Source organism: Chenopodium album, chromosome 13 (genome assembly GCF_948465745.1).
Source record: "Chenopodium album chromosome 13, dcCheAlbu1.1, whole genome shotgun sequence".
NCBI classification, from domain to species: Eukaryota; Viridiplantae; Streptophyta; class Magnoliopsida; order Caryophyllales; family Amaranthaceae; genus Chenopodium; species Chenopodium album.
This window is the reverse complement of record NC_137846.1, coordinates 33,977,980-34,050,068: the sequence shown is the minus strand read 5'-3', so window position 1 is coordinate 34,050,068 and position 72,089 is coordinate 33,977,980. Positions and strand designations below refer to the sequence as shown.

The window sequence follows — 72,089 nt, the reverse complement described above, 5'->3', positions numbered from 1 at the left end:
CAGGCGAGCTTGTTGCGTTTATGTACAAGAATCTCTCAGCGTTCTTGACGGCTGCTTGAAAGAGGTTTTCAACGTACGCTTGCTAGAAAAATTCTTCTAAAATAGGTAAATTCTTCACTATTCCCGCCGCCACATCGGCCTCTACACCATTAGCCTTACACATCATGGAAACAAAAGACATGTACTCGTCATCGTCTTGCATGAATATTTCTTGAAATCTCTTGGCACTAAACCTAATCTACTTCAATTTTGCCACAGTGTCCTTGGGCTCCACATGTAGCTAAGTAGAAAATTCCCTCCTCATAGTAACCAGAGCGTTCACGTCTCCATGAGTGGATATTAGTTCCTTCAAAACGACATCCCATTCATCCAATGGCATGAACAGCTCCAAGAAGCATTTAACATACTTGAGCTCCCTTGCCTAGTTAGCTGAACCACATTTGGACACAATGTCCTTTACTCCAACCAGGTGAAATGTGAATGGTACAATGTATAAATCAAGCATATAATAGAGCATACAATAAGCATTTTGTCTAAAATAAAGGGGAAACAATAACTTAAATGGCTTTAGATAAGGATACTCTGGATGGAAACGAATTCCACCAACAACATCGGCACTCATCTCCATGGTGGCGAGTTGGTGCCCGTACATCAAGGTTCGGTTCCTCTTTTTAATAATACGAGTCCCCAACATGTCTCGCAGGTGATCTGGTGCGTTCTTGAGACATTCTTGAATGTCCTCTATAGGCACATATCTCTTTTCGCGTTAACATTGGGGTGGACAAAATCATAAGAGCAATCGAGGAGTAGGTTTTCGCTAAGGTTGTTCATGTTTATGAATTTGATTTTGATAGAGGAAATATTTGAAATAGGTAATGTTTGTTTCGTCTTCCCATATAGATGTACATTTATATAGGGGCGAAGGTGCCTACGTCAACTTAGAGCTTGTTCACTTCAGCTTAATTTCAAAATAGTTCAGTTCAATTAAGTTGAGCTCCAATCAATTCAATTTAGTTCAGATCCAAATAGTTCTGTTCATTTCATTTCAGTTCAGCTCCTAATTTACTTCTTTCATAAATTATTTATTTTAACTCTATTCTGTTCAATTCAGTTCAACTCCATTCAATTTAGTTTAGTTAAGCTCTACTCAGTTCAGTTTAGTGAACAAGCCCTAACAAACCCTAAAACAAAATATAGAATACAAAATAACGACATCAGTTATGCAACGAGTGTCACCATTATATCTAAGCTACCATAGACACTTGGCGATTGGATTCAATATTGAGTGATAAGGCGATGTGATGTGAAGGATTAACCAAAGGCCTAGTAGGTACAATCTACCCTAAGCTACTATAACGTAAGCCTATGACACTACTACATTTTTTATCAAATGCCACGGCCTAATAAAGGCTAATACAACGGTATTTTAATTGCCGTTGCAATAGAGTAGGCTAATGTGACGGATTCAACGTTAATATTGTAAGAGGTAGAGCTATTACCACGGCTCTAATGAACCGTTGCATCAGCCTAGATATCTCAACAAAAAGGAAAGTTGTTGCAACGATTTGTGATTATGTAATGGAAAAGGTAGGAGGCGCACCGAAAATTTCAGCTTCCCTCTACTTTTTTTGCCCAAATATTTTGAACCCTTACACTATTCCAAGGGCAAAAAATAAGGAAAAAAAAAAGAAAAGAAAATCAAAAGAACTCGAATGTACTATCATTTTCTCCATTTTCCTTCAATTAAGCTATTTCCCCCAATTCTCCATTTTCTCCATTTCCCCCAATCCTCCATTTTCCCCAATTCTATTAAGCTATTTTAATTAAGCAATTTCAAAAACTTCAAATTCTCAATTTTCCCCAAATCTCCATTTTTGAGGCCATAAATTACTCAAAAATTACTTATAATCTCCAAACCAAGGCGAAGTAGTAGAAGGCGGAACTCAAGAGGTGGTGGTTGTTCGAACTTTAGGTGACGTTTGGTTGCTCAAGAGGCGGCGTAATTCAAGTGGAGAAGTTCCATTTTCGTCTTGCATGTCCCTTCCTTGTGGCTGATATCTCGAATTTGAGTTCAAGGTATACAACGATTCTTCATTTCAGAAATTTCTTAATTGAAATTTTTGTTGTTGCACTTTGATAAATTAAATTTTAAATTTTTATTACTGTCTTTGGGAATTTGTATCTGAGGCCATGGAATATGGAATTTTCTTTATCTTTGAGTTCGAATATCAGGTTTTTTCCCTCAAATTTTACTGTGAAAATGCTATACATTGTTGGGGTATGTTTAGTTGAATTTGTAGTTGTTTTTGCTCGAATTATATGGGGAAAAAATGCTATGATTTTCTAGTGTATATTGTGCTCGAAATTTGGAGTGTTTCTGCTCGAATTTAATGGGTTTCATTTAGCAGTATTGAATTTTTTTTTTTTGTTTTTTGTTTTTTTTTATTATTGAAACTTAGTAGTACAGAATATTGTTGGTTTTTTTGGGGAAATTTCATATAAATGCAATTATTTAGTTCTTTGTATTTACAAATTATATTTCCGAATCTTGTTTTTTTTAGTGATGTTCGGATTTTACATAGCCTTTGTAAACCATGTGTCTTGTATTATTTAGTTCTTTAGAGAGGAGGGAATGTGGGTGTTAAGGGAGTCCATCTGCCTGAAACATTTTTTCATAGAGCACTATTTACTGTAATATCTGTGAAGTTAGCTGTGAATAGATAAGTGAATAGTTAAGTTAATGTGAATTGGTACTTTTGAAAGGGCATTGTCTGGAATATATTCTGGTTATATTAATCTATTACTACTAGTGTAGACTTTATATTACATAATCTAAGTTTGTTAAATTTAAGGGGCAATATAAAGTTTACTTATATTGCTACTGCAATGAAAAGCCAGTACTACTTGTTGAATCTTCATGAAGATTTTTTTTGGTGAAATCGATAACACAATCAGGGTATATAGCAAAAGTTCTGTTAATTAAGGGACAAGATAAAGAGAATCGTTCATGATTAGTTATCGATTTGTTTTATTTTATTTTCTTTTAGAGGTGGTTGAATCAGTAATTGGTCTGCATGATCTCTACTGAGTCTTGATTCTGCATTATTTTATACATTTTTCAATTCTGCATTCCTAAGGAAAGTTTGTGAGAGAGAATGTTCTGGCTGATTGGTTCTACTTTCAAAGCATTTTTAGTGCTTTTTTAATTACTTTCAGAAGATTAAAAAAAGAGGGAGAGAGATCATTCCTAAACACATGTAATTGTGTGTACGAATTCATCAACTTCGATTTAGCAGCTTTTAGATGCTGAGATAAGACATGTTCATATATTCAACATTGCTAAAATACTAGCTCATATTGCAGACCAAAGAATATGGATTGTCTGCTTGTATCAGGGTAGTGCTTAGAATGTTAAATTCTTCTACAAGAAAGTATTTTTGAAAGTGATTGTATAGTTAAGCTCACTATCTCAGGAGCATGTGCTTGAATTGTTGGACTTGAGAGCTACATAGTATCATTTTAGGTACATTTACTTGGGGAAAACTATCCTTTGGTCATACATGTGTCGGTTTTATACATGTGACAGATAAAATCTGTTGTACACAATAATGTATTGTACACCCAAGATTATTTTGTCGCTCATTTGGCAAAGCTTCATACGAGTGTGGATGTATTGTGTGCATTATACACCCAGATTCATGCTGATTGGCCAACATAATTTATCTTGAAACAACCATTGACTCGATTTATGTACTTCAATTCCACTTTCAAATCTGAACTGTGTCCTCTGCGTTAGTTTTTATATGTTTCTGATCTAGAAAATATTATGGAAGAGTATTCTGGTTAATATCCTACATTTTATGCATTTTTAGTTCACTTCATCTATGATCTGAATTAGATATTCTGATTTCAAAATAAAGCCACTAATTATGATTATTATTATACACTGAGGATACAAATCTATCTAATATATATTGTTGAATAATGAAAGGTATCAATTTCTTTTTGACTTTTGAATTGATCATGTACATGAAGGACTCTTAGGTCCTTTGTTTGTTGGTGGTTTTGATAATGAAATGTTTCTGTCAGTTGCTGGTTAAGGTTTCTGTCAGTTTCTAATAATGAAAGGTTTATGTCAGTGACTCTCTTAATTCTTAGTGAATTGATCAAATGTTTTTATTGTAAAAATTAAGTAACATAACGCTCTTAATTCTTACCCTAAGGTATGGATAGTGGAACTAAAGAGTGGTGGATGTTTGCCAAATGGAGTGATGAATATGAACGGGGAGTAGATGAATATGTACAAAAGGCTTTTGCTTCTAAGTCTCAAGGAAATCAAATTTGTTGTCCTTGTGAAAGTTGTCATTATCGTTTTCTGCGTCATGAAGGTGTTGTGAGAGATCACCTTATTTGTAATGGTTTTGTTCCACGAACGAATAAGTTATCAGAGTTAGGGATCAACTTTGAAAGGGAACAAACTGTTTTAAATAATGAAGAAGGGTCAACCCCAAATGATTTTAATGATGACATAGTAGAATTGTTGCATGATGCACGTGACGCTTTTAGAAAGGGGCCAAATGACGAGGCAAAATAGTGTTTTAACTTAGTTGAAGAGGGCCAGGAAGAATTGTTCCCTGGTTGTAAAAACCATTCAAAACTTTCCTTCATGATCCGACTTTTTATTTTGAAGTGTGATCATAAGCTAATGAATGTTGCTTTTAGAGATATATTGGAGCTTATAAGGGAGGTGTTACTTGATGCAAAACTGCCAGCTTCTTTTAATGAAGCAAAAAGTGTTCTAAAAGTGTTAGGGTTGGATTACACTAAGATAGATGCATGCCCAAATGATTGCAGATATATTGGGAAGAGCATGAAAATGCAACAAGCTACCATGTTTGTGAGACGCCAAGATGGAAATCAAATGACACAGAGAATGACATACAAAATGATAATGGAAAAACCTATAGGATTCCTCAAAAGATTCTTAGGTACTTTCCAATCAAGAAAAGGCGTCAACGACTATCTTTGTGTCAAGAAACGGCGAAATACATGACTTGGCATGCTGATGGGAGTGAAAATGATCATCTTTTACATCATCCTGTTGATGGTCAAGCTTGGAAGGAATTTGATTCTTTATACCCAAAGTTTTCTGATAACCCACGCAATGTGAGGCTTAGGTTAGCCACAGATGGATTTAGCCCTTTCAATTCAATGAGCATTGTCCATAGTACATGGCCAGTTATGTTGATTAATTATTACTTGCCTCCTTGGATGATTATGAAGCCTGAGTTTTTGATGCTAGCCTTACTAATTCCCGGCCCGTCTTCCCCTGGCAATGACATTGACATATATTTGCAGCCACTTATCAAGGACTTGAAGGATTTGTGGGAGTTTGGGTTGGAAACTTTTGATGCTTCGACTAATCATAGGTTTGACATGCATGTAGCATTGATGACTACAGTGAGTGATTTTCCGATTTATGCAATGTTATCTGGGTGGAGCACAAAAGGATACTTGGCATGCCCTGAATGTCATTATGAAACAGATTTCGAGTGGTTGCCTTGTAGTGGTAAGACTGTGTATTGGAGTACATTGTGAGTTGGATTCTGCCACTAGCTGCCCTAGTAATTAGCTAACCATATCATGAGTCAGTATTCGGAATCGAGTTGGTGGAAATTTGTTTTGCTTCGTTGTTAAAGCTGATATGAGTCAATAATTACCTTGTGCTTGTGCTTGTCTGCTGCACTTTAACCGTTATCTGCCTGACCTTGTAGTGACCTCGGTATGTTGTTGTTGTTGGTCTGTTGTTGCTGTTTCTTCTGTCTTTTGCTATAAGTTAAAACGGTAGGTGGAGGTTCTTGGTTCGTTGCAGAGAAAAGGGAAAAACATTGCAACAGATGTGGGTTAATACAAACTGCACAGGAAATAGCTTATTTTCTATGTGATTTTGTTATTAATGTTAGTTGAAATAGATTTGCTTGTCTGCACAGGAAAGTATTTGTTCTGATCTCATGAATAAGATAGTGAAATTTAATAATTGACTAATCTAATGAGACTGAGGACTTAAAACCTGCTAGTTATACTTGAAATAACTCTTTTCATGTCTGGCCATGCAATTACTGACTCTTTTCTTATCTCGCCACACAAATTCTATCCAAGAACCTCCTGATTCAGAACATGAAAAAGATCCTAAAAGCAAAAGGCATCGAGGTCCAACAATGCTACCCAAGGTTCATGCACGAACAAGAGACGAGCGTGAAGTTATTGTTTTAAACTCACTGGGCCAACCAATTGGACCTACACGTGAAATTGTTCAAGAGTTCAAGCAATTCTTGGGTACTGTGGTAAGGGATTCTGAACTTGCACCACTAAATTATATTAAGTTTCCATGTCTACCCACACTTGACAAAATGTAGGAGTATGTCCAAGTATGTAGTTATATAATTCTTTAGCTTTAGTTTGTTTGATTTCATTTTTAAAAAAATGCTTCATATTTTGTTACTAGACCATTAATTAATTATATATTTATGATGTGTTTAGGAAAATTATATGGTTCCTGAAGCTGGAAGAGAATGGGTGATGCAGGCTATCAATGGAAGCTGGAAAGCTCATAAATGCTTGACTAAGAAGAACTACTTCTATGCATATCCCATGGATGCTTTAAGATGGTTTCATAAGCCAGACACAATTTCAGAACCTCAATTCAGAGAGCTTTTGCAATATTGGCATTCTAAAGAGGCCGAGGTATTATGTATATGGTTTTGAACTGATTTGTGCAATATTTACATAGTTTCATGACCTAAATAGCCTCTTTCAGTTTACTTTTTTTATGATTTACTTACGTGGTTCAAATTATCGCATAGGAAATCAGTAAGATCAACATAGACAATCGCCTAATTTTAGATGATATGCACACTATGGGCCGTAACTCTTATGCAATTTTACGCCATGAGTTGGTAAAAAAATTCATCTCATTTCTAGACAATTTTATTATCATTATAATCTTTATTTCACAATCATTACATGTACTACATGAGGCTTTCACCCCCTTTAATTATTTGTAATCACTTCTATTTTATATATAATGTTTCACAGTAACAACAAGATCCTGATAAGCAAGAACCTTCTCAAGCAAGGGTCTATAAGAATTCAAGAAAGAGAACAGAGGGAAGGACATACCTTACCAACCATGAAAAAATAGTAGAGAATATTGTGAGTTAACATGTTAGATTTATGTTATATTTGTTTAGTTTTGATAAATTATAAGCAGGTGGCTTTATTTTCCTAATATAGGCTAAAATGGATGCTTTGAAGTCTTCCCAACATGAAGATGGTAGTAACTCTAAGGACCCTTACTCCGAAGTCATTTAAGAACCTAAGCACGAAATCCGTGTACGCCTACAAGGAAAAGGTGTGAAAAAGTCAGATTTGAAGAAAAAGGAAAACAAGTCAGATTTCATATTCCCGACGGAATTCCATTGGCTCCAAAGGATGCATCTAGTGCGCCACATCTTCTCGTTGACCAAAATGGGCAATCTTCTAAATCTGGAGCCACAATCAATCAGGTAACACATTATTTTCTACTGATTCTGTCTAGCTTTAGTTTGCTGCTACTTTTTATTTGAAATGGACTCGCTTTCAACCTGGATCAATCACAAAAAAAACACACACACAAGGATATGGCAGAAAGCATGCTTGATTTTATTAAATAAAGGTTCTAGGCAGCAATACAAAAGATAGCAGTTCACAAGATAGCTATCACTCTCTTCATGGAATTTGTCTTCTAGTTCATTTGATTTTCTGCTTTTTTTTTTTACTCCAAAATGTTGAGTTGACTCTCGGTGTTGGCCCTGAAACTTCCTTCAATTAGTGTCCTGTTTTCTCCTCGGATGGAGGTCTTACCCTATTCTTGAAAAACTAATTAACTGACCATCTGATGAGTAAGTATTCAGAATATTCTTCACTGGAAATTTGTTTTGCTTTGTTGTTTCTGAGAATCTGTTTGTCTTCTATTTATAGAGGTTTGAAAAGTACTCAAAACATTAGAGCCCTCTTTCACGTATCTTTAAAATTTAGGCTTGTAAGTAATTACATTAATAAATAGAACTTTCTGGTATGTATAGAAGAGATGTTTACGTAAATTGGAATAGTTGCTTTTGCTTTTTAACTCATATGTCTTCAAAATTCTGTTTGGAAGTGAGAAGAACATTAAGTATAAAGACTTGAGAGGTCATGTGTGTCCTGTGCAGATTAGACTTTAGTCCTACTTTTGGGAAATTGATGTTCAAACTTGAGAGGTCATGTGTTTCCTATGGATAACAGAGACTCGATTAAGTATCCATATATATAATGATGAAATTTCTTTTGTGATGCTGAAACAAAAATATAGTTGGAAACTTAATCGAGTCTTTGTTATCCATATGGATAACAGAGACTTTAGTACTACTGATATTTCTTGTAGGTAACACTGATGGTTAATGAGTCATTATAAACTTAGAAATGGCCATTGGTGGTTGTACGGTCTGCTCTTGATTCGTCACACATCACTTTCTTATAATATGTCAAAAGCAATAGTTAGTTATAGAATACTACAATTGTTTTACTAATGAAGATCACATTGGCAAAGTATTTTTTCCAACAACTGAGGCAGCTCCTGCCTTTTCTAGTTCATTCCCTCACCTATTTGTTGGCCAAGATAATGTTCGGTGTTTGATTCCTTGTGCAATTGACCAAGTTGATTTTTTTTACCTGTTCTTATCATAATTTTTCTTTTTTCTTTTTATAATTTTGACTAATCGTTCAGTCTACTTTTACTGGTTTGCTTGTTTTAATTGGTTTCTTACATTGATTTGCATTGGGCCTCAAATCTTGTAATTTTTGTCTTGTTGAGAATTGAATGAAATTCCAGCATGATGTTAGATTTAAGCTGAATTTATGATCAGGTAATGATGGGTTTTAACTTTTTTTTTTTTTTTGAAAGATGATGGGTTTGAACTTTTTGGCAATTTCATCAGTGTTATCCTCTTCTGAATTTTCCACCCTTTTGCTTTTTCTTATTGAAGAGGGTTGTGTGTGTGTGTGTGTGTGTGTATTTGGAGTGAGAGTGAGAGTGAGTGAATGTCTGGGCTATTTTCTTGAGTGCTGAAGGATGTCAAGCCCAGGTCTTGATTTGCTTAGTGTTCGAACAGGGGTAAGGGGCACTGTACTGTTAAGACCTTGGTGCAGAGGTGCGAGGTCCCTGGTATGTCTCTTAAATCAGACTTTGCTTTTCTAGGCTCCAGGCTAGAGAAAGGCCTTTCAAGATTGCTTTACTTTTATTAAGGTTTTCGTTCCAGTTCCTATGTCATCTGAAATACTACAATTGTTGTACTGTACTTTATGAGTTTCCTTGATTTAGTTCTATTATTTAGTTAAATTATTTTTCTATTATGTAGTTCTATTATTTAATTCTATTTTACGTGTAGGTGCATGGCGAGCAAAATGGAGATGAAGTAAAGTGACTAGACGACTAGTCATCTAACAAATGGTGCAAATATGTTGGCGACTCTTATTCTATTAAATTCAAGTTTGTGAAGATTTAGAAAATCCGGCTTACATATATGTTGGAATTAGTATTTTGGACGATTAAATCAATCATATAACTTTAGTTTATTAGTAGGGTGTAATACCGAAAACAAGCAATTAATATTTTGTAATGTACGTATTTATTAGCATTTTAATTATTATATATAAATTTAATGATTTTTTGTTTCTGTTGTTAGTGTATTTAGATTTGTAGTGACTAATTAGTGATTTAAAACTAATATAACTAACTCCTATTTATTATATTACCGTTCCATTCTAATAATAATAATAATAATAATAATAATAATAATAATAATAATACCGTTGTAGTAGATACGTACTCTATACAACGCTTCATCCGTTGCATTAGGTGCCAATTTCATCATAATTATTAGTTAGTAATCTATTGCCACGGATAAATTATGTCGTAGCATCAGGTATTAAGCTAACGCAACGGATCATAGATACCGTGGCATTAGGTGTCAAATACCATGGCATTAGACCTACTGCAACGCCAGCAGATGCCACGGTACATGGCCGTTGCAGTAGACCTAATGCCATGGATTTTTATGCCTAATGCAACGGAATTAGGGGTTGCAATAGGTCAAAATGTAGTAGGGAGGTAAATGTGTTAAGATTCATTTCACACACTACAAACGTCTCTAAGCCTTAGTCGTTTGGTTGAGTGGTGATACAGATAAAACCATTGTACATTGTTCCTACATACAACACTATTAAAAATTAGAAGTCAAATATAACTTAAATTTAATAGAACATGAGGTTATTTTTTATAGCCAATTAAAATATGTCTACTACAGTTAATGTAAAACCACATACAACAATTGAAAGGGATGTATGTGTAGTCTATATCGGGTTACAACTTGCAACCACGATTAAGGAATTATAGTCATTATATGAATAAAGTTTCTATCTTTTCAATTTTGTATATTTTTACTCTTTCTCTTTCCTATTAACCAACTCCAAAGGTTAATGGCTGACAATGCTTGTAAATTATCATAACACCTAACTATATTCTAATACCTCACTCATAATATATCAATACCATACACGTATTATCGTAATGAGTAATGACAATTGAAGTAGAGTGAATATGATTTTATCATAACGCATCACATATACATGTTGATAATTTGACATTCAGTTTTTGATACCGTTGAATGACAATCCTTAAAATAAAACAATAGTTATATATTACAAAATGAGGGACATCAACTACAAAGAGTCAAGATGTAACTACTAAGTCTATTATCATATACTACGTCGACCATAATTATTATACATCATTAAACCTTCATATAATGTGAGTTTAATAGGTGCAATCATGGAGTACTACCAGTTGGCCAATCGTAATCGAGATCTAAATCTGCCTAATTTGGTTTACATGGTTCACACATGGACCATGGATATATGCATCCAAATCTATCGGCATGCTTGATGGCCGCTTCTGCGAGGTTTTCAGCATAGGCGTGTGGAAAATGGCTCTCTAATACAGGTAGATTCTTCAAAATTCCCTTCGCCATATCAGGTTATACACCGTTAGCTTCACATATCATGGAAACATAAGAATCGTGCTCATCATCATTGTCTTCGTATAACTCATCAATTTTCTTATCACTGAAATGGATCCACTCCAATCTTGCTACAGTCTCCTTCGGCTCAACATGTAGTTGAGTAGAAAATTCCCTCCGCATTGTAACTAAAGCGTAGACATCTCCATGCGTGTATAGATGTCTCTTTAAAACAAGCTCCCATTCCTCCAATGACATGAACAACTCTAAGAAGTGTCAAAAATACAGGAGCTCCCTTTCATACATAACCAATCCACATTTAGACACAATATCTCTTAATCTTGACAACTTAAATGAGAATGGTAAAGTGTATAAATCAAGCATATAATACATCAAACAATAACTATGTTTCGGAAAATGAAGGGGAAACAAAATCAAAATTGGCTTTAAAAAAGGATACTATGGATGGAAACGAAAGCCACCCAACACATCCTTATTCATTTCAATGGTGGCGAGTTAGTGTCCGTACATCAAAGTTTGGTTCCTCTTTTTAAGAGTAAGATTTCCTAACATGTTTCGCTGGTGATCGGGTGTGTTTTTGAGACATTCTTGGTTGTCCTCTATTGAGACATGTTTCTTTTCACGTTGACATGGGGGATAAACAAATTCATAAGAGCAATGGAGGAGTGGGTTTTCTCTAAGGTTGTTCATTTTTTAGGATTAAACAGGAGTGGGTTTTTGAAATTAGTAATGTTTATGTTATCTTCACGTATAGACGTATATAGGGGCTAGGTGACTCTGTCCACTTAGAATAGCGCATGAGGCCGAAACTTCGTTATGAACTAAAAAAATTCACAAAAGCTTGGGAAAATTACCTGTAGAAATGGAGCATTGTATTTGTAAGCACATAACATTGATTAAAATATTTTTAAAACACATAATACAGAGAGAAAAGAGGAGAGAGATAGGAAGAGAGAGTTATGTAGGCAGACCCCACCTATTTTTTGGTCGGATTGTATCGCCTGATGGGGGACCACCTATTGATTATTTCACTGAAAGCTTATATAGTACTATTGAATCTTCAGTGGTACTATTTATGCATAAATTTAGTAGAACTGAATGCATATGTAATACCATTAGGTGCATATATAGTATGACGATGTGGTCATTGGTACCATTTTATCATCCAATGATACCAGCATAAACATTCATTTGTACATATGTGTAATTACATGTATGCCCCTTGTTATGCATTTCTACATGCATAACATTCCTCCCTTTAAAATTCGTCAAATTAACCCTTCTACATTTTATTACACACGGATATGAACAATACGATTCGATCGTTAAAGTAACATTTTATTATTATGTGTAAAATAAATAAGCAAACATTAATCTTATGAGGCTCTGAGCATTTATAGTTGCTTTATTACTAATTCGATTTGTATAAGATACTTATTTCTTAGAGTATTCAATTTGTAACTATATACTCCATCCGTTTTTTAATATTTGGATCCGTAACAAATCGAATTTCTCAGGACAAATCGGACCGGTAACCGTTCAAAACATATGATTTAATTCGAATCGGTATGTGTTCCACACCTCTATTCACATCGCATAAATCACACGATATTTTACCTCAAGTCTACCGATTTTGTTGTTTTTTCTCCCCATATATTCATCATCGCTACTCTACACCTACTACAACTAGGCTACTATTTATCATCATTACTACTTTATCACCTAGACTCCTACAAATGGCCACTATTACTATTTCATGTGTGGTTACATCAACATCTTAACATGTCGCCATTTTTCCACACATTATTTGTAACTCATAATTCAAAGTGTTAGTACAGTTGTATGTTTAAAAAAGTAACGATACATAAGTTTACAGCTTACGAAGTTCTTTACTTAGGTAATTATACTAAACAAGGTTGAATGTGTAACACTTCTCATCTCATTAGGCATATAATAAATGTAGGCTCATATTAGGTGAGAGTCCTAGCTAACAAAACTCACCTACTGAGGCATTATACTCGAAATGACACCTTTACCCTTAAGTGCGCATTGGACGGGATTTTAGCCAATCGTTCAACTTTTGGATTTACATTGTCATAATTAAATAAAAAAAACAATAAATATTGTTGTTTCAGATCGTACAGTTTCAAGTAAAAACTATTTCATCGTATTAGAAGAGACACGATATTGAAATTAAAAAAATATAATCTTTATTTGGTTCACTAATCCAGTGTAGTTAAAGGCATCCTAATACAAAAATGTAACAAAAATTTAAAAATAACTTAAAATTAATAATGACGCAAATTTTTCCACAATCGAAAAAGATTATGACAATAGTCGTACCTCCCTCATATCGTATGTGTTGCATCGTAAAGGTAAACCAAAGGAGTAGTTCATTTGTAACTAGGAAAACCATACATATTACAGTTTTGAATAATCATTCCATTTCGGCATTTCATACACAAAGTCAAATAGACTTTCACAAATATGTAACACATTATGCGTTTATTGTTTATTCTGAGAGCATTTCATACACAAAGTCGAACAGACTTTCACAAATTAGTAACACATTATGTGTTAGTAGTTTACATCATTCATGAGAAAAACATATACTACATGGATATCATCTAATCAGTACTCATAGTAAACAAATCGACCTATACGTAAGCAATTAGACGATATGATTTGATCATCATTACTGTGAGAAACTTCTAAGTCGCATTTTCCCGAAACCAACTGAAACCGTGTTAGTTTGTATTTGGCATACACATCACGTTTTACAAAATTCATAGTAATATAGGATAGTAACATAATTTAGAGGCCTATACAACATATGGATGTAATCAATGAAGACGCCTTACTAGTGAGTTCAAAGTTAATATATGGCCGTATAGCCACGGGCGTCTATGGTCAAAGTACAGTTCGACCTATTTACCCCATACAACGACCACACCACCTATGCCGGAGTTGGGTCCAACTACTTCCACTCTATACTCCTTTCCAATACAATTTCGTACGTAGTCCAACCACGGTCTGCTTGTTCTTGCATCTGTTATCACCATTAACATCGAAGCGTTTGTTTCGCGTAGCTTATTAAAGTTGTCGATGAACGAAAGCCTATGTATGCTCCGTGAATTCCAAGCAATGACAACCGATCCTTTCCAAAAGCCACCACGTTTTGACCCTTTCACCAACAAGTCACCCCGAACAGAAACTCGTATATAGCGAGTAACACCTGATCTTGTTATTGTTAATGAACTTTTATTGAAATGAGGGATAACGTACTTTGCAACTCCATTATGTGGATTCTACCTTTGTTAGCCCCGAAGAATATTTCTCGTGAATTAGTCGGAAGAGTAAATATTGGTATTTGATCTGGGTCGATTACTATCTTCAGATCAAATATTGGAATTAATTCCGTTGGTATATATTGTGGTATCGACCGGCTCATACGGTTACAGTACCATCTGGAGAAAACAGCCACATCTTTGTGCATGTAGGCCTCTATGTCAGCTATCAGCGGCATGTATGCTGGCATGAAGGTTTCTCAGCGAATCTTCATAATGCGGTATTGCGACCCATATGCCGTACCCCGCTCCGGACTGTTACTAGTTTGGCGTACAGTCTCGTAATGTGTAACTGGTTGTTAGGAGTAATGTCCAAATCGTTGTAATAATATTTTGTCGAGTTGAAGTCCATCTCGGATTCAGTTTTCGCTTCAACCTAGTGAAGTACATAACAAGTTGTTTTAGATGATAATAAATTTTAGGCTTCCTAGTTTAAATCTTAGCCCTTGCCTTTTGTGAAACTATGGATTGACTACGACTAAGAAACAAGATTTTAAGGATTGGGTGAATAATGGTTTGTGTTAAAAGGTTGGTGTTATTCCCTCTTATAATTGAACAAGAGCTTAGAATATAGGGAGACTCCACAGTTCCACAAATATACGGTACAAAAAAAAAAGCAAGCTCATTTTTTGTTTTGTTGGCCAATTAGGACTTGTCAAATAAGAAGCTCAAACTAAATATATTAAAGTTGATAAAATAAATAGAAATTTAGTCTTCTAAAATATTTGTTCTATATCCCCATGCGCAGAGTTTTAAGAATAATTGAAGAAGTTAATGTAATTTAGAGATAGTGACTTTAGTGGAAGCTAAACTGGAAGAGAGAGAATTTAAAAGTAATAACAATGGGTCTCACTTGTTCACTTCAGCTTAATTTCAGTTTGGTTTAGTTCAATTCAATTTAGCTCATTTCGATTCAGTTTTGTAAACATTCTGTTCCTAATTTACTTCTCTGATGACCCTTCGAAACAAATAGAGTATATGTGTAAATAGTAAATCTACAGTAAAATATAAAATTATCATATCGACATGTATATAATGTTTGACTCTGTCATGTACACATATATAATGAGTAGTTTGTAATTGCCAAAACATAAGCAGTTTGACGGCGTAAAATGACAAACATAATTGGAAAAACATTTAGATCTAAACAACACTAACAACCAAACCACAAAATAACAAATTAAAAGTATCCCCTAAAAATACTTTACAAGTCGTTAATAAGATACCCCAAACCATATTTAGATCCAAACAACATTAACAACCAAACTACCATAACAAAAATAATTACTCAGCGTCCTCCTCATAATAACCGTTATGATGGGCCATATCTGATGAATCTGAATCCGAAGACCAATCTGCCCAATCCATGTCTGAATCTAAATCATACGATGATGATGAACATGGGTACCTGACACGGGTGAAACCTAGGTCCTTGATTACTAAGATTTCCTGATCAAAACCAAATTTATAACACCAAACCCAACCCTAAGTATAGGGGTAAGTCCGGGTCAAACCCAAGGGAATGCAGTTTTTGCTAAGGCCTATATTTAAGCGATTCCAAAGTCTTAAACAATAGGGTTGGTCTAAGCTATGCTATCGAATCAACTCAATCAAAACTAACAAATAGAATTCAATTATCAAAGCACTAGGGAATTTAGGATTCACATGCACTCACAATAAACTTGGTAATTTGTCGGGAATTTAAACAATCAAGCAATGCGAGGGAAAACAATATCTGCAATCAAATCACTCAAAGAGCTATTTCTTAGGTTCAAGCTAGATGTCTCTAGAAATGATTTCAAAGGAAAATCGCAAAACAAGATCAATCGATAATAATAGCTTCCAAATAAATTTTCCGTGTCATTGAAAACTACTATGCAATCTAGCTTGATAATCAAGGTTAGCTACTCCTCTTAAATCAAACACATGCATAAATTTCATCAACCAATTTAATCACATCATCAAATCAATCAAAAACCCAAAATTAGCTATAGTTTATCACTCATACATGCTTCACCACTTCCCTAGCAAAGGAACTACTCACTACACATTGTAAAATTGAAAAGCATAACAAAACTAATCATCAACTTCGTCATCAACGTTGTAATCCAAATATAAACAATCAAATCAAACAAACTATAGAAATTCAACAATATATTAAGAATTGCATTAAAGAGGAATGAATTCTTACAAAACATTGATTAATATCAAAGAGGAATGAAGATCAAAATGTAGCAATCATCAATTACCATGTTTCTCTCTCTAAAATCTAAGAATAAAGTTCCCAAAATCTTAAGCTTCTCTCTCTAAAATTTTAATCAAAATCTAAGCTATTCAAAAACTAACTCTCTTCTTCCTCTCTCTAAAAATGAAGAAATCTATATATAGTAAAACTAACTAAGGAGAAGTTAGTTAGACGTCTAAAAAGAACCCCAAATGGCGCGGCCCCTCCTCTAAATGCGCGGCCGCAACAAAATGGGTACAAAGCAGGGGGAAGTGATCTACGCGGCCGCTCCTCTGCCTTTCCCAACCACGCCACAGCCCTGCGCGGCCGCTCCTCCCTCGTGCGCGCCCGCTCCTAGGACCAGGGGAGGTCTTCTCGTGTGGTCATTGATGCTCCCGTGCGCTCCAGTTGATACATGTTGTGGAAGGCAGTCACTAGAGGTCTTCACGGTGGGTACAACACCAATTTTGATGTCTACGCAGCATGAGAGCGCGGCGTTGAAGACTTGGCTTTTGCACTCCTTAACTTTTGAGCTTCAAGGGGAGAGCCCGGGTTGCATCTTAAGTTTTGTACACCCTGAGAAAACGCCATCCAGCTTCTTAAACATCACCAATCTCCTGAAATCAAAGAGAACCAAACAAGTAAAGGAGAAAAGGGAAAATAAACTAAGAAATGCAAGAAAATGAGAAAATAACTAAGGAAAATACAAAACAGAGAAATAACAAGTAAAACTAAAGAAAAAGAGATAAAAGAGATGTAAAATAAATTAAAATTTATCCTAAAAGAGGCTAAATGAGTGCCATATATGACACTCATCAGTCCCTGAATCTCCCAGCGTGCTTTTTGGCTGCTTCTAAGAGGTTCTCAGCGTAGGCGGTTGGGAACTATGCCTCTGTAATAGGTAGATTTTTCACTATTTTTGCCACCGCATTGGGGTATACACTGTTGGCTTCACATATCAAATAAATAAAAGACTCGTACTTCTTTTCATCTTCTCTAAATAAATCGAGAATACCCTAGTCACTGAACCGGATCCACTCTAACTTTGCTATAGTGTCCTTCGGCTCAACATGTAGTTGAGTAGAAAATTCCCTACTCATAGTAACTAAAGTGTACACATCTCCATGAGTGTACATATGTTACATAAAACCACGATCCCATTCATCCAATGGCATGAACAACTCTAAGAAGCGTTGAACATATAACTCCCTTCCCCACTTAACCGACCGACATTTAGACACGACATCTATAAAATCAAACAACTGAAATGTGAATGGTATTGTGTATAAATCAAGGAGATAATATAGCATAAATAAACTTGTTTCATAAACCAAATGTAAAACAAAATATTAAGTGGCCATAGATAAGGATACTCTGGATGGAAACGAATTCCACCCAAAACATTGGCACTCATCTCCATGGTGGCGAGTTGGTGCCCGTACATCAAAATTTTGTTCCTCTCTTTAAGAGTATGAGTCCCCAACATGTCTCGCAGGTGATCTGGTACGTTCTTGAGACATTCTTGAATTTCCTCTATAGGCACATCTCTCTTTTCGCGTTGACATGGGGGGTGGACAAAATCATAAGAGCAATGGAGGAATGGGTTTTCGCTAAGGTTGTTCATTTTTTTGGGGATTTGATAGGGGAAATATTTGAAAAATGTATGTACAATGTCTACGTTTGTTGTACGTATATATATTAACTTTGCAGTAGAGATGTTACATTTGTAGTGTGTGAAATGAATCTCAACACATTTACCTCGTAGGCCCTACTTTATAGTAGCTTAAGGGTAGACTGTACCTCATAGGCCTAGGGTTAATCCTTCACATCACATTGCCGTCTCACTCATTGTTGAATCTAATTGCCATGAGCATACCCAATGGTTGTCCTTTTGTAATGGGCATGAGGAGAGAGAAGATGAAATAATATTTAAAAAATAAAATTTCATCAATTTTGGATAGAGAAATTCCATGACCTTTGGCAAAAAAAGGGCAAAGAATTAGAGTTTGCCACTTGTCCTGCTGTAATTGATAGTTACTATTTATTTTTTATATTCTTTTTTGTTATTTAGTACAAGCATAATTAAAAAATATTTAAGATCGGGGTTAATTAGTGGGCAACCAATAAGAGTATTTGGGCATAGATGGGTATGAGATTTGGGCATAAATGAGATGGAGGAGAGAGAAATGTATTAAATATTTAATGACCACCATTAGCTTAGGCAACCAATGGGAGATATTGCAAATCTTACAAATTTGCTACTTTGCCATCATCATTGATAGTCTACTGCTAGTAGGGTCATTATAACAATTGTACACGACATATTTACTACTCCCTCCGTCCCCAAAACTTCGACCCTTTTGGATTGATTTTATTGTTATTAAGAAACTTAAATAAAAGAAATAAAAACATATTGGAAAGATAAATTTACATGGGGTTTATAAAAAATAGAGAGATAAAGTATTAAAATTACATGAAAAAACAAAATTTTACGTGGAGAAGCTAATTTTGCAGAATTATTATTTTAAATTGGTGGGTATTTTAATGCAAATGGGTCGATCATTTGGAACTAAAATTAGGCCAAAGGGTCGAATTTTTGGGGACGGGGGGAGTATGTGAATGACATCATTGCAACATTTTCCAATGAGTTATAATAAAAATATAACATTGTTAATTGAACTTAAGCTGAAGAAAACAGGTCCTTAAGCGAACTAAATAAATAATCAGTATATGCATTAAAATATACAAGTTACTTTTATAAGTGTAATTGGCTTTGTATTTAAAAGTGTAGAGGATACGTTCGTGTAATGTATTTGTCGAAATTCATATTCCAATAATTATCGTACAGCGATTGAAATAAGGGCATGTTCTGATTTAATGAACTAAGGTCTTGTTCTCATCAGATTTTTTCAGTTCAATTTAGTTCAGTTTAGTTCAGTTTAGCTCAGTTCTGTTAAGTTCAATTAAGTTCAATTCAGTTCAGCTCTAATAAGTTCATTTCATTTCAGTTCAATTCAATTCAGCTCCTAATTTCCTTCTCTTATAAAATATTCAGTTCAGCTCAGTTCAGTTTGGTTCACTTCAAATCTAATAAGTTCTGTTTAGTTTAGTGTAGTTCAATTCAGTTTAGTTCAGTTCAGCTCAATTCAGTCAATGAGAATAGACCTTAAGCTGAACAAAACTGAACTAAATAGAACTGATTAGTGTTGCACTGAACTAAAATGAATTGTAGTATTTATGAGTCAACTAAATTAAGAGTTGAACTGAACTGAACTGTTTGGAGCTTAACTTAACTGAAATAAATTCAAATTAGGCTGAAGAGAACAGGCACTAAGTAAAATAAATTAGTTCACAAGGTATGACCCGTTAATTAGGTACTCGTAGTTAAGTTGAAATTGATCATTTTAAAACGTCGTTAGTATTTGAGAGTAGTTTGTATAGTATGTAATGACACGGGGCATAATACAAACACCTTAACAGTACAATTCGTTTATGTTATCAAATTTTTTCCCTATCCTCTTATCCCTATCCTCCTCTTTTCATCCCTCCTCTCGAAACAAACACCTTCTTATGTTATGAAACGAGGATAAAATACCCGACATTGGAACCGTAACAGGTTAGAAATCATCAAAATCATAACTGAAATAGACCAGTTGGTATCAATACTAGATAATAAATCATGGACACAGTTACAACCGTTTCAAGTTTCAATTCTCAAACTTTTGGAACGGAAATTGGTTAGGTAACCAGTCATCCATTATGTACTAAAAAGAGTATTAGTAACAAATAAAATAACTACAAATAGCTAATTCATATGTAAGTATTAAAATAACTACCTACATTTGTCTTATTTTTTAACAAATACATACATAAGTGGGTACCCGAAATCTAAATCGATACCTAGTGGTTTATATTCCGAATTCTGAACTTTAGCAATCGGTTGAACGAACTCTAATTCCAATTTCAAGTCTAGGTTTAGTTCTTAATTAAAACCTTGTCCGATTATCCGGCAGCTACTTGATAACATGTTTGAACGATGTTAATACATGTTTCTTGATTAATGGTGAACACATTTTACAAGATTAGCATTTATTATATACCTAATTAGATGAGATGTGTTACACGTTCATCCTTATTACCTTATTAGATACTCCCTCCATTTTTAGATAGTTGCTTCATATTTTCATGCGCGGAGTATAAAAACGGCCGCAAAAATAAAGTGGAGAAATTATTTTAAAACGAAGGGAGCAAATTCTTAAGGTGCAAACTTATACGTCATTACTTTTGTAAAATACGACTACTCGTATATCAAACTTTGAATCATGATTTTCAAATGTGTGGAAAAATGGCGACATGTTAAGGTTTATTTTGAAATAGGTGACATTTGTAGGAGTGTAGGTGAAAGGCAGTAATGATGATAAATAGTAACCTAGTGGAAGTTGGTGTAGAGTGGTGATGATGCATACTTGTATATGGGGAGAAGCAATAACAAAATTGGTAGATATAGAGTACAAATAAGAGTGACGGCGATGTGATGTGTCGGAAATAAGAGTGACGTAGACTTAGAGTAAGGGCTATGAGGACTATAAATAGTTATTTGTGACATCATACAATGTATGTTTGGGATTTTGTCTCTTAAGCGCCCTCCCCGCCTCCCCTATATAACACATACTTTCTCCGTCCCTTATTGATAGTCAATTAATTACAGCGAAATTGAAGTCCAAAAATGATAGTCCCATTTGCTTTTTTGAAGCAATATTAATATTAAGCTTACTTTTACATGGACTTTTATTACTTTGTTTCTCTACACTATCAAGTAACTATTAAGCTTACTTTGAAAGACAGGGTACTCTATTCAGGAACCGGAACCTGCAGGTTCCTGTTCTGATTTCCAATTTTTAGGAACCTATTGCAATAGGTTCAGGTTTCGAGTCTTGAGATTTTTCCAAGCCATAAACTATAGTATAAGTATCGGTCTTGGGATAAACTTACCCTAATTTCTAAATTTCCACTTAGTTATAAAAGCCTTGATAAATTTCTACACAATTAACAACTTATTGTATATAACTAAAATTAGCAATATCTGTATTTCGACTTTTAAATAATACTAACGTAATATTATGAATAATGTTTAGAAATTGATTTAAAATGCGAAAATTTGCAATGATGATAGTATACTAAAATAGTAGTAAAAATAATATTGATGATGAATGTAGGCTACTAGTAGGAGTAGATAGACATGGATTCCAAAATAGGTGATTATGAATTAATAATACAAGTCATGTCCTCGGGGATGTGATGTGTAAGAAATGTTGTCTACACCAAATATGGATTGTTGATGCACCACACACTAGACCCTCAATATTGATAATAACTTTTCTAAATTATATGTTCTCTATTTTTTAAGTTGACATCAGTCTATTATCACGTGTAGCTACGCATGTTTTTAACGCTTATGGCCTGTTCACATTTACAGAATTGAGCTAAAATGAATTGAACTTATTAGAGCTGAACTACACATAACTAGACTGAAATAAAGCTGAACAGGCCCTTAATATTGCCAGTTTTGTCCAACCTCATGTAGAATTTTATTACTTTACATTCTCTCTCTTCAAATTTACCTTTCACTAAACTCACTATCTCTATATTTTATTACTTTCTCCATTTTATCCTTAAACACTGTGCATGGAGAAATATTGCAAGTATTTAAAAATGGAGGGAGTATAAATCACAAAAATCATTCAAATAAAGTATGTGAATAGTGTTAAAGTCAAATCGTGTCATGAAATTAAATACGAATGTAGTATATGGTATAACAATCTTCCTTAATGGAGAGGCAAAATATATTGTATGAACACCTAAAGATTAACACCTACTTTTATAGGGGGGAAATCTATCATTGGGATATGTGGTAGATTGGTAATGGAAGATTTGGTATATTAAAATATAAAAAATGTCTAATCAACTTTTACAAGCAAAAGTAGAGTTATGTACGGAGTATTTGAAAGATAACTCATGCATGTTTTTTGACAATGAGTAATACTCAACTTGTATAAATTTTGAATAATTGAAGAAGTCACTATAATCTATTACATACGTTTGGGTTTACACATGATAAGATAATATTAATTTACATTAAGTAATAGAATTAATATAATTTAGATAAGATCATGATTAATAGCTTAAAGAACGAGACATACAATGTTTCATTAGTATTTCGTTTTATGATTAATATAATTTGGATAAGATTATGATTATTACTTACGGGGCGTTTGGTATGAAGGTTAGGGAAAAGGAGGATAAAAGGGTGGGACGGAGATACAGGATTAGTAAGTGGGATAAGGATAAAAATGATGTTGTCCTTTATTTGGTACAAATTGAGAATTATATGAGGATAAGCAACAAATTTACTTAACTAACCTTACTCATATTTCTCCTGTTTTTCCTCCTTTTTTCATTAAGGGTAAAAATGTAATTTGACTAATTAATTATATCCTCATCCCATTATACCACCTCCCCTTAGTTATTATTGTGGAGGGATCACTTGCATTTTTAACAAGTTGTAATGTTGCTGGAAAATAGCATGCTCCAAGTTTCTGAATCTTTTGTCTAATAACTTTCAAATCAAACATATTCTACAATTATTAAAACTGGTAGTGAAACGATAGCATAAGATGTGATAATAGTATAATACGATAACAAATTCTAAATTAGTACTAGATAAATATACATGATTATCTAAATAAAGTGAATTCTACAATTGCAATGTTTGATTAAAAAGTAGTAATTCGTAGTTTGTACACAATTCACCCTTTACCATTTACTGTCACATAAACAATAAATTTGCAAACAAAAATAAGTAAAACCTACTACTCTAATTAAATGGTTACAAGTAGCGCTTTCTAATCATTTGCCCACCCTTAGCCAAAGGTCATTAAATAACATTTTTGGATTTTTTAAAATTATTTTACAATCTATCTCCTCATGACAAGCCTTTGCGGACAACGGACAACATTGCTCGTTCACTAGAATGACCCGGCAAAAACCATTGGTTGCTAACAAACACTTCATAAATCGTGCACTAGACTAACAAACACGTCTTGCATTCTGTACGACCTTACTGGAACTTCTTTCGAAAGTGGCCTTCCCTTACTCAAATACATGCTTCTTCGTGCTTGAGTGGTTTTGCGTCAGACTAAATCAACTGTGACCAATAGAGTAGATATGGAATTTAATAGGCATCTCGGGCCTCATAACAACATTGTCCTTCTCCGATGTCATTTTACTCGCCATTTTGTCTATCAACATGCAGTAAATATTTTATGTCAATACACCTTCCCTATTATAATTTACTTAGTTATACTTGACGTATATATACTGATGTTTGTACATCTCTTATCCCTCGTATGTTAGGCACCCTACCTACATTTAATGAAATGAAATTAGTCTAAATCTTCCGTATTTCTTATTACGGATTATATTTTATCTAAATAACCTAAGCACATACATTTCCTTTAATTATCGAGTTTGGTTATCTTTTTTTTGGGATAATTTAATTTTCGATTTTAATGTAAACTTAATCCATTGCATGTCTATTTTATCATCAAATAAAATGTTAATATCTTGTGAAATGTTAAATAATGCCTTTAGTTTCAAATTACAATGTCGCTATCAAGATTTCGGGTTTTGATAGGGGCCCGCACATTTATCATCAAACCATATTTGGGTGGAGATTTTGTAAACAAGCCTTCTGACAAATCACATCGCCGATGTCACTATTAGTTGTACTTCGTTTCTTCGGATTTTGTTGTTACTTCTCCCCATATACTAGTACTCATCATCACCATTCTATACCTACTACAATTAGGCTATTATTTATCATCATTCCTACTTTTGCACCTACACGTCTACACATAACCCCTATTTATATTTCATGTGTGGTCACATCAACATCTTATCATGTGCCATTTTACCACACATTTTTATATCATGATTCAAAGTAATAATATAGTTGTATGTTTAAAACGTAATGATGCGTAATTTTGCATCTTAAGAAGTTATTTAATTAGGAAATTAAATTAAAGAAGGATGAATGTGTAACATATTGCATCTAATTAGGCATATAATAAGCGCAAATATTGTAAATTGTGTTTGTCATTAATAAAGAAACATGTATTAACAACATTGAAGCATCCTATTCTTATCAAGTAGCTACCGAATACTCGGACAAGATTTTAAAAACTGGATCTAGAATTGGAGTTGGAATTGGAATTGGTTCAACCTGGCACTAAAATTTTAGAACTTGAAATTGGAACCATTAGGTACCGGTTCGTTTTGGTTACCCACTTTTGTATGTATTTGATAAAGAATAAGACAAATGTTGATATTCATATTGGTTATTTTTTTATTTTTTAGCGGTTAATACTAAAGTATGCATTAAGCTATTTGTATTTATCTTATGTTTTAATAATACTCTTTTTACTTTACTAACTAGATACATTCAAACATATGAAGTATTTGTTATTTAAAATTTGTTTATATTTAATTATATAATGGGTGACCAGTTACCCAACCATTTCTAGTTCCAAAAGTTTGGCAATTGAAACCTGAAACGGTTGTGATCGGGTCCTTAATTGAATAAATGTTAGTATTGCCACAAATACACAATGCTCGTTTGTTAGCACTTGGTCATTTGAACTGAACTGATTAAGACTGAATAACTAAACTGAATAAAGCTGAAATGAATTATCTATGACAGAAGAAAATTAAAAACTTAAATATTGATATTGTTGAAATATTTCGTACATACCCTTTGACGTGAAAGAAATAGCAAACATCGTAACATAAAGTTGTACGTACTTAACATACTATTTAAATAATCGCGTACTTAGCATAATATTGAATAATCGCATACTTAGCATACTATTTGAATAACATATGAAATTTATCAAATATAACAAAATAAGCTAAAATCATGTAATAAGAACATAACACCACTCATATTAACAATTTGATTTGTGTAACGTTTAATTGTATATCATTTCAACACTTTATCATTATACATTGTTATTATACTTCGACTTTCGTTATGATTGAGTAATGACAGTGAAGATACCCGATTTATTGATTGTTATTTTTGTAAGCTAATTAAATTACTGATGATCATTTTTGGAAGTTACATGACGGTTTAATGATGGGCATATTCATATTTAAACGAGCATAATTTTTTCTCAATTGATTCGTGTTAGTTGATTTGTCTTGATAAATAGATTATTAACATTGATGCATAAATTAAATGAGATTTATAATAAAGGGCACTTATAACTTATCCAAGTCCACTTCACTAAGTAAAAGTTTCATATTGGACACTTGTAATTCATCTATTGCTAACTATTCTAGTATATAAGTTGGACTTTAGTAGCCAAATTCACAAACTTCTCATTCAATCTATTTCCTTCATTAACATCTAACTTTTTGTTTTTTAAATTAACAAAACCTCCCTCTTCTTTACATCTTTTCCACAAGCTTGTCGTTGCATTCGAAATCATCATCACTCAACCATTAAGTAGCCTAGCGTTCTCTCATCATACAAAACAATATGCCTCCTCGTACCTACATTTGTCCATAAGGCCGTCGAGCCTTATTGTACTTCGATTATCCCCGTGGTTTAGTCCCGGAGATTGAGTCCAACAATTTCTTGTATATGTGTACTGACCCAACCACAAAAACTCTGCGATTTTTAGCCCCCCAAACCGTCACAAATTTAATTAAAAACCCCAAATCACTACCACCCGAATTGGCCACCTTAAGAATATGCCCCTTTGACTTTAGCTCCAACTCCCGTCCTGCACATCTTCTTAGCATGGAAGATGCGATACTATTGTCGGACAATGTCAAGGCGTGGTTGGTCTGGTTTCTTGATAATCTATATCAAGTTCCATTATTCTTATCTCGTGCGATAGATCTTAGACCAGTTTTGGATCTTTCCGGGGGCATATACCGCCTCTCCATCTATGCCTTGTACGTTAGCATGGGCACTTACACAGATGGGGTGCAAGTGGTTCAGGCGCCAGTGTGAAGTTTCTTTTTTCTTATCACTGTGTATACCACGTTTTCCTCGAGCGTGGTTCAACCTTAGAATATGGCAGTCATCGACCCTCACGTGACCCCATCAGGTATGGCACAAATCCAGTTTCAATGTGTGCCACCACATACTCGCCTTATTGTATGGAATGTCAGGGGGATAACAAGGCCTTTATTTGTTGAGAACTTCATGATGCTTTACCACCTACATTTCTCTGCGGTGGTAATATTGTTTGAGACAAGGCATCTCGACGAGAATGTCAACGAGATGGTTAGCGCACTTACCATCCGGTACAAAGTTGTAAACGCTACCCATTACTGCTTATTTCTTATTGGGTGGTTCGGCGATAATATGGCGGGACAATATGGTCCACCTACAACAGCACAAGGCCTTAGATTGAAGGATCTTACCGGGCATTATCGTTCAGGTAATCTGTTATCTTTAACGCGGTGGATGTACTACTTAAATTGCTTTTTTTACATTAGGGTGGTTTCTTATTTATTATGTGTGTTATTTGTAAGGAAGGAGCGCAAATCCTCATTGGCTGTAGGTAACAATGAACTAACATCCGCTACCCTAAGTCATATGGTGGCTTCTGGAATATGGTGGTCTTTTGGAATTTCGGAATTTCGGAATGTATGGTGGCCTTTTTGAATTTCGAAATGTATTACTATCTTATTTGGCACATTTGTCTATTTATGGACTATCTTACATTTAAAGTTACTTTTGATGGACAACCTTGCAATCAAGGTGATTTATGATGCCAACTTTCCAAGTTTATTAATAGAAGTTATATAAAGTATTTATTTTGATTGTTATTAATTTCATAAATTCATGCATAAAAATAACGAAGGGAGATATTTATATGCGGGATCCGAAATCCGAAATTGTACAATTACAATATCTTAAGTGGATCGAAACCGTATTTTTGTATTCTAATGAAAAGGTGGTTTGGAAACTTACCTTCAACGACTATAAAATAAGATAAGAAGTGAAATGGATAATTTGGAAGCAAGAGGGTGGGTCAAGTCTAGTCCAATATACGAAGTATTTTCTCCGTCCATAAAAGTTCGACCATTATGGCCAAAATTTAGTCCTAAAATGAATATCCTATTTGCATTAATATACTCACTAATTTGCAATAATATGTGTACAAAATTAATTTTCTCATTTAAAAATTTTGTTTTTTATAATTAATTTCCTCATTATTTACATTTATAATATGGTACAAAATTAGTTTTGTTTTTTATAATCAATTTCCTCATTATTTGCATTTATAATTTTTTACTAAATTAATTTCCTCATTTAAAATTAATTTCTCTCTCTACTTTTTTATATACCCTATATAAATTTATCTTTCCATATATTTTTACTTCTTTTTATTTAACTTTCTTAATACGCGTGAAATCAGCCCGAAGGGTCACTCTTTTGGAGACGGATGGAGTATTAATATAGTATGAATACAAAAGTTTCATTTATATGTAACCGCCTATATTATACCCTTATTTCTCTCTCCCCATAACTTCATTATATCCTTCTTTCTCTCTCCCCATAACTTCCAACTAATCATTCTACCTCCAACATCTTTGCTCATCATAATACCCCCAACTCCGACGGGTTGTGTTCGGCCGTTTCATCAAGCTCAAGATCTAAACCACCAAACGAGTAAGCAATACAAGTAGACACTAGCACGGAAAAGGCTTTTGGCGACGCGTTAAAAACACTTATTGCGGCGCAAAAAATCATCGCTAACCTTTATACCGACGCTGCGCTCTCTTTGCCTATGCCGTTACCCCCTATTGAGGCGCAATATTTGTGCGTCGGTATAAATAAATAAAAGCGTCGCTAATATCTAACAGCACTTTAAAAGCGCCTCAACAAATTTGGTTCACTATCTATATGATTTGATAGTAAGATCTTTTTAGCACCATTTAACACTAATAAAACCAAAGTTATTTTATGCACTCAATTCATGAAACCAAAAGTAATAATTTTATTATTGATAATTAATAGAACATACACCATATTTTTTTTTTTAGTTTTCTAATCAAATAAACAAATACATGCCTAAGTTCTATTTATATACAAACTATTCAAGCCAATTCATACTGAATGTACAATGTATCTAAAATACATAACTTCAATTCTAAACTCTAACTAAAGTACAAGTATTAAGAATCTTCATTATGATCATAATTCCTAGTCCTTTGAAGAATGTTTGAAGATTAACCTGCAATTTGACACAAAAATAATACAAGTATAAAAAAAAAAAAGAAAAAAAAAGTTAATAATGATAATCTCCCTTACATAATATAGAGTACCCAAAAAAGATACAAGGTGCAAATAATTAACTAATTAACAACATACTACATAGAAAACCAATTACTTCTAACCTATGTGATAAGATGATAAAATGTATCGAGTAAAATTAAGAGAGTGATAACCTGAAGAAAAAAAGCAAATGAAATTAGAGTTAGATTAAAGTAAAAAATAGAATAAAATATAGGTAGTATATATAAATCTTACCCAGCAGTTATTCGATATACGGTGAATGACATTAAGAAAAAATTCATAGAATTTATAATTATGAGAATAATCTGGAACTTTAAAGACTATCAAATTCATCAACAAATCAAATAAAAAAAGCAATCATTTTCGCCCAATAATAACACACTTTTACCAAATCAAATTAAATTGCCAGAAAAAAAAAACCACCAATAATGAAATTCAGTAATATTCCACCCATATAAATCACAACTTGTATATATATGGCGAAATTCACATGCATGTAGGGTAATTCATTAAAATATTCTTTGATTCACAGCAAAAATTTAGAAATTAAGAACAAAAATCATAACAAAACTCAAAGCATTCCTTGAGAAATAAATTAAAATGAAAAGACTCTGATTTTCTATAAGAATTAAGAGGAAAATATAGAAAAACCCAACCAGATCGAGTGGGGAAGAAAGAGAGGGGGGATATAGGAAAGAGACAGCGGATAGAGGGAGGTTAGGGTTAATGTGTTTTGTTTTATGGGTGGGACTCTGGCAGTGTGAGACAGAAAATATTAATAAGGGGGTTGAACATTTCAAAGTACGGGATTTTAAATTTAGTCCTGTATGACGCTTTTAACCGACACTTAAAAAAAGCACTCCAATATTGATTTAGCGTGTCTATCATCAGCATTTTTTATAATGTGCGCCTCTAAATAAGCGTCGTAATAAGCCATTTTTCTACTAGTGAGATGTGAAATTATTGTTTATGATTCATTTACAACCCATGTGTAATTGGTTTTCCCAAATCTACTATCTTGTGATGTATTTATTAGTCTACAATTATTTAATTAGTTTTGATGTTCACGGAGTCGATACTTCCAATTTCCATGTGTGTGTTGATTAATAAATTGAAAGTATTATTTTTTTATAGGGCACATAACATATACTCGTAATGTATGAATAGGTGGTGAAATTATGTATTCTAAATGGGGATTAATCCGAAACTTGGGATGAACGACCCTATTGTTTTTAACAGGAATTTGGTTATATAATAAACATATTCTTTTACGAAGATAACCTTAAGAGTTTAATTATACCGATGCATGTCTTGTTTTGCTGTATATGATGTGAATTTGTTTGGGAATTCTTATAAACTTGAGGTGGACCGAAAAAAAAAGCAATATAGTATATATTTGTCAATGTAGTTGTTAGAGGGCGATGGTACAATAAACTGTGTTAAGTATTTTATACGCATCTCTTCTGGAAGAACAATACTCAAACTTTGTTTAACTACAATTGTGAAAATAGGTATTGGTTAATATGTCAAACTCGGGTCGACTTGTGGTCATGATTGAAGAAGAAAGCACCCTGCGTGTGGTGGTAAGAAATTTTATAACCCAAATTGTGTTGTACAGTATGTGTTTAGCTACTTAGTGGTTGTGCTGTTAATTTTATTGTTTTTAGCAGCTTGTTCCTCTTCGGATTTGTCTACTAATTCGAGGAATTGAAATAATGGCACTATTCACGATCAATATGGCACTGATAATAAAATTTGTACAGTGCACTTAGCTTATCATTTTCTCAGAGAAGGGAGGGTGTTGACATATTTGGGCAAAGGATGGTCAGGCTTCACTAGGGCATATGACCTAAAGGGTTGAGGACACTATGGAGGTGATATATGAAGGGGAAATGCTATTTATGTACTAATGCCGCGGGTGACCTTTATTAAACCCACTAAACACATCAGTTTCTAAACCCCTTTTCGATGGGTTCAACATCCCAAATTAATGAAAGCACCATAATGAACCCACCAAGCATAAACTAGCTTCACATTTTAGCACAACTTTTCCTAAATTACCTCCTAAATTACCTTACCCATTTAACCCAAAATTCAATAAGATCTAGCATACTCTCACCAAATATCACGAAACACCTTTCCATTGTGCTCATTCTCGTTCGAAGTAGTCCAATTTCGATGAATTCAACCTATTAATCCAAATACAAAACAAGTGAAAGAAAGGAAAACAATTTAAAAAAAAACGAAGGAAAATAGAATCAAAAGAAAAAGTTAGAAAACCGGGTTGCCTCTCGGGAGGCGCTTACTTAAGGTCTTTAGCTCAAACCTTCCTCCAAATCATGGAGGGTCAAAGAACACCACTTTGTTCAAAGTTGTAGAGGGGACAAACTCTTTCTCATTTCTTAGAAACTTCACATCGTTGCTTGATGTATTCTCATTTTTTGACACTTTCGAAACAAGCTTATTTTGTTTCAACATCATTTTCTTCTTAATGAAAGCTCTCTTTTTCTTCTTTGTCTTCTTACTCCTTCTAGTAGAGGGTTTCTCACCATCAACACTCTTGGAGTCAACCTCGTCTTCTTGAGGGTAGAGCTCAAACCATGGTGGAATATCAATCACCTCCTCGTCCACAAGCTTAATTAGAAGGCTCCTTGTTTTCTTCACTAACCTTCTTGCATTCAACACTCAAAGACACATTATCACAAATCTCAAGATCTTTGTTAGTAGATGAAACAATCATGCATACTTTATCATTGGAATGAGGTGAATTGATGCACATAATTCCATTCACAAGAGACAAAGATTCATGCATTGGTTTAAGCTCAAAACTAGCCTTATTGTTACCAAATCTCAAAGTAATAAGACCTCCCTTCACATATATCAAAGCTCCCGAAGTAACTAAGAAAGGTCTCCCTAAAATTATAGGTATGTTGTCATCTTCCGCTATCCCAAGCAATAAAATCAATCGAAATCATGAACTCTCCTATCTTGAGGGGAACATCCTCAACTCTTCCCTTTGGAAACTTAATAGATCGATCGGCCAAATTTAAAGTCATATTGGTTGGAAGAAGCTCACCTAGCTTAAGCTTCCTAAAGACCGAATAAGGCATGATACTCATACTAGCACCAAGATCACATAGAGCATTTTGAAACAATTTTCCATTGATTTTGCAAGGGATAGAGAAGTTACCCGGATCTTTCTTTTTCTTGGGTAAATCATTATGAATCAAAGCACTACAACATTCCCTAACCTCTATCGATTCAATCTCATTGCACTCTCTCTTGCCACTCAAGATTTCCTTAAGGAACTTAGAATATCTTGGCATTTAGGTCATGGCTTCGGTGAAAGGGATTGAAAGATGAACTTCTCTAAGCATATCAAGAAATCTCCTAAATTGTTCATTAATTTTGTTTCTCAAAAACTTTTGGGGATATGGAAGTTTGGGCTTGATTACCTCCTCTTGCACTTTTTCATCACTCTTCTCTTCCTCTTGGGATTCTTTACTCACCTTCTTTGACACATTGATTTCTTTTTCCTCACTTGAATCACTCAACTTCTCATCTTCCTCACTCTTTCTAGAAACTCTCTCTCTTCAAGCACTTTCCCACTCCTTGTGGTGATAGAATACACAGGTTTCTTAGGGTCAACTCCTTGTGAGGGTAAACATGAAGTGCTAGCATTCAAACTTTCTTCAAGGTATTAGCCAATTGAGTGATTTGAGTTTCAAGCATCTTATTGTGTGTCATCATCTCATTGAACTTTTTATCACTTACCGACATGTAAGTATTCAAAATTTTAGTTTTGTTCTTGATGATTTCTTCCAAGGTAGTTTTAGAAGATGAAGGTTAAGCATAGAAATTCTCACAATTACCGTGAGTTCTTGGAGCAAATCCGGGTGGGGGTCCCCTTTGGTTGTTGTTTTGAAACTTCCCCCGATTTTGGTTGCTCTAATTACCCTAGTTTTAATTTTGGCCATTGTTTTGGTATTGGCTACCATAGCCTTGACCTTGGTTTTGGTTTCTATACCCTTGGCCTTGGTTTTGATTATTATATCCTTGATTATTATAGTTCCCTCGGAAATTTTGATTTCCTTGGTTTCTATAACCACCATTGTTATAATTATCAAAATTCTCTTGTTGGTGAGCATTTCTATTCCCAAAGTTTCTTCATCCATCAAATATTTGTGGACAATTCACTTACTCACAATCATCATTATCAACATCATCATAATTCTCAAATGCATATGGACAATTAGAAGAATCATGGAGGAGTAAAGTTAGAAGATGTACCTCTCCCCTTATTGTGGGAGGGAAGAATTGGTGCTTGTGAAGAAGCACTCTCAAGATTTATCTTAATTGAGGTCATCTCCTTTCCCAAGTTTGATATTTGTGAGGACAAATTGTTGATGGCATTTAGATGGTTGATTGAATATACCGTTGAACCGCTTTTTCTTGTCGACTCTCTCTCACCTTCTTGCCAATCCATGTGATACCTTACCACATCTTCAATTAAGTCCACCACTTCATCCTCCGTTTTGTTCATGATAAGGCCTCCGGCACCAGCATCCAAGCAAGACTTACCTTGGGGGCTTAAACCTCCATAAAAGATTTGGATGATTTGATAGGTAGGAATCCCATGGTGTTGGCACTCTCTTTGGTACTCCTTATACCTTTCCCATGCCTCATAAAGACTTTCATTTGGCTTTTGCTTGAAGCTTTAAATGAGAGCTCTTGCTTCGGCTGTCTTCTTTTGTGGATAGAACCGAGATAGAAACTCCTTAATCACTTCATCACATGTCCTCAAAGAGTTTGGCTTCACCTCCTTGTCTAACCACTCTAAGGCACGTCCAATAAGAGAGAAAGGGAAAAGCTTAAGTCGAATAAACTCTTGAGAAACCCCGTTCACCATGATTGTGTTGCAATACTTCTCGAATTCCTTAAGATGGTTGAGGGGACTCTCTTGCTTTGCACTACTATATTGACGCCTTTCTATCAAAGTGATCATCGCCAATCTTATCTCAAAGTCATTTGCCAATTTCGTAGGAGGAGCAATCCCGCTTTCAAACCTATAAGCTCTCGGAGTTCCCAACTCCTTCAATGCTACTCTCAGATTAGCTCCCATGCTTTCTCGTTCTTCTTCTTCTTCTTGATGGATTTCCCTCTCTTGGGGGACTTGAACATGAGGAATGATTGGTGATCCGTGCCATTTATGGCACCTTTAGGCTATGTTTTCTTTATATTTCTATGCTCCTTTGTAGTCGTTTATGTCGTGTTTTTAGAGAATAATGCTCGATTCGCGTGTTTTTGTGTTAGTTTAGAGAAATGCATGCTTTTAATGGTTTTCTTATCATTTTATTCATTTCATGGCTATTTCTCTTGCTTCTCCGTTTCTTTGTCTTGTTTTGTAGGTACGTCACGGGCTATATGCATGGGAATTGAAAATAGCACCCACTAGGATCAATATGCACTTTTCGGAATTGAATTTGAGTTTGAAACAAAGGAAAACGAAGGATTGCAAAGTATCAAATAGGACCTTTGTGCATTGTTTTAGTCATATCTCAAGTTCTAGAGATTGGATTAGGGTGATTCAAGTTGGGTTGGAAACTAGACTTGAAGAGCTTTCCAATGATAGGTCGCACGCCTTCATAAGATTCTTAGATCGGAAGTTACAGCCTTCTGAAGTTGGCCTAGGAAAACTGCCGCGGGCGCGGGGTTGCTGCTGCTCCAAAACTGCCGTATTTGGGCAGTAAGCACCCGCGGTTGTCCCGAGGGCTCCCCGAGGGCGCGGGCCTTGGCCCCGCGGGCGCAGGCTTGGGTCGCGGGCGCGGTTATCGGGGTGTCCGTTCCCCTCCGCGGGAGCGGCCGATTTCTCCGCAGGCGCGGGTTTCTGGGTCTTTTACGATTTTAAGCTTCTTTTCTCCGTTTTTATATAGTTTTTGGTTTCCTTTATTCTTGATTCATGTAATTCTTTAGTTTTAGGATAGTTTTCTCTCTCTTAGGTTGAGAGCTTCTCTCTCTAGATTAGGCTAGCTTAGGAGTAGTTTTAGAGAGAGAAAGTGAAAAATTTCAATGGTGATTGAGAGATTGAAGATGCAAGTGTGACAATTGTGTTGGAGATCTTCCTAATTATCAATGAGCATTTCTAAACTCTATCTCATTCAATTGCTTTGTTTAATTTGATGTTTGTTTGGTTTGATTTTGATTCTTGATGTTTGATTAGAGTAATTGTTCTTGATATTTTGTTGATTCTTGTTCTCTATAGTTGATAGTAGATTTGATCATGTTTCTTGAGTAGTTTACTTGCTAGGGTTTGGGTAAACATGTGTGATTGATGGATTGAGATTGATTTGGGAATTTGAGTAGTTCTTGTGTTGTGATTAAATTGATTCATAGAGGTTTGCATGTTTCATAAGTTTGATTGGAGTAGCTAACCATGATTGCTAGCATTGATTGCATGATTGAATTGATTGACATGACCACTTGATATCGATTTAATCATAATTAGTTGAGTATTTGATTATGTTTCTTCATATTGTTTAGCACTAGAGAAATCTATGTTAGAGAGTGTGAGGATGATTAGTTGAATGCCTCTAATTGCTCCTACTATTTGTCTTTGCATTGCTTGGATTGCTTAACTCCCTAATTACCTTGGTTATCATGAATACATGTTGATCCCCATTCCCTAGTGTTTCATTTGTTTGGTTCTTGATTTAGGAAGTAGAATAATGTCACCTTTCACTTTAGACTTCGACCTAGCTTAGGCGTTAATTAGAAATACTTGAACATAACCGTTCCTAGTGGTTCGACCCTTGACTTACGTCTATACTTGTATTTAGGTAGTTGAGTGATTATAAATTTGTTTGACCGTAGGGAGGATTAGTTCAACGACATAGTTTTCCCCACGTCAAAATGGCGCCGTTGCCGGGGAACGGTGTCTATGTTTGAGTGTTTTTAATTGCTTGAGTCTAGGTCTTTGTGTATACTTTTCTTTTATTTGATTTTTGCTTGTTTTGTATAATATGGAAAATTTCTCGTTTCCTCAATTAGAGGATGAGCCATTTTGGGTGTACTTTAATAGATTAGAGGACTTCATTAGTTACCATGGTTGGGATATTTGGGAGGCTTGCGAGATTTGTTATCATAATTTGAATGAGCAAACTAGAGACATTGTTGAAAGCATGTATAATGGTAGATTTCGGGCATTGTCAATCGATGATGCTTAGGACTTTTATGTGTGGTTTGCTAGAGATAGTTATGATCGTGGTCATGGTTATTCAAATGTTTCCATTGATGATTGTTATGGTTCATGTTCCATGAATGATGAATCTTGCATGCCTACTTGTGCCCCCATTCCCCAATTTGATGATGCCACTCATAACTCTAATGTTGATCCTTGCATGCTTGAACATAATTCTTTCCCTCATGATGCTCCTCAATGCTCTTCATCTTTCCAATCTTTAGATCCTACCTTTGAGTCGTCTTATAATCAAATTGGTGGTTCTTTGAGAAAATTGGAGATGAATTCTAATTTGGAACCAAATGAGATGAGATATTTGGGGATTGTAAGAAGCCAAATGGAAATGTTGAAAAAGTTGGAAGAGAGTAATGAGGTTGTTTTTAGAAAGAATGAGGAGATGGAGAGTCAATTGTCATCAATATTGAATGTAAATGAAGTTTCTACCACATTGGTAGATATGGAAGATGATGACGATGATTGTTTTGAGAGCTCCAAAGTTTGCAAGGAGGATGTTAGAGAACCTACGAGTGAGGAAAAGGGTGTAGAGATGGACGTTCCTAAAAAGAGTTTGCATTTTGAACCTCCTTCTAAATTTGAATATTGTTCCATTGAGCCTTTAGAGGGAGTTGAAGAGAAACTAAAATTTTTGGCTTCTCTTAATATTGAGGAAATGGTAATTCAAGTTATGAAGGATGGGATATTGCAATTTTTGAAGCGTGAAGAAGTTGTTAGGAAAGAGAGTAAGGACGAGGAGGATGAAGTAGTCTCTATGGGAGATTGGATGTTTGAGGGTGGTGAGGATCAAGAGGTTTTAAGTGTTGAGAAACCAATTAGTGAGTCAATTCTCCCACCCACCTCCCTTGATTGTGATTTCATTCTTCCATACCTTAATCTTGGAAACCAACCTTCTTCCACCCCATCTCCTTTGCATGATGACCATGGTTTCTTTGAGGGTAAGGCCTTGAGCCTAGATGATTTTGATGAAGAAGAGGTTCCATATGATAAGTTTGAGGAGGTAGAGCCTACTTTTGATGATTATGAAGATGGGAGTGAAGTGTTTGGTGAAGTTGAGTCTCCAACTCCTATCTCTAATGTTAAACAATTGCCTTCCCTTTTCACCTTTGATGAACCTTTCTCTTCTACATTTTCCACCATTGAGAATGGTAAGGCCTTTTTAAAGGGAGATTGTAATTCTCATGTTTATTTTGAGTTACCTCCCAAGTTTGACCCTCAACCCTTTGATGAGCATCCTTTGAACCTTGATCGTGATTTGAAGCTTTTGAGAGCTCTCTTAGGGTGTGAAGTTTGTGAGGAGGATGTGATTGAGAATGAGCTTTATTTGAATGATGATGAGTTGGAGGAGAGCCCTTTTGATGTGAGTTCATTGGATGAAAGAGCTTGTGTTTCAATGGATAGTGGTGTAAGTGAGCAACCAATTCCTATTCCTTCGCCTTACACCTCATTTTCAAGAAAGCTTGATCTTGTTCCCTCCTATCCCATGTCATTACCTTCTTTTCTCATATCCCCTCCTCTTGATAAGCCTTTAGTCCCCCAAGTGCCTCATTTGATGACTTTTGAGGATGATGGGGGGGTTTTCAACCAAAAATATTTTGTTAGGAAGAGTATGTCTTCTTCTTTTTCTTTAATTTCTCTTCCTTTTTCTTATATTCTTGTTTTTCCCTTCTCTCCTTCTTCTTGGCATACTTCTTCTCAACTCCATAGGTGTGCACTAAGCTTGTTGCATGCCTTTCTTTTGTCATGTGCATACTTACTATCATATGAAATGTGTAGTAGTACATTTGACAAGCTCTTGCGATCGTTGCAATATTATTTTACTAGATGGTCAAGCTTGGACCTTAAGCAAGCCTTTCTCGGGAAGTAACCCGTGTTTTAGATTAGTTTTTCCTTTGTTTTTAGAATAGACTTTTTTTTCTCTAATGGAAATGTTTGTGTGCCTTTTGTTAGGTACATGACTTGATATACTTTGGTGCTTCGATTTGGATCAAGAATCAAGGAAGGATGACTCCTATTTTTGCGAGCATATGGAGACAAGGTTCAATTCTTGAGAAATAAGCTTTGAAAGGTTTAATTTGGTCGTTTGCGGGTATTCGCACCCACCTCAATTCCGGTAATATCCTTCCTTGCTCTTTCTCTAATGGTTGATGCCATGTTGGACATATGTTGGCTTGTTGGATTGTTCTCCTTGTTTTCCCCTCCCATGGACTATATGATTTATGTTTGAGTGTAATGTCTCATTCAAGCTTGGGGGAGGGTATTCTATCATGTTTGGTGGGATGTTGATTCATGTATGCTATGCACCTTTGTATATGCTTTTCCATGTTCTTATATTTTGAAAAACTCCAAAAAGATTTTTGTTTCTATCAAGGCAAATTTGCAATGTGTTTTTTCTGTTCTTGCTTTGGACATAATAACATTTGGACTTGTATAATTGAATGCTTTTCTTCCTAAATGGTAGTGGTGTGCACGGTTTGAGATTACGTTTGGTTGATTCTAGGATAAAGCATGCTAAGGTAGTTGTCTAGAACTAGGGGGATCATGAAGCCGGATTCTACTTGTTTGTGGCATGTTTGGTAGCTGCTCCCTTTATTCGATTTGACAACCTTAGTGAGTTTTTGCTACAACCATGTGAGATTTATATTTGTTCAAGCTTTCATCATATTCTTGCATGAGCGACATGGATCATTGACTTTGCAAGCCTAATCTATAAAGCTTGATGTATGATTCTTAAACCCGAGACCGAGCTATCTAGGGAGGACAAAGGCACCTTTTTCGGGGTGGTATTTTTCATTTTTAGGTTAGTTTGTTTCATATTTGTTTTTGGGTTTCCATTTGCCTTCTTGCAACCATTTGAGCCTATTTCCTTCTTTTCAAGCCACATCTTTAGATCTTTGGCCTTTTGTTTCATTTTCTTTCTTTTCTTGTTTTTGTGAAGCAAATTGACCATATTTGATGGAGTTTGTTGTGGTGAAGTTGGATGTTTGGTTTTTATGAGTGCAAGATTGTGTTAAGTTTTCTTTGTGAATAATGGCAAGTGTATATGAGTAAAAGCCGTCCTTAATCATAAAAGGCATGGACTAATAAATTGCATTATAGAATAAGCCGTCCGAATTTAGCAAAAGGCGAGGACATTGCAAGTTTAAGTAAAAAAAAAAGAAAAAAAATTGATTGAAAAAGTGAAAATTCAAAAATATTTTGATGTATTCTTTTCTCCTTCTAAGCATTGAGGACAATGCTACATTTAAGCTTGGGGGAGAAGCGTTTACGCTTTTTGTATATATTTCTTGTGAGTATAGCTTCAAATAAGCTTGGGGGTGTTGCTTTTGTTTGGTGATTTCTTGATCATGTTGTTAAGGATTGATCACCCTTTTGCTTCACTTTTTAGGAAAACCGCCAAATTTTAAAAATTTTAGCCTACCTTCACCCTTTATGCCTTACGTTACAACCTTCGGCAAAGACCTTTCGACCTAGAAAGTTGAGTCACTATTCGGGGGAGGGAATCATGGGTCATTGCCTAAGGAAAGGGGATGCGAAGTCAAGATGTCGAGTAGCCAAAAATTTGATTTTTTTTTTTCCGGTTCCTTCGCGGAATCTATGAGATGCTCACTAAGGGGAGATATGAGATTAGTAGGGGGAACGCGGTAAGACTGTTTGGGATGAAAGTGGAGTGTGATAACTAGTTCCTATGCTTAGCATATTTATGTTTCAGTCAACCTAAGGTATCTTATAGCGTGCACTCCCTTACTTGTTTAGAAAGATTTGCATCCACTTGTGCTTGTACATTTGCAAAAGTCCTTTCATGAACATTTGTTTGCTTTTCTTGTATTTTCTTTTCTTTTTCATGCTTTGCCTTGTTTGTATTATTATGAGAGTTATGGGTAAACTCTTAGGATACCCTTACGAGAGCATCACTCGTCCTCTAGGGCGATCTAGGGGTTTAAATGGCTTGTCTTTAGTTGCTAAAATTGACCGTGATTCCTACGAAAGTGAGTTAGTGTATATTCCCTTCTTCTCTAGTTCTCTTGTTTCTTTTTTTTGCTTGAATAATGTCATCATTTTTCCCTTGGGTTGGATTTTGTTTTGCTCGAGGACGAGCAAAAGTTTAGCTTGGGGGAATTTGATCCGTGCCATTTATGGCACCTTTAGGCTATGTTTTCTTTATATTTCTATGCTCCTTTGTAGTCGTTTATGTCGTGTTTTTAGAGAATAATGCTCGATTCGCGTGTTTTTGTGTTAGTTTAGAGAAATGCATGCTTTTAATGGTTTTCTTATCATTTTATTCATTTCTTGGCTATTTCTCTTGCTTCTCCGTTTCTTTGTCTTGTTTTGTAGGTACGTCGCGGGCTATATGCATGGGAATTGAAAATAGCACCCACTAGGATCAATATGCACTTTTCGGAATTGAATTTGAGTTTGAAACAAAGGAAAACGAAGGATTGCAAAGTATCAAATAGGACCTTTGTGCATTGTTTTAGTCATATCTCAAGTTCTACGGATCGGATTAGGGTGATTCAAGTTGGGTTGGAAACTAGACTTGAAGAGATTTCCAATGATAGGTTGCACGCCTTCATACGATTCATAGATCGGAAGTTACAGCCTTCTGAAGTTGGCCCAGGAAAACTGCCGCGGGCGCGGGCTACAGTACCCGCGGGCGCGGGGTTGCTGCTGCTCCAAAACTGCCGTATTTGGGCAGTAAGCACCCGCGGTTGTCCCGAGGGCTCCCCGAGGGCGCGGGCCTTGGCCCCGCGGGCGCGAGCTTGGGCCGCGGGCGCGGTTTTCGGGGTGTCCGTTCCCCTCCGCGGGCGCGGCCGATTTCTCCGCGGGCGCGGGTTTCTGGGTCTTTTACGATTTTAAGCTTCTTTTCTCCTTTTTTATATAGTTTTTGGTTTCCTTTATTCTTGATTCATGTAATTCTTTAGTTTTAGGATAGTTTTCACTCTCTTAGGTTGAGAGCTTCTCTCTCTAGATTAGGCTAGCTTAGGAGTAGTTTTAGAGAGAGAAAGTGAAGAATTTCAATGGTGATTGACAGATTGAAGATGCAAGTGTGACAATTGTGTTGGAGATCTTCCTAATTATCAATGAGCATTTCTAAACTCTATCTCATTCAATTGCTTTGTTTAATTTGATGTTTGTTTGGTTTGATTTTGATATTTGATGTTTGATTAGAGTAATTGTTCTTGATATTTTGTTGATTCTTGTTCTCTATAGTTGATAGTAGATTTGATCATGTTTCTTGAGTAGTTTACTTGCTAGGGTTTGGTTAAACATGTGTAATTGATGGATTGAGATTGATTTGGGAATTTGAGTAGTTCTTGTGTTGTGATTAAATTGATTCATAGAGGTTTGCATGTTGCATAAGTTTGATTGGAGTAGCTAACCATGATTGCTAGCATTGAATGCATGATTGAATTGATTGACATGACCACTTGATATCGATTTGATCATAATTAGTTGAGTATTTGATTATGTTTCTTCATGTTGTTTAGCACTAGAGAAATCTATGTTAGAGAGTGTGAGGATGATTAGTTGAATGCCTCTAATTGCTCCTACTATTTGTCTTTGCATTGCTTGGATTGCTTGACTCCCTAATTACCTTGGTTATCATGAATACATGTTGATCCCCATTCCCTAGTGTTTCATTTGTTTGGTTCTTTATTTAGGAAGTAGAATAATGTCACCTTTCACTTTAGACTTCGACCTAGCTTAGGCGTTAATTAGAAATACTTGAACATAACCGTTCCTAGTGGTTCGACCCTTGACTTACCTCTATACTTGTATTTAGGTAGTTGAGTGATTATAAATTTGTTTGACCGTAGGGAGGATTAGTTCAACGACATAGTTTTCCCCACGTCAATTGGCAACCCTTATCATTGTTACGGTCCTCTCAATTTTCGGATCAAATGGCTCTAAATTTCGATCTCGTGCCCTACGCAAACAAAACTCAAAGCAAAGTATCAATAGCACGGCCACAAATGTAACCTAAAAGAAAGAAAATCTTTTTTATTTTTCAAATAAAATAGAATAGACTCAATCAACAATAGAAATCACCATGCCGTTCCTTGGAAATGGCGCCATTTTTGACACGAGTATAAACCTAGGTCGTAGGTGTCTAGATTTCCTGGTCAAAAAAATTTGTAAAACTAAACCCAACCCTAGGTATAGGGGCAAGTCCAGGTCGAACCTAAGGGAAGGCGGTATTGCTAAGGTCTAAGCTAAGCTATTCCGAAATCATAAAACGGTGGGTTGGTCTATGCTATCAAATCAATTCAATTCAAACTAACAAATGAAATCAATAATCAAAACACTAGGGAATTTAGGATCCACATGCAACAATGATAAACTTGCTAATTTGGCGGGAATTTGATCAATTAATCAATGCGAGGGAAAAAGATAGTTGCAATCAAAATCACTCAAGAAAACCTATTTCCTAGGGTCAAGTTAGATGTCTCTAAAAATGACTTCAAAGGAAAATCGCAAATCAAGATCAATCAATAACAATAACATCCAAATCAATTGTTCGTGTCATTGAAAGCTATTATGCAATCTAGCATGATCATCACGGTTAGCTACTCCTCTTCAAATCAAACACATGCACAAATTTCATCAACCAATTTAATCACATCAACAATTCAATCAAAAACCCCAAATTAGCTATAAATTATCACCAATACATGCTTCACCACATCCCTAGCAATGGAACTACTCACTACTCATGGTCAAATTGAAAAGCATAACAAAAGTAATCATCAATCTCATCATCAACATTGTAATCTAAATATCAACAATCAAAATCAAGCTAAACAATAGAAATTCAACAATATATCAAAATCAAACATAAAATTGCATTAAAAAGGAAAGAATTCTTAAAAAACTTTGGATCAATATCGAAGAGGAATGAAGATCACAATATCACAATCATCAAGCACCAATTTTTCTCTCTAAAAACTAAGAACAGTATCACAAAATCAAGAGCTTCTCTCTCTAAAATTCTAATCAAATTCTAATTCTAATTCAATTATAAGATTATTCTCTCTCTAGAAATGAATGAAATCTATATATAGTAAAACTAACTAAGGAGAAGTTAGTTAGATGTCCAAAAGAAACCTCAAAAGGCACGGCCTCTCACCCCTAAGCACGACCGCAACAAAATGAGTACGGAAATAGGGGGAGGAGAGGCGTGCGGCCGCTCCTCCCTCGCATACGGCCGCGCCATGGGAGCAGGGGATGAGCCTTAGGTGCGCTCGAAGATGCCCTCGTGTGCTCCATATGATGCATGTTGCTAAGGCAATTTCTTGAAGCCCTTATGGTGGGGTCAAGACCGTCTTTTAATGTCCACGCGACATGAGAGCACGGCCTTAAAGACTTGACCCTTGCACGCCTTTGCTTTTGGGCTTCAAAGGGAGGAACCGGGATGCATCTTTGGCCTTGAATACCCTGAGAGAACGCCAATGAGCTTCTTGAACATCACCAACTTCCTAAAATCAAAGAAAAGAAACAAGTAAAGAAGAAAATGCAAAATAAACTAAGAAAAGCAAGAAAGTAAGCAACTAAGGAAAATGCAAAATAGAGAAAATACAAGTAAAGCTAAAGAAAAAGAGGTAAAAGAGATGTAAAATCAAAGAGAAATCATCCTTAAAGAAGCTAAATGAGTGCCATAAATGACACTCATCACATAGGTGATATAAACAGCTGGAATATGTCAATACTTTATTAGTCAAAAGCTTGTCATGATCGGCCCATATGAATGTGTGACATTCCACTCCCATTTAATTTTTCTTTTGTTGCACGAGTAACATTAGCCCATTATTGGTAACATGTGTTTGGGCTTTAAACTGAAAACCCCAATGGGCTTCTTAATGTAAATTGAATAGGATAGTTAGACCCTATATAATAATGTAGGGCTAGTTAAAGTACAATTTTACGGCTCTTTATATTGGTATGTATAATATTTTGGCCAAATGAAGTTGTATTCTTTCACATGAGTTCAAGTGAATTTGTACGTGGGTCCTATACTACATAACATTAGCCCAGAAGAAAGTGGATGTGCCTCATAGGCAAATACAGACTATTAAGTCTCAACTAAACCAGTGACTATAAAAAGGTAATAAATAATTCTCGTTTTGTAGAGTACAATGCCGTTAATAAAAAAAATGTAATTCTAGTTTTGTAGAGTACAATGCCGCTAATCATGGAGTCACAACTAACTGAATACATTGTTCACTCATCCAACCTAACACATCAGAGTACGAGTGGACTTACGAGCCGTAGAGGTAGAATCATCATGAAGTTCTTCCCCTAGAATTGGCATATCTATGTCTATACCGAAACTCCCATTTATAGGAGCGATACACTTTACAAACCAAGGTTCCCAGTGCGATCCGGTCTCCTTTTCCTCCTAGGCTTCACATGCGACGTTTTCGCTGATCCAAAAGCACATACCTGGTGATAGTCGGGTACGTATAAAACCACAAAATCATTAATATCAGAAAAAGTATTGACCAATAACTACGATTACTAGTGTTTACCGAAAAATTGGCATCGGTAAAAGGACCGCCACTATCCCAGGAATCCCTTGGATGTTTTCCCTGTACGCCAAATCCAACATCTAAGCATGGACACAAACATTAGTCTGATTGCGATATCAATGAAGAATTACTTACCATACGAGTGAGGTGAATCTATCATTACTTACCCCTAGCTTTCCGTAATCACTGTTTGCATATAGACGATCAACCTTGGAAGCAGCGCTAATGTTTTGCATATCCCATACACTTAACCTTGGATAAACAGACCACTTCATAGGGTCTATGTTCAAATTTGTCCAGATAATAAACCTATACACAAAAATGTTAATTATTTGTGCGAGATAGAAAGATATTTCACAATGTATGCTTCGAACGATATCAGTTCACTAACTACAATGAACAACAAATAATCCCCGTTGCCACCAGCATAGCCTTGGCATAAAACCTTTTTGAAAAGCTCATGACACTACCGATAAATTTTGTGAATACTAGGTTACACCAGTCATACTGATCACATTCCATTGCACATGTCAGTGCAGGGACAAGATCAGACGACAGTCGTGGTGACTACGTCGGGCAAAGAACCATGTGTAGTGACAAAAGAAGAAATAGTGTCTTAAATTCGATTTCCTCGTCCTCTTCCCACTCACCCTCAACTCATTCCATCAGGCAAGAGTTAACGTGTATACCCTTAGCAGTATATACCCTTCCTTTATATATGTTGTTGGTGGTCTCCCAAGATTAGCCGTATTTCTTCAACAACGTTTCAACCTTTAGACGCAGCTTGTCATTCACATTCTTCTTCTATGGTACAACTTTTCCATTTTTTTGAAGGCCTAAGACCCAATGGACTTGATTCTAGGACAACTTTAGCTTCATACCATTAGGAGACAGTAGAATCTTGTTTAATGGATTAACACGGCTCAATAGCTAATATTCTAGCAGTTTAGGAAGTTGCATGCTTGATGCTAGATAAAGTAGTCCCCTAAATCCCATGTCGTGCACCCACTTCTTTCTTTTTCCATCCAACTTCTGACATATTCTACCAAATGACTCAATACGGCATGTTAAATTTGGTGCATGTAGTACATGTCAATGCAAAAATTTCGAGTCAACCACATTCAACATAGAGACGAATGGTCTTACCATTTTTAAAACTTATATAATAAAAAAGTAACAAACCTTACTCCTACCCCTTGCTTGATATAGCAAGACTTCACCTTTAGCTTTAACTAACCCGCCCACAGTCAAGTGATCATCCTGTTGAATACAAGCAGTAAGCAACCTACATAACTTTGAAATTTAAACTTCAGTAAAATAAAACTAGCAGAATCAGATAGCGTAAATTAAACTTTATGATACCTCAAAAATCTCAGGGCGAAGTTCTACAAGCTTCCCATTAGCTCTAACACTTTATGTTGTCCTGTAAACCTAGTTCGGGATGTAACATAAATCATCACAAGCTCTCTAAAACACAAGTGAAATAATTAGGGTGTCCGTTAATACCTGCTGACCATCCCTTCTCCTTTTTTATCTAGCCCCAGTGCCTAAATTTGTTACCATAAAGTAATAATTAGTAAAAGTTCTCGCCTTATCATAATAAGTTAAAGTGTAAGTTGTTATCACCAAATCAAGATCACCATCCGAAATCTCATTATCTGAGGATGAATAGCTCAAGTCCATTGTAATCCTAAAGCTAAATAAACATAAAATTCGTTGAATTACACAAGTCCAATAGAAGTAAAGTGAAAGTATCAAAACACAAAACTCAATATTACACAGCAATTACCTTACAACTTACCATTGTAGCTAGAATTGGTTCGAACATGTTCTTTGAAACTAATTGGCTTGCAACTTCCTTGACGTAGATACAATAATAACCAATAGGTATTAAATTTTATCTAATTCTAAAACAAGGGAATTGTTCACTAATAAAAATAATTAATAAATAAAACAAATGCAATTAAACAACATTACAAAAAAAAAAAAAAAAAATCGTGTTGGTACAGCAGTTTACGCTAGGTTCACTAAATATTTTAGGTTATACAAGCTATCTCGCAACGTACCAACAATAATGTCCTTCCATCCGCCCTCTTATCCTCAAGTTATATTATATATATATATATATATACCTCAACTCTTTCTATATCATCATATTCAATCTCCCCAAGCACATTCAAAATTATATAACACGCAGTCTTGCATACCTAAACCAATGTTATTTTTTCTCCCTAATTTTATTCTCAACACCTGCAACTCCAACTTTAAGGCCATTCAAATTATACAACTCACATACCTAAACCAATGTCATAGTTTCTCCCTAATTTCATTCTCAACAGCCGCAACTCCAACGTTCCCCCTAACATCATCATTCGTAATTCCGCAATTTTATGTATCTCCACACATACACACCTCAACTAATCATATTTTTTTTTAATATTATAACATTCCAATGCACACAATGAAGCTAGTATCATGGCCATCTAATAGTATTTTTACATTAACACCAAAGTTTACATGAGGACACGAAAGGTTAAATATTTTCACTCTTAGGCAGCTCTTCATCGTTTAACTTCTACTAAATCCTCTTTGGGACTCCCTTCTAGTGCCAAAACAATACTCCATGTACTCAATTTTACTTCAACTTCTTAGTCTAAAACCTCTAGGCTGTAACAACTGTCTCCATTGCTCAAAATTAACATAAACCTCAACATTGCAACCCATACAACAATGCTTGTCGATTGATAAGTTGATAGAGTATTCACTTCTAACTTCAATAGTATAATTGGGTAACATCTACATTACTACAAAACCCGTGTATTTTGGACGCTTTTGCCTCAACGCCGTGGTTATGGCGTCAGTGTACGATTTTGGGTTCCGTATTTTCTCGACGCTTTTCCAAGTTGAAGAACTTTTCGACACTGAAAAGCGTCGATAAAATCACATTTTAGTGTCGAGAAAACCACATGCCATACTCGTGATTTAAGCTGAGCCTGCAATTTTAAAATTTAGGGGAAAAAAATTGCGGGTTGTATTAAAATAATACCCCCAATTATTTCAAAAAAAAAACCCTAATTACTGATATGCGGTGATGCCCTATTCATCAAATCATCAATTACAACTATTCTCTGCTCTAGCTCCTCGCACTCAACTGCCCTTAATCATCAGCGTTTCAGGGTGTTTCTCGCTCAACTTCAACGAATTTGAAGGGGATTTGCTTGTCACTTTCATAAATTTCAGGTAATTGATCTTCAATTTGCTTTACAATTTTGTTGATATTTATATATCGATCGTTTTTGGCTTACCCTAACATCTCACAATTCCTAAAATTTCGTTAAAATTGTGTATCATTCTTTGCATGTGTTTGATTTTGAATTGGAGTAGAACAAGAATCAGTCTCTTGTTGCAAGGTAATTTTTTTCCCTTAATTAGATAAATTAATTTGTTTTTATGTCTTTTTTTCGTGAGTTCTACTTTAAAAATTAAGGTTCTCCTGTTTTTTTTGTAGTTTTTTTAATGGGTGTTTGTTATTAATTTTATGGCATTTTCTAGGGCCTTATATAATGGCAATGTAGCATTATTTACTGAAACTCGACTTTCGGGAGGTGGGATTACTGAATATGGGGTAATTGTTATAGGTTCAGTCTTTTATTATGATTATGGCATTGAGGTTCAAATTCTTTTGTATGGTCCTTGTGTTCTTGGTACATATTGCTAGAGATATTGAGGGGTTGGTGGATCAATTGAAGGGAATGCTTCCATGTGCCTTGCTTATTGGTTTTCAGCAGGGGAGAAAAGGATAATTGATCATTAGCCATTAGCCGTTAAACGTTAGGTGTTAGGTTTGTATGCGTTGGTCAGGTTTATGTCTATGATACTTATGCTACTCACTCATTCTCGTATTGATATGTCACATTTGAATAATGTGGTCAAGCTTTGATCATTAATATCCTTTCATATATTACTTGAAAAATCTTATAAAAAAAATGTGATTGATATTGCCATTTGACGATTTAGCTTGTTCTTGTTGCTTGGTTATCTTCCTTGATAGCTTAAAGTAGCTGAATGGTAATTCAAATTATTATCAGATACATAGTACTATAGTTTTAACACTTATTTATGTAGTTAACTTGCTAGAGCACTTTTTTTGAAAAAAAATAATAAGAGTATGTAGATAATGTATTTGTGGCCCCTTATAATGCCAAGATATTCCTTTGTAGTGATCAAAGGAAGTTTTCAGTAGTATTTGCTACTTTTCTTTGTGATAAAGTAACAAAATGCTTAATTTTAGTTCAGCCTTTCTCATAGAATTTTTGGTAATAAGACCTTTTCCTCTGTCCTTCTACGTGCTTCTATCTCATTTTTTCTGCTGACCCACCATTATTCGTAACTTGCCAAAAAGAAATCTACATATGCTGGCATAGTGATATACGTGGCGTTAAACAACAACTATATTGACAGTTTTTATGCTGTAAATCATTATGTCCAAATAGGCTTGATTATATATAATGTAAATTTTAACTTACAAAACAAATTGACTTTTCAAAAGTTTATGATGTGTTGTGTGACTCCTAACCTACCACGATTCCAATTTGGTATCCTTGAGTTTAACCACTTATTTTGGGTTACTGATCACCTTCATGGCTTATGTTTCATGTATGTATGTGTCAAGGATCGGAATTAAGCAATGTATTATGACTGTTTAATAGTTACACGTGACTACTAATCACTAAAATAGCAAAAACCATACTTGACATAATTGAAACTAGGTTGAGTGCTTTCCCTAATTCTTATTTAATTAGATTTGTCTCTTCTTTCTTGTTTTGTTGACTTCTCTTAACCGTCCCTTTCAAGGACCCTTTTGTTGACCCTTGCCTTGCTGACCGTTGTTCTCCTGTTGACCATGGGCTGCTTGTTTGTGTTTGGACCTTCTAGTGTAAACCTTGATGGGTTCGGCTGAGGTGCTAACTGGGTCCATGACAGTATGCCTTTTTTTCTCGTTTGTCTCTCTGATCAGATAGAGGAAGTTTTCTTTTACTCATTTTCACTTGTCCCTTTTCCCCAAAGTCATTTGTATATTGTAGTGCTCTAATTATTCATATTAGTCTTTTAGTGGCAGAAATATAGTCTGATAAAAGAGTGATAGAAAGATATCCAAATCACGAAACATAAACCCGGAATGAAAGTATATAATGAAACGTTAATTTTTACTAACACTATATTTTCTGTTTTTTCAGCGGGAGCTCGATTTGCACGATTTTCTGCTCATACTGTACTTTTGAAGCAAAAGAAGGTACACTCTACCTTAGATATTAGCTCACTAATATTGTATAATGCACTTTTAAAACCTTTTCATATGACATACATATGTGTATGTGCATTCATACTTAAAGACTTTGCATCCTTTAAAATTTTAAAGTTTACTAACACAACCTTATCTGTTTTTCCAGCCATGTTCAATAGCTTGATTCCCATGGTTGTCTGCTCTTAGTGTATTTTTGCGGTAAAAGAAGGTACTTTATCTTAGATCCTCTTTAAAAATCCCTTTTGACATACTACAATACTTAGATATCATGTTCATGAATTGTTGAGCAAAGCAAATGTCTTGCATAATGGATGATCTTACTGTGTTTTCTAGATTTATTTGCTTCGTTTAAGGCCTTATTAAATGCCATGATAAAAAGGAATGTTATATAGACTAGCTAGATACATTAATTTGATTTTTGTAGTTTTTTTTATTTTTATTTTTTTATGGATGCTTGTAATATGATTTTTTATAATGTTATTGTTTATAATAAACTATATACTTCTTTGTAGACATGGATACTAGTTGGATTGATTTACAAAGAGGTGATCCTGGTTATTATAAAGGTTGCATGAAATTCTTGAAACTTGCTAAAGAGACTCTTTTACCAAATTCATGGGAAACTAAATGCCCATGTAATAAGTGCAAGTTAAATAAAGCGAATTCTGTAGAAGAAGTAGGAGGGCATATTTTATTTTATGGTTTTTATAAAAACTATAGAAATTGGATATTTCATCGTAAAGATGAAGGGAGTAAGACCCATGATCTAAGTAACAATCTAGCAAAGGAAGTAGGTCGAGAAGATATGGACGGGTTACTAAAAGCAGCTTATAAAGTTAATACACAACCAACCGACAAACCTCAAGATCCATCATTAAGTGAACCAATTAATGAAGATGAAAATTCATATGACATGGATGAGGGGTTTACCATAAATCGCGAGGTAGATAATGAGTATCAATCAACTTTCTCAAATGAAGAACAGGCAAAGTATAAACATCTCATGGAAGCTTTTGGAAAAGGCATGTACGATGGGTGTACTACTTTTTCAAAACTATCATTTTTATTGCACTTGTTTCACCTAAAGTGTATGTTCCATTGGTCTGCTGAGTCATTTAATAAATTGCTTAAACTTCTAATTGACGCATTTCCCATTATTAAGGATTTTCCATCGTCTTATTATGAAGGTATGAAGATAATAAATGATTTGGGTTTAGGATATGAGAAAATCCATGCATGTCCAAATGACTGCAATGTTATATTGGGGCGAATTCGCAGATAAAAGTGAGTGTCATGTATGCCATACATCAAGGTGGAAAAGTGTGAAAGGAAAAGAGGGTGATGTAAATGAGAAAGGAAAAGAAGCATGTGAGAAAGGCGAGGCAGCTAAAGTAATGCGGTACTTTCCCCTTATCCCTAGATTAAAGAGGCTTTACATGTCATCTAAAACTGCAGAGGACATGAGATGGCACTTTAATCATAAGGATGATAATATTCTAAGACAGCCTTCTGATGGCGAGGCTTGGAAAAAATTTGATAAAAAATATACACAGTTTGCTGTTGATCCTCGCAGTGTTAGATTGGGCCTAGCGAGTGACGGTTTTAATCCATATCGTATTATGAATACAAATTATAGCACATGGCTGGTGGTCCTTATTCCCTATAATTTACAACCATGGCTTTGCATGAAATCATCATCCTTTATTCTTTCTATAATTATTCCCGGTAAATTTGGTCCCGGTATGGATATTGATGTGTACTTGCAACCATTAATCCATGAATTGAAATTGTTGTGGGAAAGTGTTGACGCTTTTGATTCTTATAGTGGAAGCAACTTCAAAATGCGAGCAGCCCTACACTCTACTACTAATGACTTTCCGGTATATGCCATGCTCTCAGGTTGGAGTACGAAAGGCTACAAAGCTTGTCCTTCTACGTATTCATATAGATTTGGTGGCAAAATTATCTACCCTGGGTATCGAAAATGGTTGCCTATCGATCACCCGTATCGTTCACAAGCTAATTTGTTTGATGGGAAAGAAGAATATGGTATTGCTCCGATTCGTACTAGCGGGGCCGAATTTTTGAAGCAACAAGAAGGGGTAAAGTATGTATATGGGAAGTCAAAAAAAGTTCCTAAAAAAAGAGGGAGAAAAGCTGCCAATGAACTTGATGATGATTGCGATCCCGATGGTGATGATGTTCTGTGGAAAAAGAAAAGTACATTTTTTGAATTAGAGTACTAGGAGCGTAATCCTCTTAGACATAATTTAGATGTTATGCACATCGAAAAGAATGTGTCCAATATTTTATTAGGAACTCTTTTAGATATGGATAATAGTAGAGATGATGAGAGTGGCAGAGAAGCCTTAAAGAAGTTGAATATAAAGCCCCATCTATGGATCGACCCTCAAGGTTACATCTCGCCGGCTGCATACACCATGTCTAATGAGGAGAAAAAACGATTTTTGAAAGTCTTGAAAAATATGAAAGTTCCTAATGGATATGGATCTAATTTGCAAAGATGTGTGAATCTAAAGCAACGGAAACTTATTAATATGAAAAGTCATGACCATCATATTCTCATGCAAGATATCCTCCCGGTTGCTTTAAGGGCGTCGAATGCCACAAGAGTTATTGACTTGCTTGAGGAGTTGTCAGACTTTTTTAAAAAGATATGTTCAACTGCTATAGATACAAGAGAATTAGATATCATTCAATCAAAGCTCATGTTGACTCTTTGCAAGTTAGAAAAAGAATTTTTACCAAAATTTTTTACAATTATGGTTCATCTACTAATTCATTTAGTGGATGAGGTTAGACTTGGCGGACCGGTTCGTTACAGATGGATGTATCCTATTGAAAGGTGATTTTTTATATTATTATTATTATTATTATTATTATTATTATTATTATTATTATTATTATTATTATTATTATTACTACTACTACTACTAAATTTCTTTAGTCTTTCACATTCACATACATAATCGTTAATATAATTCAAGGTACTTGGCCTTTTTAAAATCTCATGTAAGCAATGAAGTGCAACCGGAAGGATCTATAGCGGAAGGTTACCTTTTGTGGGAGACAATTGCATTCTATTCGAGATATTTAGAAAGTGTTGAGACTATATTCAATAGACCTAGAAGGAATGAAGATGGCGTATCAAACATTGACAACTATCTGTATAATACTGGTGGTCGTGTCGATGGAAAGAAAGAAAATGTCTGTTTAGATGATAGAAGTTTAAAGCAAGCACATCGCTATGTTTTACTTCATTCTGATGAACTGACACCGGTGCTTGAGTAAGTAGCATTATGTGTTTCTTTAAAGCGTTGAATATTTACTGGTTATTAACATAACATTTTCAATCTCAATAGTGAGTTTATAAAACAAAAACGGCAAGAGAAGGATGTTGGAGGATCTCAAGATAATGATTCTACTGAAAATCAGTGGATAATTAATGAATTTGCAGATTGGTTGCAAAGCCAGATTATATGCTTTTAGATTTAGGGTTTATTTTAATTTCATTTTATACAACTATGTTAGTCTAACTTTATTTTACTCGAATTATAGGTTCATAATTTAGATGATAGCACAGTAGAAGGAAAGTTAAGAAAAGCCTTAGCTGGTGGCTTGAGTAACCGCGGGAAAAAGATGAAAAGTGTTATTATCAATGGTTACAAATTTGATATTGTGGATCGTGAGAGATTTCGAGCAACTCAAATTCAGGAGTCATGGTTGAAGCCGAGGGTCAAGAATACTATGGAAAACTCAAAGAAATTTTTGAATTAGATTATTATGGTTCTTTTAAGGTTGTATTGTTTCGTTGTGAATTGGTCGATATTCGTAAGGGTGTCAAAAAAAATTCGAATGGAGTTGTTCGTGTCAATTTCTCAAAATTGATGCACACTGGTCGATTTTTGCATGATGATCCATTTGTTTTCTCATCTCAAGCAAAACAAGTTTTTTATGTTGAGGATGTGATACAAAAAGGATGGTGTCATGTCGTGAAGACTAAGCCTAGGGACTTGTTGATGTACCTGAATAATTTGTTTATAACTTTTAGTGTTGGATTTTCCTAATATTTCAACTCTAGTATATTGCTCATTTATTTTTCTTAATTCATACTTTAGATTATGTATACTAATACTTTTGTTTTCTTGGCTTAATATTTTTGTTGTCTCGCATGGTTTCTTAATTCGATTCTGATGTATTAATCTTATTGACATGCTTATATGATTTTTTATTTATGTTCGTTTTAATAACTTATCTTACGAATTTATCAGGTAAAAAATGATGTATCGAAGCAAGAGAGCAAGGGACATACTTGCTGCCACAACAAAATCACATGATCCAGTCTCATCACAGTCACCAATAACCACTACTACATATACTTCTTCTGCTGCTAAAGCTTCACAACCCACCAAAAAACAAGCTGCATATACTTCTTCTGCTGTTGAAGCTTCACAACCCACCAAAAAACAAGCTAGAAAGTTACCACAAACTGAGGTTCTTAGGGATGACAAATGGGGACCTTTTTCTCCACCCATTACCACTACAAAATGTGACTAACCACCACCTAATAATTTAGGATCCATTTGGAAAAATCCTCTTGGTTCAACATTGAGTTCAGTTAAGGAAGCAGTTACGCAAGGTCAGCAGAAAAAATACCCACCAAAATTTTTATCTTTAGTCCCACCTAATATCCCACCTAATATTCCACATTCAATTGCACCAGACTCATTGAACTCCCCTTCTACTTCTCACAAACCTCCTGAGCGCCCAAAACCTGCAACACGAGGAATCCAGAACCATGAAACAGGTGCTGTGAAAACTTCAGCAATAGCTCCACAGGATAATCAAGAAAGAAAAAAATGTGGAAGACCATCAGAAGAGATCCCGAAACAATCTAAGTCTTTACGACCAAAAGCACTTCCGGATTGGCCTATAGACATAGATTTTGACGACAAGGAGGAGGTTCTAACCATAGGGAAATATTTTCTATTTAAGTTGTCTACTGCAGTAAGCTTGTTGTTATTGTGGTGTGTTTCCGCCATCTTGCTGCTGCTTCTTGTTGTTCTGGGGTGTTTGTGCCCTATTGCTGCCTTACTATGGAGTATTACTTTACGGCTTTTGGGATGCAAGGAATTTATCATTTGTCTAAAATCTGAATTTGCTATACCTGGTGAGTGTCATTTATGACACCCTTAGGCTAGATTTTTCTCTATATTTTTGTGCTCATTTTTAGTCTTTTATGTCGAATTTTTAGGGAATAATGCTTGATTTACGTGTTTGTGTGTTAGTTTAGAGAAATGCGTGCTCTTAATGGTTTTCTTTCTATTTTATGCATTTCTTGGCTATTTCTCCCGCTTCTTCGTTTCTTTGACTTGTTTTGTAGGTGTGTCGAGTTTCCCGAGATTTAATTATCAAGGAGGAAGCTCGAGCGCATTCAAGGAGTTTGATGGAGCGAAGTTTGGGAATCCAATCATGCAATTCAAGCTAGCTCCGCAAGCATAAGAACCTTGGAAGCAACGCTTTAGCTTGGGATATTCAAGCACTTGGAGGTTAAAGTTGCTACCCTTCTCACGAGCATCACCTCGAGTGCACTGATGATAGGGATACTCGGGAGCGCGGAGTTTGATCGAGCAAGCAAAGGAGCCAAGGCCTCATGCACCACACGGGGGTGCGCGCGCGTAGCACAGGGGTGCGTGCGCGCAGACCCAGCTGTGTGCGGGCGCGGCTGTTGGGTACGTGCGCACGGCCCTGTGCAGCCTCCTTCGCTCGATTTTTCTATTTATAGCTTTTGACTTCTTTTTTTTAGGATGACTTAATTTTTGTACTTTAGATATAATTTTCCAGAAATAGTAGAGAGAGAAGCATAGGATTTACTTGTTTTGTACTTGAATTTGATCTTAGATTTCAATTGGATCCTGAAATTCCTTCTTCAATTCAATGAAAATTTGTAAGAATTCTTTCCTTTGATTTACTTTCAATGCAATTCTTTCTAGTTTCTTGAATTTTGATTGAGATTACATTCCTTGCTCTAGAATTTGTTGATTGATTGATTTTCCTTTTGATTAAGCTTGAAATGAATATGATTTTGATTGAATTTGTTTTGTTCCTTAATTTCACCATGATTAGTGAGTAGATTAGTTGCTAGGGAGAAGGGAAAGCATGCTTGATTGATGATTTTTGCTAGTTGATGATACTAAATTGATTGAATTGTTGCAATTAAATTGGTTGACATAGTTGTGCATGTGATTAATTAGACTAGGGGTGATCAACCTATAAGATTAATCTAGATTGCATTGCAAATTTCAATGACATGAACCCTTGATTTGAGAATTGCTTTAATTGATTGAATTTGATTGTGATTTCTTCTAGTTAGCCATTCATAGTGAACCCTAGCTTGGCTTATAGGAGATAGCTTTTGGATTCCTTTGATTGCAACTATTATTTATCCTTTGTGACGTTGAATCGATTGAGTGATCTATCAATTAGCATAATCATTGGTCTTGCATGTTGAACCTATATCCCTAGTGTTTAGCATATTGAATTTCTCGATTTGTCTAGCTTCTTGATACTTTAGTTACCGACCATAACCATCTACATTCTTCGAACTAGCTTGACATAGGCTATAGCTTTCACCTACTCATTCCTTTGGGTTCGACCCTTGACTTACCATGATATTGGGTTGGTTGAATGTTTATAAATTAGGTTTGGGTCTAAGGAGAGGTAGATAATGACCTACATTTTCCTCTTGTCAATATCTGCTACTAATTGATCATGTGTCTACTATTTAGTATCAAGTCATACATAGTGCATGGATTCTTTTTAGGACTGATAGTTTGTTGTCCATTTGTTAGAAAAAGAATAGAGTTTAATTATGTTTTTTTCTGTAATATGAAGTGCCTTTGAAATGACTATCTCAATTTGCTCTGGATTTGCTAGTTGTTGCTGCTTCCTGCTATTTAGGCTTCTTATTCCCTTGTTGTTTGCCTTTTTTGGGTTTCTTCACGACAATATTAGATATTGTGAGCCGCTCTGATAAAACGCACAAATGATTTTCAATTAGTGATTGATTATACTGTTATGATATGAATGATTGGCATTTTCAAGTCCTGTAAGGTCATCCTTGTGCACATGTTATTTCTGATTTATTTGACATCATGATGCAGGCAAATGCTTATGTGTGTTGCTTGAATAGGTCCATGACATACTGATATGTTATAGACCTGGCAAAAGTAACCTCATCCGAATCTCCTAACTCAAACCTAAATTATTACACCCAAAATCACATGACTTGGTCTTGGACTAGCCAAAATTTTTTATAATTAATAACGAGGGATTTTTCTTAACAAGGTATATACAAGATTCTCTGCAATAAAAGAAAGAATCTTGCAACATCTTCTAAGCTTCATGTTGGCTGTTTGTGAGTGTGGTTGTTTGTGAGTGTGGTTTGCTTTATGTTAATTAGGTATGTTGACTCCATTATTTTCGCTTGTTCTCTCACAGCTTGTATATTCTGATAAAAATATATAGAGGCAGCAGTCAGTTCTTTTGTCTGAGGTTTTAGCTGCTATGTTTGTAATTCAAGAAGCAGTTCAAGTTTTCATTTCTAGTCAAGCCATTGCTTGAACTGCTAAAATTTGTTGGCAATATATATATATGTATGTATATATGTATATATATGTATATATATGTATATATATATATATATATATGTATATATATATATATATGAATTTGCTTGCTAATCCTCACTATTTCATACATTTTTTTGAACTGATTATTTCTTTTAACTTAATTTTGTTATTTTATTTAGACTCCAAGGGTAATACAACATTAGTAAGTGGTATTATTCATCCAATTGATGTATAGAGTAATAACGGCATACAGACTATGTCGAATTCAATGATTTATGCCAGCCAATTAGGAAAGGTGGACATATTTTGGTTAAATTCATTTGTATCATTGCGAAGATGGAGTCACATTATCCAGTTCGGGAAAAAGATTGGAATGCAATCGACAAGAATTTCAAAGGGAAGATAATTACAGACATAAGAGTAAGTATATTCGTCCCTAAGACATCCCCTTTCATTGCCTAAACACACATACTTAGCCGATCTCTTACTTCTAATAGATTACTTACAGATTTATATTTTTAACTAATTATTTTACTTTACTGAAGGACCACTTTGTGATTCGTCCTGGTGCGGAATATGACAACCAAGCTCTCAAGCGTTCCAATAAATGTTGGAGATAGTTCAAATACTCTCTGAAACAGATTTATTACAAGCCATTAAAGAAGAAATTGGATGAGATGTGTAATAATGTGCCACATGGAATTACCAGTAGTAATTGGGTTAAGTTGGTGAAATATTGGGATTCGGATTACGGGAAAGTAAGGACAATATTTAGCTCACTGTTTACTCTATTAATATTAATTAATCTCTAACTAAAAATTTGAAAAATGTGAGTGCAGACTATGTCAGCATGCGGTAAAAAAGCACGAGCTTCTCAAAATCAGTTTCATAGATTTGGCTCTAAAAGTTTTGCAAACCAACAAGCTAATTATGTATGGAATATATATGTCATTTTATATTTACTTATGATGTTAGTAAGAGCAAAGCCAGGTTATATGCGGTATATATTGTTGTACATATCTTTAATGCTTGTTTTGCTTTATTATTTATAAGAAGATGAACATAGACAGAAAATGAGCTTCATTACTACATTTTTGACATAATGCAACAGCTAATTAAAGGCTAATGCAACAAATTTACCTTTAATATTCTAATAGGGAGAGCTAATACAACGGCACTAAAGAACCGTTGTGTTAGCCTAGCTATTTCAACAACCAAGAAAGCTGATGCAATGGTTTGTAATGAAAATTTAGAGGCCATGCGCAGAAATTTTCATGACTTTTCTCTACTATTACCCCAAATATTTTAAACCCCTTACACGTGTTGCTTTTCTAAGACCAAAAATAAATAGAAAAAAGAAAAGAAAATTGGAAAAGTAAGAAACCTTCTTTGAACTAAACCCATTTTCTGATTTTTCTCACATTCTTGCACTATACCCACTTTCCCCCAATTCTCCATTTTTGAAGCCCTAAATTACGGTAGGAAAATTACTCAAAAATTCATGAGAGGAAAATTAAGCAAAGAAATCTGAGCAAGTAGACGAAGGCGGCACTTAGGCGGTGGCTAATTGCTTGAATTTCAGGCGGTGGCTGCGAGTTTTAGGCTACTTAAACTCCCATTTTCATCTTTCATGTTTCTGCCTTGTGGTTGATTCCTCGAATTGCTGTTTAAGGTATACGACAAAGTTTTGTTTTTGAGATTACTTAATTGAAATTATTGTTGTTGCATGTCGTGGTGATTAATTTGATGTTTTCGTTGTTGTGCTTGCAAATTTGTATTTGAGGCCATATATTACGATTATAGGAAGATGAAATTACTTAGTTCAAATTTGATATTTTAGAGAGATTTCACAAGTTGGGTGAGAAACGATCTGGGTAATCTGGTTAATTTCTGGAAAAACATAGAGAATTTGAACTGAAAACATCAGAAAAAGGAAAGATTGATAAGTTTATTTGTTAGTTTGGCATCTAACCAGAAAAGATGATTTGGTATATGTTTGTAGATCAATCTATAAATTTTAATGTAATATGTATTTAAGTGTTCATCTAGATTTCAAGACTCTTGGCATTCAGAGTCTTTGTTAGAGATCCTTAAACGGATGTGCTGGAGTACTAATCCTTTGTAAATTTATGACAGCTTGTTGGACAAAAATTAATCTTGAGTTAGTGGTATACATTATTTTAACTGACATCCGAGATAAAGATCAAATGGGCAGTCTAAGGGTAAGATAATTTTTTATTTTTGATTTTTTTTAAAATCTGACTTCGATATGAGTGCATTAAATGACCAGAAAACTTTATATACGCTGCTACCCTAACATATTTTACTCATCTTGTGTTACTCTGGTCGTCTTTTGCTAGCAGCCTGCTGACTTTTATTTATTGTTAATCTGTTATTTGGTGTCTTAAATGTTAAGTTTGCTTAATGATTTTTGTCAATAAAGTTGTAAAGACATAGTGCTGTAGTTTTGTGATATTTGTTATGTCATTAATCTTGCAATTTGACATTCTTTTGCATATAATACGTTTGTCATACTTCATATTTAGCTTTTATTATGCATTTGAGTTCTCGTGAATTTAATTTTTTTTTTTAATAAAGTAACTTTCTTAATTCTTACCCCAAGGAATGGATAGTGGAACCAAAAAGTGGTGGATGTTTGCCAAATGAAATGATGAATATAAGCGGGGAGTAGACGAATATGTCTAAATCTGGTGCCACAATCAATCAAATATCATAAATTATTTTCTATTGCTTTTGTGTAGCTTTTGATGTATGCTACTAACCTGACTCTACCGTAGCTACTGTTGAAATGTTGATGTTGGTGAATTTTTCTAATGCCCACTATTTCTTTTATTTTTGGAAAAATTAGAAGAAATAATCCCATCTTTCATCAATTTATGTAGAATAATCCCAACTTTCGATTATTGTGGAATAATCTGAACTTTGGGGGGTCTTCTTTTCATCAATCACAAACCGGTCAACAAAAGTCATTGACCTATTATATCAAGTCACTCGACACGTGTCAAGTCCTAATTGGTCCAAAAAAATTAAAAAAAAAATACATAAAACTACCCAGCTACCCCTAACCTCCACCACCACATCACAGCACGCCACCCCACCATACACCCTAACCTCAACAACTACAGCCCATCCCGCCGCATCTCCCCCCATCCCTTGAGTCGCTATTTTCCCCACTCCCCGAAACCCCACGCAACCACCGAAATCACCAACCACCCTAACCCCAAAACGCAGCCACAGAACCGCAGCCCGAAATCGCAGCAACGGAACCGCAGCCACGAAATTGCAGCTACAAAGCCGCAGCCACGAAATCGCATCCAAATTTCGCTAGTAGGTAAGGTGGTTTTGGGGGTTTTTGGTGGGGCTGGTGGCTTTGAGAAATTTTCGACAGTAGGATGGTGGTTTTTGGGGTTTTCGAAAGTGGGGTGGTGGTTTTTGGGGTTTTCGAGAGTGCGGGCTGGTGGCTTTTGGGGTTTGGCTGGTGGCGTGGGAGTTTTAGGGACGGGGATGGTGGTTTGGCTCGGAGTGGTGACTCAAGTGGTGGGGGAGGTCCGGTGGTCCGACGAGGGAGGTGGGCGGGTTGCCGGATTGGATGGGTGGTTGGGGCTTTGGCTGGTGGTTTTTTTATTTGTTACTTATTTATTTTTAACCAATTAAATTGTGACACATGTCACTTTAACAAAAAAAAATTTAACCCCTCCAACCGATCACTGGTATTTGGGATTGATGAAAAAGAAGACCCCCCAAAGTTTGAATTATTCCAGAATAATCGAAAGCTAGAATTATTCTACATAAATCGATGAAAGTTGAAATTATTTTTTCTAATTTTTCCTTTATTTTTGTATATAGTTGATGCTTTTATTGTTTGCTGCTACTTTTAATTGTTGTATGTTCTGTTGTTGATGTTCATGCTTTTTATTATTAAATAGTCTTCTGCATCTCTACATTGCCATCATTAGAATAGAGAAAGTTTGTTTGTTAAAAGCCTTGCATGCATCTTCGTATCTATGATTAATATATATGTAAAATTCTTGTTATTATTTAATTAACTTAGAATAAGAATATGCAATCTTTAATTAACTTAGACACTTGTTATTATTTTACTTTTGTAGAGTTTAAGAAACTTGCACTATCTAGCTTTTTTGTATAATGCTGCCTTAATTCTATTGTAGCTGTTATTGAACAGTTACTTCTATTGATGTTATTGAACTGTTGCTACACAGTCCTAGGAAAAAGTTGCAAAAAACCCAATGGGAAGGAATGGCCCAAGATTCAACACATCCCTTACATTATTTATTAAATTACTGAGTAGGTGCGCTCCAATCCATTCATTCTGTTATTTAGTCGTTAAAATAGTTTGTAATATGAATATATTTTTCACTCAATCTCCAATTTGCATCTCTTTTTCTACTTGAGCTTTGATTTAGCATGGGGGTGATACAAATTTTTCGAGAGTAATCCCCATAATAAACTTTTTGAATATACCATTAATTTGCCTTTTCATTAATTTTAGAACCTAACATAATGCAAAATCTATCTAGTTTGTCCTTTTCTTAAAATCAACTACATGCCATAACATTTTTATTTAACATTCACAGTAACTAATTTACCGAGTGTCAAATACAATAATTTGTGAACCTTTTCTGACTTCTAAGAGGTCTTGATTGCTCTGCAGCTTTGCTAGTTGTGCTGGCTATTTGTTGTCTTGCTTATTATCAGCTGGCGTAGACATTTTTATTTTTCTCCTGACTAGGGATGTCCCATCCCCATCCCCACCTAACATTTTCTCCCCATCCCCATCCCCATCCCCATCCCCATCCCCGCGGTGGGTCCAATATTCATCTCCATCCCCGTCCCAGCTGGTACAACTCCAAAACCATCCCCGCCCCACCCCCCACTTAGATATCCATCCCCACCAAGACCCGCCTAATCCCCACCCAAAACCCACCTAATCTCCGTCTCTCAAATACATAATCCTACATAATTAATACGGATTATAATAATTAAAAAAAAATTCTTAATACTACGAATATTTTTGTTTATATTATGAGTGTAGTACAAAGTATTATAATTAATATTTTATTTCACGTAATTATTTTATAAAATAGTATAAAAGTATATAATTTGCTTTTAAAGATATATAGATGTGGGTATGAGGTGGAGATGGGGCGGGTACGTAATGGGAAATCCACCCCTACCCCATCACCCATGACGGGTATGGTTTTTATCCCACTCCCCGTCCCACCACCCACCAAACTGAGACCCATCTCCGCCCCATTGGGGTGAAGATGGAGCGGGTCTCCTACTTGACCCGCCCCACTGACATCCCTACTCCTGACCTTCAGGTATCCAACTCACTTTTCTGTTCAATTTATGGACTCTTATCCATTTTTTTTTTTGTTTTTCATCAATCCATCTACATCTGTATTTTGTGCAACGAGATTTTATTTGGTGTGATTATGTGTTTGCTTTCTAATATAGACTGGACTAGAGAAATCTGGGTAATGCTTGTGTGCACACCTGATTGATGACTAGATTGCAGCTCCAGAATCATTGTTATTGGTTCAATTGTAAAATAATCTCGGAATATTCATTGTGAAAACTAGGTGAACTTTCTACCATATCTTATTTTAAGAAGTGTAACTATAATTTGCAGCATTAGGTTAGTAAATGCTTGTTGTTTAGCAAAAAAACAGGACACTCACTAAGATTTCACCTCTAACACTTAGCATTGCTTTTGACATTGACCTGAGACTATTTATGCTATTTATGTTCAGGATATTGAAGTATGTTTTGATTTCTAGAAGCTTCTCCGATCATGTTTTGATTAACTCTGATAGTTCTTGAGTGTGATAATAGTCGATGCTATTATTTAATAAGACTAGAAAAATAATAAATAAATGTACACATCTCGAAGAGAAAGTGTCCTGTTTATTGGGATTTAATTTGGTTGTGCTCTGATGAACAAGTTTGGAGTTATTTGCTTTCCTGTCTAGCTTATTAAGTAAGAGAGCTAAAATGGGGGTTGCAGTGATCCTTAAGTAGTCCAGTCGCATACGTGTTAGAGTATGTACCTATTGCAATTTGTTTTATCAGTCTCAAGTTCATAATGCTTGGTGATCAACATATTAACCCCTTTCCCTTGTATCTACAAATATTGTCTTGGTGAATATTTTAGAATATTATTTTTGTTATGTAGTACTATATAAATTGGGATCAATATGTGGTTATCATCATAGCAATCTCTTTGTTTGTTTTTTTTTTTTCACTCTGAAAATCTGGACATTCTTTTCAGTAGTACTTTATATAATACCACCAGGCTGCCATGAATTATATGCTAGCAGGTTTGCCTTCTCCTTTAATGATTTTATGTGTGTCTCTTCTCCTTCTAATGATTTGAAGTTTGATGACTTATTATAGATTCTTATATATAATTGGATTAATTTGTTTATCTGGTATATCACTTAGATTTGAGGTTTCTCGAGTAGTGTTATTGAGGATTATTTATGTCTGTGAAAAAAAAAGAGTATACTAAAAAAGAGTGGGAGCAGGTTTATGATACCAATTTGCTTTGTTCTTGTTTGTTTTAATTGGTTGGTTATATATGTCTTTGTTTTACTTTATATGAACTATGACCTTGTTACCATTCATGTTAATATTCAAACTATTACATTTCAGAGGGGGAAAAAAAACAAACATCAAGTTGAGAAATTGGAGAATCAGGAGAAATAAATGGAATTGGAGAAGCAAGAGAAAAAAAAATGATAATGTGGTCCAATGAATTACTGATAATATTTTTGGGGGGACAAAATAATTTATATAATACTTTTAAATATTTTCTTTCTTAGTTTAACTAATGATAATTTAATTTTAATTTGTAATTGTTCTTATAGATAACGATGTGCAAACTTTTAATTTATATTAATAAAATTCTAAAATTTTTTTTTGAAAATTTTGATTTTATTTTTATTATTATTATTAGGAGTACTATTATTATTATTGGCATTAAGTATATGCACTGTGTGGCATTAGGTTTAGGGAACCGTGGCATTAGGGTATATACATAGTGGAATTAGGTATAGGAAACCGTGGCATTAGGTATTATAACTAATTCCACGGCAATAATGTTGCCGTTGCATCAGGTATTGATCTAACGCAACGGATCATTGATGCCGTGGCATTAGGTCTCATATGCATGCCGTTGCATTAGACCTACTGCAACGCCAACAGATGCCACGGTACATGGCCGTTGCATTAGGCCTAATGCCACGGATTTTGACGCCTAATGCAACGGATTTAGGGGTTGCAATAGGTCAAAAATGTAGTAGTGCGCTTGTTAGCATTGTGGATAAAAACACATATGGGTAAAGACGGAAGCTTTCTTTCTAACACAGTCACTCATGATTTTGTGGTATGGTTTTGTGACAGATTTCTGGTATGATTTTGTGGTATAATTTTGTGCAGATTTTGTGGTCTTACATTACTCCTAAATGTTGGTGTAGGATGATGTTAAAGCTAAGGTTGAAGAGCTGAGGATGATACACCCTAAGATGTCTGAACAAGAGCTCGAAGATGAAGCGTTTCAGCAAACTATGTATCGTGATGAGATTCCCGATCGTCCGGTGGGTTACGGACTACGGGTTAAAAAGGGGGACATTTTCGGAGTGCGTGGTGTATTAAGGAAGGAAGGGTATGGAAAATTTCCAAAGAGGACTATTGTGATGGATAGTGTTAAATAAGAAGTGAATGCTTTGCACAAATAAAATGATACACTATCTGAAGAAAATATAAAGCTGAAAGACCAGGTCGGACACAACAATCTTCTTCTTAAAGCACTTGTTGGACAGTTTTCTGAGATAGTTGGTGCAGTTCGTCAAGGGAATAGATCTCCAATTCTTATAAAGAAAACATCTGAATTCTTAGAAATGGCAAACCACTAGTTAACCCCCTTTCCTTTTATCTGATGAACTGCCTTACTTCTCTATTTTCTCATATCACTTTACAACTTCTGTATTTTGAGTTTCTTGTTGGACTTGTTCTGTTTGCTTGCTTAGAGAGTTGTTGGTTTCTAGGATTGTGAGCTTCTTGGTTATTTGTGTGTGCAATTAACTTTTGGATCAAAAATCAAATCATTTTATCTGAAAATTGGTTAAGCAAATAGTAATAGTGCCACAAACTGAATACTAAGCTGAAATCCAGAACTGAATCCAGCTCTGAATTTCAGAACTGAATTCAGAGCTGAATTTCAGAACTGAATTTCAGATTTGAAGTTCAGAACTGAAAATCAGATTTGAATTCAGAGCTGAAATCCAAAACTTAATTCAGAGGTGAATTTCAGAACTGAATTCAGAGCTGAATTTCATAACTGAATTTAGAGCTGAATTTCAGAACTTAATTCAGAAATGAATTCAGAGCTGAATTTCAGATCTGAAGTTTAGAGCTGAATATTAAATTTGTTGTTTGATTGTTCAAAACTTTTCTTTGCTGATTGTTCAGAACTTTTCTTTGCTTAAATTTTCATATTGATTGAAGGGAAGGTATGTTAACAACTGCATTATATTAATGAGTTATGATGAGGTGTTCTGAAGTACACTGATGTGTAGACGGAAAATAAGGAGAATGTTTTCAATCTTGGTCTTTCTTTTTGTTCTGCATGCTGCATACGAAATTATATTACCAGACCACAACATTATCTTGCAGGTGGTGTAAAAATATAAGGAAAACACAAGATGAAAGAAAAACCTCCGTCTAGAATTGATACATTTATACTTTAGTTTAATTGATATGTCGCTGTGATAATGCTCAGAATTAATACCATGAAAACTTTATTGCAAAAGGACCTCTCAGATTATCAGATCTTAACTATAAAATTACCTTCTTTTCTATATTTACTTCAGGGGCTGTTAATCCATTCACATTGTTTACCCTTGGTCTTGGCGAACGACTGCTGATCTCCATTTTGGTGAAGCATTTTCGACTCATTGTTAAGTGGTTCATTGGCATGAGAAGTCTTATTCATTTTTGTTAAAACATGACACTAACACACTGTATATGGTAGTTACATATATCAGATTGTCTTAGGGGTCAAGATACACAATTTTGGGATAAGGAGTTAAATTTTCCTGCAAGGTTCTTATATAATGGTGTAGAAATTGTACTATTTAAAGAGCATCTATAGAATATAAATATATAGCCAAATACACACACTGTTTACCTACACTTTACTTGTGTGTGTGTGTGTGTGTGAAATTCAGAGCTTGTGTGTGTGTGTGAAATTCAGAGCTTGTGTGTGTGTGTGTGTGTGTATAAGCCTATATTGTGTAATGTACTAATTTATACTTTGTATCTTTTCTTTTTTTTTTTTTTTTTTTTTTTGAAGATTGGAAAAAGCAATGTAGGTGCAACAAGAGAATAGGCCTGAACACTTGAGCATCAAAACAAGCGACTATATCGTCTATAATGCCATCATCTATATATTTTGGCTTTTAGTCTTAATTATATTAGTGATGTATTTATTTAGGACAAGCTACTATAATATATATATGCGACGTTTGTTTTTTTTTATTTTTATTAATTGTGTTGATGTTTTCTTTTATAAATTTGGTAATTAACTACGTACTCTTATTATTATTGGTTAAATATGGTTTTTTTTTAATCGAGTTATATATATAGAATATTTGATTATTTTAATTTTAATGTTATTAATTTAATTTATGATAAATTTAAATAACTATATTGTATGTATGATGGTAATAATTAATAAAAGGAAAAAAAAGAAAAAAAAAAGCTTAACAAAAAAAAAAATTCTAGACGTTTTTTAATGTCTACATATTTTGCACATTTTCATATTTCAAGAGTTTCCCGCCATACCATAGGCTGACACAAATAAATGCAAGACAACAAAAAGCGTCGCAAAAAAAACTCCACAAATTTGGGATAATGCGCGAAATAAGTATTTTTCGACACTTCGTATATTAGTTAGGACACATAAAAGCGTCGATATTCTCGACCTGTTTTGTGTCCCTCAAAATTCTCGACTCACGTATTCTCGACGCTTTTTAGCAGCATCGACAAATATTTTTTCGACGCTTTTTAGCGTCGAAAAAAGTCCTAAAAAGCGTCCAAAAACACGCTTTTTGTAGTAATGCTAAGTCAATTTATCCATTCCTCTACGGATTCAACCCTTCGACTCCTAATGCGCTTAAAACAATCACTCTTACAATAATAGTCCGTATACTTAACTTGGTCCCTTCCATTGCTCCAATTTAGCATTAACCTTTTCATTGGTCTCGTTAACCATTATAATTTGCAAAATACACCCTAGCATTAACCCAAACTTTGGTCTCGTCCACCTTGTTATATAATCTAAAACTGCTACAAAGAGAATTAACTAAATGTAAGACCTTAGTGTCGTAGTCTAACCATAACAAGATAATCCTTTGTTTCTCCATTTAGACAACACAAGTCCAAACATTAACTCTTACTCCCGATATAAAATCAAAATCAATATAATTATGAGAAATACTCATTATTAATCTGTACACAATACATCTTGAATCAATTTAAAATTCGACTCCACACTTGCCCACACACATCGACATGAGTCGACCACATCACTAACACCACAAATATCAATAACTTGTATTCATATTTATATACTTTCCACAACAACATTTATATTTAACTTTACAAATATAAAGCGAGTTCAATGTATTCAACTATAAACTAAACCACATATAACTGATATAAATCCATTGCAGGACTAAGAGGAAAAAATAAAGTACTACCACGAAGAGGACTAATAAAGCAACCACTACTACGACTAAATTGTTTACTGCAGTACCTGAAGTTCGTATCCAATATCGGAGAGCTCAAAACACCGATCGACCACTACTAGCGGCGAGATTGTCGACGAAGCAAATCGGGATCATATAGAACGAATCTCCGAGCAAGTATCAAATGAAAGACCCAAACATTACAGATTCGTAAAAAGGGGAGCTAGAGATAAAATTGTAACCAAGAGGGAAATTTGATTATCTAACAAAAAGTAACTCGGGTTTACTTCCGTTAACGCCTTCACGCCAACCCCTGCCAACGCTTCAATTATTGGTGCAACAGCAGTTAGTTGGCCATCTACAGCAAACGACGCATGTACCCTTATAACCTCACTTGAAAAGTCCAAAATACCCTAGATAAACGAAATTCGTTAATATGGGGAATGAACTGGGTAGCGCTCATTATCTACTTTTATTTTTGTAGGAATGTCAACTATTATCTACTAAGCCAACTGCATGACACCCATTGATAGTATAACTAATAAATTAATGGAAAAATATGCATTATTAATCCCAACTTTGGTCAATTATTACTTTCACCTCTGTTTTCTTCTATCAATCCCAAAAACCGAATTACCTGCTAAGAAGGTTTTTTTTTTAAAAAAATAATACATAATTAAAATGCCACTTGTCATACATTGATTGGTAAAAAAAAACTATTATTTCGTCAAATGCCACTGAGCACTTTAATAATTCACCAAATGCCATCAAGGTTTTCAAAACTCACCAAATGCCACCGAGTTTTAAAAAAATTCACCGAGTGCTGTAGACACTAAATTAAGTTTCCCTAAAAACCAAACCCAGTGATCAGTACTTTTCACGTCATTGATATAGAGTAAGGTGAAATGTTGAAGAGTCTCGTGAATTCTTCTGTTTTCTAAAATGTTTTAATATAAATAATTCATTTTTGTTTTCGAAAATCATTCATTTTGTATCATATTTATTAAAAACGTCCAATGTAGTTTAGTATAGTCCATAATCAGGGTCCAATAATTGTGTAGTTGGATGGAGTTTGAAAATACCTTTCTGATGATATATTATAAGCCCAATTTCGATGAATAATGAGGAAGTTATGGCTAAAATAATAAACTGGGCCCAAAGTGAATTTTATATACGGCCCAATGATCATGTGGAGGGTCCTTTAATCTTAATTATATTCCTAAATCAATTAGGATTAATTAGAAGCTTATATGAGTATCTAAAATATCTTAATTATCATTTACGAAAACATAAGATAAAGAATTTGAAATTGAATAAAACTCCTCTTTTTGAGAGTCCTTGTTCTGTGAGAAATGGAATATGTTCAGATATTATTTTCGTGCCTCATAATTTTTATCCAAATCATATATGGTTGGATAGATCTTGAAATTATCTTTCCAATGATATATTTTAATATTAATTCCGAGCTATAACAAAAAAGATATGAAAGAAATACGAAACTCTATCCAAAACTGACACCCTTCCCCTATTTCAGCCATATCTTTCATTCTAAAAATTATTTTAATCTGATTCTAATTGGGTAGGAAATTATACTTCAAGAGCATTCCTACGGCATATTACATGCCTTATTTAGACTTTTGGATCAAAAGATATGATAAAAAAAAAATACGGCAAAAAACTGTTTTTATCGCAACGGGATAATCCTATCGAACCGCGATAATCTTATCGCGCCGCTATAATCCTATCGCGCTCCGTCAAAAGGAATTTTAATCCAATTCGAATTCTAACTCTTTTCTAATCGTTTACGGTCATTTTTCTCTATTAATACAATCAATTTCCTCCGTTTTAATCACCAACAATCATCAATAATCATCTTTCTATTCTCTCTCAAAGCTAAAAGCTTATTCTTTCCCCCTCTTTCTAAGCCTAGCCTTTTCAAACACCATTCGTCCATCACGAGACTTAGATACACATAGCCAAGCTCGAAGTTGCCTTCGCCCTCGACGTGAAAGGTTGATAATTTCTGAGGGTTTGGTCCCATATCTCTATTTTAATTATTTAAATTAATTGTTTGATTTAATATTTTATTGAACTTACTAACGTGTGTATTGTTTTGATGGAAAGAGATACGAGGCGCATCAAAGTAAGTTGTTTTATTGTTATATTTTTATAGAAAGCATGCTTATATTATGTTAATTCCTAGTATCATGTTAGGATGTCATTTATTGCTTTCTAGTATCATGTCTAGGTTGCTTCCTATTTCTTATATCATGTTAGTATCATGTTAGAGTTAAAGTTTTGATCTTTATTATTTAGTGACATGCTAGGATTTTTTATTAATCATGTTAGTATCATGCCTAGGATCTTGCCAATATTATTATGCTTTGATGAGATTGAGATTATTATGATGATCATGATTTGTTGTATCAATATTATTATGTTGCTTGATATTATTGTTATTGCTTAATCACGCCCTTTTATGTAGGTTTAAAGGTAATTTGTACTTGAAATCACACATAATATGATCATTAAAAATTTTATTTAGGATAATATGATTTTAATTCAAGTGATCGCCAATAATAGATTTGTTTGTGCATTAATATTCGACAAACATAGATTAAACGGGTTTAGGGTTAATATATTGATTGTATGTTAGTCAGAAAGCGCACATGAATATGAGAAGAATAAAGTAGAGGCCTATTTAGGGCAGGTTCAATCCCTTTTAGGTTGGATTTGTACCTTCATCCCCGAATATCTAGTCATGGTTCCAGACCACTATGGAGTTAGCGATCTCTTGGATTATGAAGGGGTGTAACCTTCACCCTGTGAATGGTTTACATGTTCCTAAAAGTTTTTGGCGACTCTTTTTCTCTAACTTCCTTCCCTTTGGACGCCACCATGCTTAAGTATATGATACAGTGAGGCTCAAGTGTGGGATGTTTGAGATATTCCCTAAAGTTTTTTGCGACTCCACTGGGGAGGATTTCTATTTTAATTCCTAAAATTTATTTTGGTAATAATTTAGAATTAGTGGATGAGACTCGAAAAGTTTGAAGTATTCATGTGCGTAACTTTTGTTGACATTATTGGCATAAGCATGAAAAAGGTCTGCATTGGATAGACCATCCGTAATGCGTAAAAAACATGGGCTTTTTACACGTAGGAAATTTGGGAAATATCTTTCAAAACTAGAATTGAAAAATCGTTGTGAAAACTAGAAAATTCTAAGAACACAGAAAGCTGCTGAGGCATGTAGGAATTGGCACTGAGAAAACAATGCCCATCGCAGTGCGATGGCTCTGTCACGATGCGATAGCAATATTGCGGCGCGACAGGGCTATCGTCTCGCGATGGTCCTTGTTGTCTCGCGCTAAGTTCTTCCAATACCGAGCAAGAAATCTGCAATCTTGCTTTGACCGGTTCTAAAACTGTTTGCTCGATTTTACTTCCTGATTGAGTTTTTCCCTCTTTTCTGAACCCATATGTGTTCTACAGATG

General features: G+C 34.9%; 1 protein-coding gene, 1 long non-coding RNA gene and 1 other non-coding gene across 3 annotated transcripts; all 3 read left to right on the top strand.

Annotated features, from left to right (window-relative positions):
- The first annotated feature begins 33,692 nt into the window (after window positions 1-33,692).
- LOC145577255 (small nucleolar RNA R71) lies at window positions 33,693-33,798 on the top strand. The gene has a single exon (XR_014098713.1). It is a non-coding gene; the product is annotated as a small nucleolar RNA R71 (small nucleolar RNA).
- A 16,862-nt stretch (window positions 33,799-50,660) lies between these two features.
- On the top strand, window positions 50,661-52,392 carry LOC145575446 (uncharacterized). The gene is made up of 2 exons (XM_081633317.1): window positions 50,661-51,333; window positions 51,425-52,392. The coding sequence occupies exons 1-2, from the start codon at window positions 50,661-50,663 to the stop codon at window positions 52,390-52,392; spliced, it is 1,641 nt and encodes a 546-aa protein (XP_081489443.1).
- A 6,632-nt stretch (window positions 52,393-59,024) lies between these two features.
- On the top strand, window positions 59,025-65,972 carry LOC145576582 (uncharacterized). The gene is made up of 2 exons (XR_014098468.1): window positions 59,025-59,470; window positions 65,319-65,972. It is a non-coding gene; the product is annotated as an uncharacterized LOC145576582 (long non-coding RNA).
- Window positions 65,973-72,089: the final 6,117 nt, after the last annotated feature.

What these genes read in the sequence shown, in the direction of transcription:
- LOC145575446 (XM_081633317.1), top strand. Translation starts at nt 50,661, where the DNA reads ATGGATACTAGTTGGATTGATTTACAAAGAGGTGATCCTGGTTATTAT. An exon ending in TCCATCGTCTTATTATGAAG is followed by an intron (nt 51,334 to 51,424) that starts GTATGAAGATAA and finishes GCGAATTCGCAG; the next exon opens with ATAAAAGTGAGTGTCATGTA.